Source organism: Tyto alba, unplaced genomic scaffold (assembly GCF_018691265.1).
Source record: "Tyto alba isolate M040663 unplaced genomic scaffold, T.alba_DEE_v4.0 Super-Scaffold_3, whole genome shotgun sequence".
Classification (NCBI taxonomy): domain Eukaryota; kingdom Metazoa; phylum Chordata; class Aves; order Strigiformes; family Tytonidae; genus Tyto; species Tyto alba.
This window is the reverse complement of record NW_024881304.1, coordinates 8,256,418-8,327,905: the sequence shown is the minus strand read 5'-3', so window position 1 is coordinate 8,327,905 and position 71,488 is coordinate 8,256,418. Positions and strand designations below refer to the sequence as shown.

Here is a 71,488-nt window from a genome sequence, read left to right as displayed (position 1 = left end):
AGAACAATGTTCTTTAATGCAATAGTAATTCTTGGTCTTGGCGCTTTATAATCTTGATTTGATTTATTTAAACCACCGTGGAAAATATGGAAGGCTAGTAAAGTGTATTTCTTAATTTCATGATTAATTTTCTTTAATTTTTAATAGACAAAATAAAAAGAGCACAAGCCTGAGAATTGATATATAGTGTATTCCACAGCCTCTTTGGACATGTAACATGAATCTGTCACACACGCCTCAGACATAAATCATTCTGCACCATAGGGACATTAAGACTCTTAGTAGAAAAGTACGTGTTGGGAAATTGTTCTGCAAATCTTACATGTACGTGTGCAGTAGCTAATTTGCAAATCTGAAAAACTTGGCTTGTTTACATCATCTCTGAAGTAAGCCAGGGCACCTGGACCATGTCGAGATATGGGTTGCTTTGCCAAATGAAGCTTTAAGACCAAAAAAAAAAAAAAAAAAATAGTAGTTGGGTGGCATTGTAGCAAAAAATGTCACAAACCTGGTCAACTTTTTATTTAATTTTGAGTTTATTTTTAGCACTCATCAATTAATGAGACATCTTTTTCTCTCTGAGAGTGGAGCAGAGGATTCTCTGTGTGGGCATAGGGGGAAAGCCCTGGCACTTCTTCAGTCCACAGTACAGGGCATGGGGGAGCCTGCGTCGTCTGCTGAGCATGTGGCAGAGACATCTCTGTTCCGTCTCTAGACACTGACTGTTACAGGCCGAGCTCAGAGGAACTGGGTTTCCAACTTGAGTTACAGTGATGAATGACTTAAGCTCTAGAGATCTTGCCTTGATGCCTGATATGTTGGTCAAACTGAATGTTTTACCAGTCTTTTCACCTAAGATGTATGTAGAAATGACTGCTTCTGTGCAGTTTAAATCTGCCTCCAGTCTGAAGCACTGAATGCTAAGCTTCATTTTGGTGTGATTATTTTTTTTTTTTTCCCCCCCCACAAAACTAGGATTAAATCATATAGTTTCATTTGAGAAAAAATAGGAGGAGAATAATTTTGCAAGGGCTTCCTTGCCCTGAGGTGCCAGTAACTAGTAGTCTGTAAATTATGGTGCCTGTGGACCAACCAAAAGCCTGGTTTCTTATTTCTGCTAGAGCCAAAAGCCATCTGAGTAGACTTTCTGGGATATGAATTTATCCTTATTTGATACATACATAGTTGAACAAGCTATCTGCAAAGAAGAACAGCATACTTAATAATTATAAAGGGACATATCTAGAAAAGGAGTCCGAATTCAAGGATGTAGTGAATGAATCAGTGGTTAATTAAAGTGCTTCTGAAGTTTTTGGATAATATAACAGGAGAGTGCTTTAAAAATGCTTTTGTGTAGTCATTGCTATCTTCTTATTTGCCTGGAAAACAAATATGTACCAACCAGTAGTAACAATTACAGTACCTTCATGCTCAGTTAATACGTCTATAAGTTCAACTGTCCAGTGCACCCCAAAACATAGGAAACTCAGAGGGTTTAAATGAATGGCTTGAGTTTAACCTCTTGTGTGATTGCAGGCAAGGGCAAGGAAGCCAAATTGCAATGTGAGTACCAAAGGTGTTATGTGTTTTTTAAATGCAGTCCAAAGACATACTTTCTGTTTTATGGCTGAGGACTAAACTGGTGGCCCAGAGGTTTTAGATGGTGATAAGTTCAGCCAGCAAACAAGGGTTTACATATGAAAAACCCTCTTGTGTGGTCATAGATGTTCAGAAGTAGATCAGAATTTTACTTGACATGACTTACAGTTCAGGCCTAACGTGTCCATAGGCTAGAACAGTGTGTAATGTGATATTGGGAGAGAAAAAAGGGTGGGTTGAGAGAGATTAGACTTCAGTGAGATTTACAATACTTTATCCGGTGATTTAAAGTGATTTAGGCACCAAAGACTTCCAGATATTCTTCGTCATGCTTTAACTTTGAGTGATGTATGCAGACTGTAGTGTTTGCATAAGAAAATATTGTGTGGGGTTGAAATAGTTCCTCTTTTAGATGTGTATTCATAAAGACTTACTCTGATAATGGGAGTTTAATAATATCCAAGTATGAATAGCATGCAATTATGCTTCTGCTGGATTATTTGCATCAAGGGACTATCATAAAATTACAAGTCAGTACCTGTCATTACAAAGAGTGCGCATGAACTGATGTTGTAATAATAAAAAGACAATAAAGATTTTGGTTTCAGCAGAAATGTAGCAAATTCTGGCAGGCAGTATGGTTTCTAAAAGATGGACATATCGTAAGAGGCTTGTGTCCTTTGTCTGAGAAAGTGCTGCCTATCTCTATCAATCTATTCAAATGCCTATGTGCTAAAAAAATAAAAGCAACTTGATTCCTGCCTGTGTTTATAAGGAAATCACATCCAGATGGCATTGAAATGATGATTATTCAAAATACCACTAATGGCCCAGTGGGGGTTTGTGCAAGGAGTTGGACTTTAAACCGACAAAAAATACTGAAGATGAGGGAGAACTGTGCTGCTTTTGAGTGAAGTAGGAAGAGGAAGGGAACCTGCACAAGGGCTGTTGGTTCAAGGTTTCCTTATGTCCTTGCCCACAGAGGCGATCCCCGGCTCTCTCAGTGTAGTCACTGTTTTTGCATAACCCAGCCCTTGTCCATGCACAGCCATAGTGACTCCAAACTGTTAATTATGTTTTTCACACCCAGTAAAATGCAGCTAAGCTCCCCTCCATTCCCCCTAGCACTGCAGATCCAGTCTCTCATCCTTCGTGCTCCCCACACCACCTCACCCTGGTTACACAAGTCAGCCAGTGAGCCAAGAGAAACCTCTGAGCTCTCTGGCTGTAACAACAGTTGGTGGGAGCCAGGTTTTTGCTATATCATTTCTCTGAGGGACTGGGCAGGCAGGAGAAAGGGCCAGGGTTGGGGCTTACAGGGGCTACTCAGTTCCTGGAGCTGAGAGGGACGCCCTCTCCCCAAACCCTCCTGTTGGGGAAGGCTGCATTGGCAGCCCTTTTAGCACAAGGACATGGGAACGTGCTCCGAGTAGGATCTGTCATTTGAGACCTCGGTGGTGGGTATCATGGCATGTGAAAGGCGAGTACTGAGGTTTTTGAATGTGTGTGTAATACCCGTTCACCACCTTGGGACTGGCTTGTCTCTCTTTTTAGCTGGTTTGTATCCCCAGTTTTTCCGTCATGCTCCAAGTCTCCGTTAACAAGTGTTTGTTTATGTAGTACTTGCTCTAGGCCACTATCTGCCTATCAAAGCATAATACACAACATCTAAACAAAGAGAGTAATGTGGATTAATTAATTCCTGATTCAGGGAAACAAAAGATAAATTCCTAAGTAAACTAAGTTTTCCTAAAGCTAAATAACTCTTCCAACCTACTTTCTCTTCTCTTGCGCTCCTCTCTGTGTACAATAAAATGCCCACCCATGGAACACGCAGCTCAATTGAAAACATAATGGGTTCAGTCGAGGTTTGGAGGAGCACCAAGAGAGGATCTTCAGGCTGTGCTGAGGAGAATTTTGCTGGACACTACGGTAACACCATCTCTAAAGGAAAACCCCATAGTAACACAGGCCAACTTGGCCACTGTCCACTGGGAGATTGTGCTTTCCTTGTACTGTTTGCTGAGCTGGGGCATTCAGGCTGGTATGTTCTCAGGGGTAATCTTGAGCCTTAGGACTCAGGTCTCCCTCATCTCTCTAGCCTTCTGCTCTTTGTGGATGGAGAGGCTCCTTCAGTGGATAATTCAGACTATATAAGTCACTGTCCCCTACTGACTTTCCTATCAGAGAGGCATATGGAAAGCTGTTTCCTTAGCTGCCTCAGTGAATATCTTCCCTCCCTCAGGATTAATCTTTGCTATTGTAGGAGCCCAGGACAGGGGATGCAGTCAATTCTAGTGTGTGCTGTGTTGGATGTCTGTGGCTACTTGTGTCCATGCTGCATAAAGAAATACCTATAACTCTAACCTATTCTTTCAACAGCAGCTGACAGCAGGGCTTTTTGGAGAAGGATTTTGTCTGCCTGACACTAGCTAGAGAGTAGAGAGATGGCGGGTCACACCACACTCAATGTCTTCAGTGTGGGGGCAAGTGCACATCCCTTCCCTCTGCCCTACCTCACAGTTGCCCTTAACTTTATGCTTGAGTATGGATTAATATCCCCAAAGCATTTCTCCAGCTGAGAGGAGCATTGGGTCATCTCTATTGGTGACTGTAAACTGACTGGGTAGAGCTAGGCCTCCTGGGATCTTTCTATTTGATTCTCTATGGGGTAAATCCTGAAGGTCTGTCTTCCAGTTTCAATCAGTCCCACAACTGGGATTTCTCTTTCCCAGATTTGCTAATATCAATGTTGCTGGAGGGTATTCATTAGATGAACACAAGATATTGGGGATGGTCCAGAGATGGCTGGGTGAAATTATATGGGTTGTTTTATACCAGGGCTCAGAGAAGATAATTTGTTTTTTAAAACTTGGGTTCAGTGGGAATATCACCTGTCAACATCTGGCACTGTAAATTGCCTTGTCAGTTTGTTGGCAGAAACTACGAATGGGACTAAGAGTGCCCCTGATTTACACCACTCAAAGCTGATACTGTTTTTTTAGCATCACAGGATACTCAGACACATCTAAAAAGCCATTCTGGAAAAAAAAAGTTTAAGTTAGACATTTTCTTCCTACTCATGGGAGCTGAAAACTCAAGCTTACTGTAAACAGCCCTGGAAAACATTTTTTATTTCCAGAGTTCTGAATCCAAACTTTTCTATGAAGCAGTAACACAGTTAGAGAGTAGCACACTTCTTTTCATTAGTATATTTTTTGTAATAGATGTACAATTTTTAAAAAATATTCCTCTTGCTTCTAGGGACAAACATCTCCCTTCTTAGAGCAGATTTCGGACAGAGGTGGGGAAAGGGAAATGTGTACTTCCTTAAACAAATACCTATATGTGTTTTTATTATTTCTGGGTATTTTATTTTTCAAACAGAAGTTTGACTTTTTTTAATAACCATCGTTTAGTACTATGGAAAATGTACAGAGTTGTTTTGGCTGGATGGAGCAGAGCAGCGGGTTAAATTTTAGCACATTTAGTAGCACAGAGATCTCTCTTCTGTGAAAGACAGGATTGTATTATGTAACAGTCCGGCTGCCAAATACTTCTACTGGCAGCGGTCAGCCTTCTATGCACCATTGACATCAAAACCTAATGAGGTTTGATCCAGAGCAGGGATTTGAAAGGACGTCTTGTTTTTCTTCAATCTTCACAAGCTGAACTTGTTTAAAAAGGGGGAGGGAAAAAAAAAAAAAGATACAGAGTCTTGTTTGATAAATTAGGAAAAATAGTGTTTTTTCTCCAAAGTTTTGGGTGTTTATTGGTTTAACAGCTATTGCTCAGAACAAGTCATTTCTATTTACGGTGTTTATCATATCAGCTAACCTTGTGTGATGGATCGAGGGGGCTGGAGGTCAGGCCCACATGCGTTCAATCTGCAGGGGCTTTCTGACAGCTTACCCTAGTATCTCTTGTGCCTAGTTTATACATAGTCATATCGACCATTCAATCAACATAGGACCAAACAAGTGTCCCACTCCCTATAATGTGCATGCTAAATAAAGTGTATCAGTGGGTACAAGAACGCACGAATATAACAAGACAGCATGCAGGGGTACCAAGTTCCATGAAGGCTGTCACACTGCTAAAAGCCATATAGCGTGATGTTGTGCCAGAGATAATAAGCTCTTGGTGAAAAGCAGGTCTTACTAGTTTACCTGAAAGCATAAGCTACTGGGTGAGAGCAAAGGTTTATCTAGACTGACATCCTCTCTGACAATGACTGGTAAAGGCGGCTGGAAGGAAGAGATCAGGGAGCAGGGCATGTGTTAAGTGGTCTGTTGCCTGATACAACACCTACTGGCAGGTTAGCCATATCCTGAGTTGGAGATTTACTAGACTGACTCTGAATATGTTTAATCCCATTTTGAACTCATATCAGGTGGTCACAAGCTCCACAGGTTGTTACATGGAAAACTTTTACCTCTGTTTTGCTTCCAACCTGCTCTCAGCTCAGTTGGACCCAGGCTACTTTCTCCAGATTGTCATGTACAGGAACATGGGAACACACTGACTCATGCAAATGTGGAGCAGCATTAGATCAGACCTCTCTCCCTTTCATGTTTCTATTGCAGTGCAGACATGGTCAGTTTTGACATGCTATAAGAAGGTCTCAGTTTATGAGCTTGCCTCATCATTATCATGTTTTAGGCTGATTTCATGGAAGAGTTGGTTTTAAGTAAGGATTTAGGTAAAAAATGAGGTAGATTTATAGATGTTTATTGGAAGCACCTTCCCATGAGGTATAATATAGTTTGTGCATCCGTGGAAAAAGGAATATGAAGATTCTCATTTGAAATAAAGAGCAGAGTTGCCAGCACTGGCAAAATGGAGGTAGAAGTGCACATATGGGTAGCATATTGAGTATTTTACACAAGTACAGTGCTTGCCTTGGAAATGTATGGCAGAATACATCCACTTACCTTAGCCTCACCCAGGAAGTTCAATATCCTTTTGTTCATTTGCCAGTGGGGAGGATGGTATAACTAGGGGTTAAATACCCCAGATGAAATGACTGAACATGTTAGTGGCAGACCTGGAATGGCAGTCCAAGAGCATGTCAATTATATATTTAGTCTCCTGCCTGCATTTCTCTGGAAAAGTATTTCTGGTCACAATATTAGAGCTGTTAACTCAAGTGAAGTTTGACAGTTATGCTTGTATTTCTGCTTTCCTCTTGAAAGTTTCAGGGCTCTCTTGCCTGTTCAACAAGTTCTGTCAAAGTTGTTTAAGAGAAAACTATGGAGCCCAGCATTATTACTTTTTTCTTGTTCAGTCCTTCAGCTGTTGCCAAAGCTCTCTGATGATGGTCGTATGTGTAGGAACAGAAACATGCTGATAAAGTCCAACTTTAGTGTCTGTGCCTGCTACCGATGGTACAGGAGTGGAATGTGAATGATAAACAGCACTGGCACGTGACGGACTGCATTTTGCATGCAGGTCTCATCATCCACTTCTTTTCCCTAGAATAGCTCCCAGTCTGCCAGGATCCTGGGCAGCTACAGAAAGCTGGTTGCTTATAAGGTAACCTGTTAGAGGAATTAGGTTGTTCTCCCTTCTCCTTTTCTTTCCCCCTAAATTTTCCCTCCAAAGGCCCAGCATGTTTCAGATCAGTGTTGTGCCAATGAAAACATATATACATTTAAAAGTGGCATATGATAAAAGTAGTCTGATATCACAATACTGAAGATTTCTCCTGTTAGGAAGGAGTAATTATGCGGAAAGTTTTCTGGTGTAATGCTGTAATGTACAGAGACGTTGGGACATACACTCAGAATGAACCAAATAAGATGCTCAAACCCTAACCTGAGTTGGATATTTTGAAGTGCACAAATTCATGTGGCTTTCAGGGAACTGTAAGTGTCGGCATCTGTGAAGACAATGTAAATTCATGAAACGATCTTCAGACAGCATCTCAGATGAGGCACTAATGAGAGGCCGTGGAGCAGTGACTGCTGGGGGCAAGAAACTGCCAAGTTCCTTGGAAAAGGCAGGATGCGCAATCACATCCATTTTACTATCATGTCCTTATCTACTTTGCTATCCTGATTATGATGGGGATAAACAGAAGGATTAGCAGGTTATGATTATATATCCTGAAAATTTGGGGCTTAGTGAGTGTGCCCTTATTTTAACAGCTCCTGCATTTGTAGGAATAGGTTGTTTTAACAACAGACGTGACTGAAAGCCGAGCCAAACTTAGTTATCTGAAGATCGGATCTCAAAAGTTTTCTTGTCCCTTGGGAAAGCTTGTTGGGGACACAGTTCTTAAGCTAATTTTCAGGTTGCATTCACAGCGGAAATCTTGGAGTATGGAGGCATGCTAACATTCACACCCTGTTTATGGTTTGCTTAGATTTGTATGAGTGGTTAGTACGATCTCAAGGAATACACACCAGGATTGTGAGAGTTTCACAAATAAATGTCACGGAATGGAACAATTTTGTAGTTCAGTCTTGTCTTAGTGAAAGTAGAAGTTGCTTAGAGGATGGACTTCTTGAAAACAGTATTGCCTAAAAGCCTGTTTTAGCAGTTTGGTATGACTCCATTGATTGTGGAGGAGTTGTATCCATGTGAAAATGTAGTGACAAGAGGATGAGTCATGTTCTGGAATTTTTAATGCAGAAAATAAAAACATACAACTTAAGTTGGAGTGATTTATATTATGAATCTATCCCATCAGGGGCACATTTGAAGAAATAAGGGTGTCCTTTTGTTTACAACACATGGGCCAAAACCAGAGAGCATGGTGTCCAAATTGTTTTTCACAAACCTGGCATGACATTCTATTTTTGATGCTGCTTGACAACTAGACACAGCTAATAGGTTATAATGATGTATAGTAAGGCAGGAAAATTGTTGGCTTTTGCTTGATAATTAATCAAAAATTGTTGATGTCTGTAAAGCCTTTACAAGAGTTTATTTCAATACATGTATTGTAGCAGAACATAAGAGAGGATATTTGCATAACACCTTGGATATGCTCAAACTTTTCTCAAATACGTATATTGATGTGGCTACCATGGGCTTGGGAAAGTGAAGGAAAAGCACTAGACTTGGCAAAGCCCAGAATACAGGTTTGGCTTCCAGTGTCTGCAAACTAGCTTTAGATGGTGCCCAATTTTCAACCCAGGCAGTGTGCCTAAGCCCCAGCAGTTTGTTCTGCCCTCATTCTGGGAACATGGCATGTCCCAGAAGCCAAGGCAAATATGGTGTTTGCTTTTGCTGGGTTATGTTTGGCTGACATTTCCTGAAGGAAAGAGATCAGGAAAATAAAAACTTAATTTTTACTGGGCATTACAATAAGAATAACAGCAACTCATTAAACAGAGCAGTTGCGTTTCACCCCTTTACTTCTGAGAGGCTAGTAGGAGAAACAGGCAATGTGCATTGTAATAGAGAGTGGAGAAGAGTGGAGATTACTTCTCATCTAGCAGAAAGCAACAGTTGACACAACGTTGCTTTGGGAACAAACTGCCTATTTACTTGTGTATCTAAAAGCCTGGCTAGGTAGCCCAGATTTGGTATAGCTTCTACAGGAAAAAGCAACTTTCCGTTACTTAGTTCTGTCCTTCAACCATTTAAAATGACCACTTTGTAGCATCTGGCTTCCACAAGGAGCCAAACGCAGGCAGCCTGGTTTCCAGTACCCAGGGAAGTCAATGGAAGGATGCCATTTGTTTTTTATTTGGGCCTCAGGCAAAGCAACTGAGAGGAGTATGTTATGTGGCAGTACGACACCTAGATTTCATGGTGATTTTTTTATTGTAAATACTGCAGAATGAAAAGAATATAACTGCAGGTGAATTCCATGGCATCTGTAAATTCATGCCTTTTCACAACACAGATACAGTAGAATATCTAGAGACAACTATGTGATCCACTAAAAAGCCCTGTCTACTGAAAGCTGGGGTGCAGTATATCAGTCAGCCTGTATCTCATCAGTTGAATTCTCAAGATCAGTTTAGCAGCTGGAATTATCTTTCTATTCTTCCAGATGTGCTCTGTGCTTGCTTTTTCAGTGCTATCTTTGTCATTTAGGTGCCACCAGTTTTTACACAAGACCAAGTTCTCTGCATTCTTTGTGTTTACTATGTGAGGAACACTGGATGCAAAACAAAACAAAACAAAAAAGTAACAAAAAATTGTATTTTGGATAATTGATAACTACTTCGTCATATTTATTGTCGTGTTGTCCCTAGAAGTGTTTACACAGAAAAAGGTTTGGGACCTAAATTCAGTAAAAGGTGCAAACACCTTTGAGTTTTGTAATTCTCCTTGTATCTACTTAAATCCAGTATTTACAGTTCCCTAAGGGGCAAAAATTAAGTAGTTATGATTTCCTATGAGCTAATGTAGTCAGTTCTGCACTGAGCATGGTGGCTTTCATGAATCTCACTCTTGTGCATGCACCCATCTAACATCTACCTATAAGGTCCTCAAAGGTTGGCACTACAGTGCTGGCCTTTGGTGTTCAGAAACAAAAGGTAAAATCTTCATATTTAGCAAATGTAAAAATAGGGAAGATAGTACCACTGCATTCTGGTACTGTGTATTCTGAAAGGAGTGACAAATTGATTTTATTATTCTAGGGATCTGCCTTTAGCAGTTACATGCACTTATTCTTGGAAAGGTTGCCCTGTTATGATGTTTCAGGTTAGATGCACCAAAATTGTCGCACTTTCTTCAGCTATATCTTCTGATTTTAAAATTCAGTCTTGATGTATTTATAGTTGGGGGGGAAAACCCCAAACCCAGCAGTGACAAAGTTTTCCCTTCATGATATAACGAAGGATAAACTTTTATTGGTTTATGGGTTTGCTTCCCCCTTGTTACTTGGCTGCATCTCAGAGTCATAATCAGTACCTTTTAACACCAGAATGAAGCAGATCTGCTCCATATGTTTCATACTGTATATTGCTACACTATTTGCTCTAGCTGTGCCCATAGCCCAGTGACTCCCATGTCAACGCTGCAAGAGCCAGTAAATTGCAAGCTCTTGGCAATAGCAGCAACTATTCCCCCTGAAAATATTGCATTATATTCCCTGGCAAAAGAGAACATCTAATGGAGTACAGATGATGTGAATTAATCTTTGAATAAGCATTTAATTTGTTGGCCAAGATCTGATTGCCTTTTTTTTTTTTTTTTTGCAATATTCTCATAATGAACATAAAAAGATTACAAGATTTGTGAATGTAGTCAGTCCTCTGGAAGCTCTGGCAGCTGGCTCAGCTTTGACTTCATTTTTTTTCCCTTAGTAATTAAAAACACTTCTACAAACTCAGAACTCAGCCATCATTAAGGGCACTTCCAGAGCAAGATGTAAGATTCAGAACTCCATCACCTCACTTAGCCTCTTCTAGCCAGAGATGCTGAAGAAAAGCATCTTGCTGAGAATTTGTTTGAAAAATGTATTTCTTGCACGGGTCGTTAGAACTGAACAGGTTGGCTGTTCTACAGGTCTACAAACATGGATTAAAAGTGTTGCTGTATCTGAGATACAGGACAATTAAATTAATCCCTATGCTTGGGTAAATCCTACTTTCATTAGGCTCAACAAAGAGCACATTGCAATGGCCTATCATAAATCTCACCCCCAAACCATTTCCAGAAAGATGTACAGGATGGCAGAAAATAGATGCTAGTAATAACATAAAGCTTTGGTTCAAAATATATGGAATATATTTGAATATTCACAAATTCATTAGAAGAAGATTAGAGGAAGACCCTGTGGCTTTCCAGAAAATGGAACGGTCTTGCACCAGCAGTGCATTTGCGTCATGACAGAGAGGAACTGGGAATAGAGGGGGTGATAAGATGTTGCAGACAAAGCTTGTCTTGGATCAAAGACTTACTGGTGAAACCAGGGGCCTGTGGGTCCTGGCCTGGACCCCGCTAGCACTGCATTAGACTCCATCCCACGAGAAGGTTCTGTGTCTGCTCTGATCAGGATGGGGCTAGCCCTTGTCTCACCCTTCTGCATGGGGCGAGAAGGTGGCAAATTGCATGCTGAACCTCGTAGGTTTGGTGTCACAGGTGACTGGGGGACGGTCCAGGAGAGAAGGGGAGTTTGATGTTCTCCGTGACCAGAAGTGATTGTGTCCTGAAGGAATGGGGATGCAGTCCGGGCCTTGGCATTTAAAAAAGGTGGTGGTGACAGGAAGATTTGCAGGCAACAGATGTGGAAGGAGAAGGGGAGTTCAGGGACAAGGAGAATGGTGCAGTTGGTGCAGGTGCAAAAAGAAGGTGGCTGGAGACAGGGTGGCAGGCTCTGGGCCACATTTGAAAGTGTGCTTCTCAGAAGGCTGTGGCTTTTTCTTTTTTCATTGTTAGCACATGTGACAGGTTGGCATGGTTCAGAGCTATGTTTCCGGCCAGGGGCTCTTGGTTGCAGGGGAAGATTCTCTTCTTAAGCACATTTCTTCAGGGCTTGTGTTAGGAGGTAGAAATATATGGTCTTGGGCTAAAGCCAAGGAATGGAACAAAGATAGCTGGGTTTTAGTTCTGATCCCAACACAGGTGTAAGGTTTGCAGGAGTGATTTAACCTTCTATTTCCCTTAATGTAAAACCAAATAGCCTCTTCTCATCTAAAAGGATATTTTAAGGCTTAATTCCTTAGTAAAGAACTTATGAGGTAAAAGCTGCTGGTGAGAGGTAGAAAACTTTGAAAGCAGTGTTCACACATTTGCGAGTTCTGCCTTTGACTTTTAACTCTACCCCAAAGGACATTCACATTTTGGCATCTGTACTCCTGTTTTACAGCATTTGTGCAAGTGTTGTGTTTGCTGTTTCCCTGGTCAAACTCACGTGACAAGGTCAGGCAGCTTCTTGTCTGATCTAGAAATGTCAGACTGACTTTGACAGCAAACTGCAGTGGGGCCCAACCATGGACATCATGTGCCTCCTTACAGTCCCCGCTTTGTAGCAGAGTGCTCACATATGACACGTCTAGGTTTGGATTCAGGGCAGTTCAGCTGGCAGGTAACTGAAAACACTGAGGAAAAGGAAAACAGAGCAAGTCCTTTACAGCAGTTAGGGTAACAATTTACCCATTACCCCCAGAGCATATGCTGCATGATTTTCAAGCATGGTGAACACTCATGTTTCCTTTTGTTTCCAATGGAAAATCAAGCCATTAATTTGTTTACTGATAGGCTGTCTTCTATTGAGAAAATACAAGGAGGGCAAATGCAATGGGACCATGACTTTCAGAGGTTGACATAATGCAGGAAAAGCTCAAATCTTTTGAAGACCTCTTTTTCTGTTAAAATTAGCATTTTTCATGTTCATCAGGGTCCTCTTCATTCTGCAGCACTGGGAGAAGAAAAAGTAAGGTCAGTCCAGTTTACAGTATGCACTTTGCTTTGTGTACCTTGCAATGCTTTGTTCACCATGTACAGGACTCTCACAGATGGATACCCTCTCCCAAATGTGAAAATGGCTTCGGGTACCAACACAGTACTGTTGTGTGTTCAGGAGTGGTCAGTGTCCTCCTGGGCTGATAACCTTAATAGATAAGAAAAGCAAACTGAGCCAGAAGGAAACACTTTTGTTCCTGTTATATAAATGGAAGAGGACCCTGAACGACGTGACTCTTGGGATTGTGCTGGATGTATGTGTCAGAACTGCACTATAACCTAGACCACTGGGACCTGGCATTTTAACTCAGCCACTGAATGAATGTTAATTGTTCTCCCCTGAGGTCTCAGCAGTGGCTGATAGTTTTAAATCATTACTCAAACAGGTTGATTAAATTACAACTATCAGGATCTATTTTGCTATTGGTAGAGCTGCTGAGCATTTCTCTGGGATTCCTCTCCTCTCCCCACTCCCTGGGTTTGCTCTGTGAAGTTATGTATCCTTTAAGTCTTCCTTGAAAACTCAGATTCATTCAGTTCCATGAATGCACGATTCACAGTGGAGCTGACACATTTCATTAAGCTCAGCACATTGCATAGAGGCTTGGCAAAGGGTCCCTGAGCTTTATTCAACCCAGACACACTGTGTGACCAGCTGTCACAGATTGTGTTGTAAAATTAGAATAAAACCATAAAACACAGTTGAGGGAAGGGGAAAAAAATGTCCCTCTCTGGGGACAACACTTTGAGCTGTGACAAAAGATTCACAGAGCACATCAGACAGACACACATAAAAGCTTTGTGCAAAACTCAGCTGGTTTCATTTTTCATGCTTGAACATTATACCATGGGTAGGTGCCACTGTATACAGGATTCACCTTGTTCTAGCTTCAGCACAAAGTTCTGCTTTTAACTTTGCTGTCCAGAGCACATACAGTTTTTGGTGGAACCGTGTATCCTTTTAACCAGGATTAAACACGACGTGAAAACATTGCATTTTGTTCTGCTACATTAGGGAGCAGAGTAAGAGTAGAGGGTTGTGCAGCCCTTTTCCATAAAGGAACTAAAATCTGCTTGTATTCATTAGATCTGCCAGAGACTGTGTGAGGTAGACATACGTACTGTTCATCCCTGTTTTTCAGAGCTCTTCCCCTCACCGTCTTCCATTGCATGAGATGGCATGTTGTGGGATTCTTCACCAAACAGATGCTTCTGGGTACGGTTTTATGGGGCGACTTTGGCCTCAGGGCTGTTAAGTGGCTCAGCCCCCAGCAGTGCAAAGTCATGAACTCTCCTAACGACTCTGCATAAGAAAGATAGCTGCGTGGCTATCACAGTGCATTTAGTGCATGGGATGCTGGGTCATGAGAGAGGGATCTGCGCTGCAAGTGTTTCAGGCACCTTTTTGGGGTGAACATCAGGTAGAAATCAGCTGGTACATGAAGCTTGTTATATCTGATTAAACAGGTGAGGAATCCTCACAGATTGAATTCTAGAACTGTCTCCTTCATTGCAGCTGCTGGGGGACTGCTTTGTTGAATATATGCGTTTTCTCTTGATGTCAGATGGAAATCTTATCTGTCTGAAACAGGACTCCCCAAATTAGGTATATGAGGAAACTGTGGCTTAAGTAAATTAGCCACAAACAGCAAGTGAGTAACAGAGCTGGGACAAAACTCTTATTTCCTTACTCTCACCATTGTAGTTTAACTATCAGGTGTCATTTTTATTGTCACTGTTAGGTAATTGAATGATGTATAAGTAGGTCATAACTTTGGTAGAGAAATAATTGGAGACCTTGAGGCACTGATAGATGACTACTGTAGATGCTAACAAAATTTAGTTAATCAACAGTGATGAAATTATATCATCATCTAGTAAGTGAAGCATGCAACACCGCGACTGGAATCCGTTCAACGCCTGCTGTTTACCTTGATTCATGCCAACTTATAAAATGGGTTAAGCTATTTCCATTCCAGCATCAAGTTCTCCACATGGGAGAAAGCTTGCCTAATGAAATGCTTCCAAGTGAAAAATTCTGTTCTGAGGTTCTCTGATCACTTTTCTCTGTGTTAAGGAGCTGAGGTGCGGTTCAATGTCTGTTCTGAATCCTGATCCCGCTGGAGCAGAGATGGTAGCAAAAATGTATACCTTGTGGAAAATAAATATATGTTAAGTTCTTGTTTCTTTATGTTTAAGAGCCACACATATGATCATGGATAGAAGAAGAAGCTCCTTGAGGGTGTTAACAGGCATCTGCAATGACTTTTCCACGCTGCACTATCAGTTATATTAATCTCTTAAAATCAGGTCAGTATATTGAAAAGGCAGAAAGATGAGGCTGCTGGAGTGTATTAGCACAGTAAATGAAAGTTTGGGTTCAGGTCTGTTCTCTGTTGGACTCAAGTCACATCAGGTGCCTGTTATGGACACTGACGCAGTCCTAGTATTGAAGATGGAAAGCCCCCACATGCTTCATGATAGCACTGGCTGTGCTCTGGGATGGATGAATGGATGAATTTGGGCCTGGAAAAGGCCAGGAAGCTCAGTTTCTGTAAGCATCCAGCATTTTGCTCTCCCTAAGCATAGTACAGATGCTTTGAGTCTGATTGACAGCAGAACTTATCAGGCTAATCCTGTATAATTCACTGCGGGGGGAACAGACGTGGCTTTTTGTAATATATAGACAGAGATCCCACTTGCCGCATTATTTTGTTCATAAATGCATTGAAAAAAAACAACATCTCTGATATTAGGAAGCAGTAGGCTGGTACCTGGATCTAAAGAGAACATCTTGAATGCAAGTGTGGGGCTGATAATATGAGGAAGACTAAATTATGATCTTGGGGTTTTAACTGCTTTATTGATAAGGAGGTGGCAATGTTCAGCATCTTACAGGATTTAACCCAGGAAGGGATATCTGGCATTTTTCCTTATTTCTGCTGCTTCTATAAATCTTCAACATAAGATTTTTTTTTTTTTTTTTTTTAAATAAAGGCATTTTTTTATGGCTTTGAGAAGAATAAATGTCAGGTACAGCCCTTCTGCAAGTTATGAGGCACATTGACACATACAGAGACACATTTCCCTGAGGAGCTATGGAATTTCACAGCCTTTTTTTTTTTTTTTTTTTTTTTTCCTCCTTATTCCAGCCAAGGATCTGAGGAACAAGGTTGTTTGTCAGGCAACGTTTTTGTCTAAAGTGGAATGTGACTGGCCTTCCCAATGAAAGGCTTTCAAACGGGCTGCCTGGGGGATCTTATAGCAAACTCTCACTGCAATAGTAAAAGAGTGGCTCTGATATAGCTGGCCTGGCAAGGCAGATACAGAGGAGTGAAGGCCTCTCAAGGGACCGAAGCCAGCTGGAGTGTCCTCTTGACTGAGCAAATCGTAAAGGGACTCCTTATTCTGCTGGGAAGAAGTTGTGGGATTGGCTTTACTCCCAGCCTCTGGCAAGAAGGACGTGTCTGTGGCAGGGAGAGGGTTTTGTCCCTAAACACTGTGAGATACGGCTACGTTCTATCCTCAGGATAGGGCTTTCTTGCCCTGTAAGGGGACTAGAGGAGACAGATTTGAAGTGAGAGCAATACTAAAATTGCTTCAGTAGCAACATGAACTCAACCAGGCCCCAAATCTGGGGAGGATGGATGTACCTTTATGCTACTTTTCCACCTCTCCTTTGCTTGTTCTTTGCTCTCCCAGAATTTGCCAAAAAGCCCTCAGGCTTTGCATCTTACTGTCCATTTGCTGATCTTTGTTTTTCCAGGCAAGTATTTGTATTGATTCTGATACAGTCAAGTGGTTACTGTCATCCTTAGACCTACTACTAGGCATTTTTAAGTGCATAGAACTGCCTGTCTAATGCGTGCAGTATTGCATTGCATGTAGATTCAGGCATTTTGTCTGCAGCTTTTGAAGAATCTTCTGCAAATAGGTAATAAATGCATTTTTCCTTTTAAATAAATAATATCTTCAAGAAAAAAGATAAATTCTAGTGTTGCTGTTCCCTTGGCTTTTTATATTCTGAAGGGCCTCTCATCAAATAAACTACTAGCAGGCTGGGCAGGAGGGTTGCATCTTCAGAAATGTGGTAGTTTAGGCCTTTTTAATACAAATCCATGTTTATGGGAGCTCATTTAATAGAAGGAGCTTGTATGAAAGCAACATCTTTGCGTGCACGCAGTTTTTAAAATCTGTTAACCTGAAGGGTAGTTTAGCTTTGGCGATTGGCTATTGATATGACAATTATCACACTTATGTGATGTGACGTGGATATTTTCTTTAGACTGAAAACCCCCCATACTTCTATTGAGCAGGGATACCGCAGACTCGGGCTACTATATATGAACTTACTGATTTCTAATGGGTTTTAGAAATGGACTGCTTTATGAAGTGACAATATTCACTAGCATTAAAAAAATACTTACGATCCAATTCTGTTCTCAGTAAACTCAAGGTTTGAATATAGAGAATGACAGATAGCCTTTGCCTATTACTTAGACAATTACTGTCTAGGTAATAATTTTCCTGGGCAAAAATCATAGGCACCAAAGCATTTGCCGAGGCCTACTGTGGGAGTAAGATATCCCTAGATGTTCAAATATGTAACCCCCTAGATATCAGTAGATATGCAAAGATGTAGCCCCCTAAGGCAAGAGCACAAATCAAGGTAGGGCAAATGCATAGGAAGCCATGAACTACGTCTGTCATTTAGCTTACTGTTTCTGTACCTCAGTTTTTCCATCTGCAGTCTGGGAACAAGTAGCTCTGTACATCTCAAAAATGTTGTGAAACTTCACAGATGATAATTTATAGAATGAGTTGAGGTCCTCTGGCAGTGAGATAGCATATTATTAGAGTCAGAACTGGGCCAGATATTGAGTTCATGCATGGACCCTGGGGACCATAGATTGACTCAGATGCTGTAGGTAAATTTAAATCCATGCCACAGTCGCTACGTCTGCAGAGAATGGCTGTTTTCCTTTTAATCTGCTGTTCTTCAATGGGTTTCCAGCCTTTGCTAGCCTGTCTTTGTGAAATGAATTTTCCTCATTCAAAAGCAGCAGTGTTTTATTTTTGTTTTAGCTGTGCTTGGGAATGCAGAGCAATTCAATCAAGAGGAAAATACACCATGAAAAGCTCTGAAAGCCCTGAGGTCAAGGATCTGAAGTTACCCACAATATTAATGACGAACCAGTGGCTGCACCATGGCAACGGACAGAAGAATATGTGGCGTGGAAACCATAAGTAGTGTGGGGCTTTGAAAGAACACAACCGGGAGAAAAATGGAAATTACATGATGTTCTCTCTGTTCTGTGCTAGGACAGCCATGTACAGTCTAATCCCTAATGCTGGCAAGTACAAGGCTCTGTAAGAGATGGAGAAAGGAGTTAGAGCTGGAATTAAACTGCTGAAAAGTTTTATTTAAAGGGGGAAAGATTTGGTGGGAGCAAGTTAAATGAAGTTCCTCTGAAAAAAAAGAATGCTGATGCTATGGGATCTCCATGCCTGCATTCTCCTCTGGGGTTCCCTGCTGGGTCCAAGCAAGTCACTTAAAAAACAAATGGTGGTGGTGGACTTGATTAGAAATATGAACCTCAGCAACTTTGCCAGAGCTGGGAATTAGTGACAATAGGCTGTGCTGTTGACTTCAGAGGGTGTTGAGTTTCATAATTAAGAAGTGAAAGGTTTGTTTCCAAAAATGCCTCTAGATAGAATAGCTTGTTATTATTTACTTTTAGTAATAGGTTATGTTTCTGTGATCATCTCTGCTGGCTTGTGATATGTGAGACAGTGAACAGCTGAAGATACAGAGGGCTGAACTGTCCAGCTCTTGCATCATATAGCAGTGCTAGGGAGCACAGAATGAGACAGGGAGAGAGATGCAGCTTTCTTCTCCTATGGGGCCTGGTGAAAACTACAGTTCCTGTGCTTGTGAGTGTGAGAATTATATCAGAAAAAAATCCAAATTATCTCTCTAATAGTGGTCCTGCAGTAGTCCTGGTCCTACTGCCACCTTCATTCTTACTAGCAGATGAGGCACTGATAGGAGAACTCTCTCTGAAACATGGGATGCTGTTTTACCTTGGAGAACCCACTTCTGCTGACTGAACAGTGTGGCACCCATGGTTAGTTCACACCAATTTGTACTGCTCTAGTTCAGGCTTTGACAAACATTTTTCATTTGGCAGCAATGACTGCAGCAAGTAGTTGGCAGTGGTGAAACCAAGTTCTACAAACCATCACGTTACCATGGCTTGGCTACCCCATCCTGGAGGAAGTGTGTTCTTGTCATCATATTGCAATGCATGCTGAACCCTCCTTCTAATTCTCAGGTGGCATATGTTAGCATTATGGCTTGAAATCAATGCTGGAAGTTGCAACTGTGTATTATTTTGCACAAATGCATTTCTTTTCTCTTTTCTTTGGCTGTATGAGCACTTCAGCCATATAACTATTCATGGAGCTTTGCATACATGTGGGTTTTTTCTTTTTATAAACCAAGCCCGTAATTTTCAGAATTAGGGGTAGAATTCCAGTGATATAGATAGTGACTCAAAACCTGGTCATGGTAAACTGGATCACTGAACAGCCTGCAATTCTGTGTTGCTGTAACATCTGTTGCTGTAGCATTTGTTGTGTACACTTTCAATCAGATGACCTAATTCTTTTTTGTGTGAACAGGGAACACACTTGGGCAGGGAGAGGGCTGAGATTTGAGGACACCCCTGTGCAGGAATCTGTCCACTGAATCCCGTTGGCTAGAGGAACTTGCTTGTAACAACAAAATGAGAAGAGAGAGAAGAAGCATAGAAGGCTTGGAGGAAAAAAGGAGGGTAACATGGCTTGCAAAAGGAAATGAGCAGCAGAGGAGGGCAGCATGACTTTGTGGAAGGATATTGAACATCAGTGAGGGAGTGGGCAAGGGAAGGAAAACCATATGAAGTCAGAGAAGATGATTTTTAAAGTAAAAAATGAAGTCCCTTGGATAAACGCAAGAACTGGAGAAGCAGTTAACTTGTTTCTGTGAATGCTGCAAAGGAATGATTAGTGTCTAAAATATGCCCATGAAACCCTTTTGATGGTATGAAAGGCAGTAGCTCAGGAGGTGCTGAGTTTGGAACAGGAGGGCTGTGCAGCTTCTGGGCACTCTGGTGAGCAGTCTCCTCTGAAGCACTCTTTGATCACTTGGGAAAAGCTGGGATTAAATGACAGAAGGGAACAGAAAGTTCAGCTGGGACACGTGGCTGAGAAATGTGACCATGTTTTCCTCAGCTGGTTGGCATTTCTTGGGTACACTTTTAATTTCTTATTCAGTGTATTGTTCAGTGGCTACTCAGCTGACCTTGAGTATTTTACCTCTGAACACGTGAGAGTTGCATCTTTCCACACCCTCTAATGCTTGTGGCACTGTAGCTCTCTAACCACATGGCAAACAGAAGTGAGATGAAACTGGCTGGTTGTTAATACTATTATTTCCTGAGGGCATTCTGCTTTCCAAAATGATCTTAACTCTACCAATTAGTTAATTTTTAACTGCCTCCTTTGCATGGATCCTTTTCTCCTCATTTAAATGTCTGACATAGATGTCAATAGATAGAAATGGTGATAAAGAGTGAGTGGGAGAGCGAACGTGAAATGTGTGCAGGCACTGAGGGTGAACCAGACTTATGTTTCTGTGGAATTGATTTGTTGACTAATGTCTCCAGATCAGGGCCATGCTCTGGGTACCTTCTCCCTTCCTATGTCTGGCCAGGACTGCCTGGCATCAGAGTGTAGTGCCATGAAAGGTAGTGCCATGTAGTGCAGGAATTTGGCATCTGCCTTAGAGCAAATGAGCAGGACAAGACTGATGATCAGGCTTGGGGCAGAAAGGAAGTGTTGTCTCTACTTTTTACTGGTGGAGGAACTTCTGTGGGTGTGGGGATTTTGTTGCTTCCAAAAACTTTTAACAAAGGGATCTTCTAGGAGAATTTGCTCCCATGCAGGTGAGCCGGTGACAGATGTAGGTGGAGAGGAGGAGTTGGGTCCATCCATGCAAGACTGGTCTCTGTGCCATTGAAGATGATTAGTCTGATGGATGTCCTTATCCTTTGGACACCCTTAAGGTAGTCTTAAACAACTCTTTGAGAGATATTTGGACATTGCTGCAAAGCTGGGAGTGGTACAAGTAGCTGGCTACATTGAGGGCTAAATGCACTGCTGATAAGATGGAGGGATGAAAGTAGCAATAGTGGGCGCCCCATCTTGTGTGACTCTCTAGACAGTGTAGCAGGCAAAGTGGGGAGGAGGTTTATATAGTATCCTTGTCTTCTTGTGCTAGTGCTTTCTTTGAGGACTATTTTGCTGGTCAAACCAGATACTGAAAACTGTGAACTACTCTTCTGTCAAAAATGACTCAGACGTTGCTCTTGGACTAAGGAACTACAAGTCTGCCTCTCTCTGGCTGATTTCTTGACTCCCTTTGTTAATGTCATGATATTTCTCAAGGTGGCTGTGTGGCTCTGGAGCCACAGCTGCCTTGTAAGTACAACTCCTCACGCACTGACTATATCACATAACCAGCAGTGGGGGCCTGTGGGGCTCTGGAGGCTTCTCAGTGACTTCAGATCTATCTGGAAGTAAACCAGGAGGGGGCTAAGCCTGCTTTCACTGCTTGCACAGCCTGGTGCCAACACAGACTAGAGCAATGAGACCCCAGTGGAACTGCTATCCTTGTCTCTGTGACACATTCCCAGGCTTGCAGAATGATACGGTGTGTCTTGTGGGTTTTGGCTGTGCAAAACTTTCAGTATGTAAAGGAGGATTGGCCACTGCTCCTCCAGCTGTTTCTACTGATACGTGTTAGTAGTAACCCTGCGTGTAATATCAGAAACAGCAGCTACACATGGAAAATCACCAAAGTGCAAGTCGTACTGACATGTTCAATGCCTGACATCAGATTCCTCAGAAAAGATCCTGAGGAATCTGGGAACTGTGGCACATGATGGATTATTTCTGGTTTAGCCTGTCTCCTCCATACAGCTTATTTCTGTCAGTCTCTGCTCCTCCTGACAGCTGGAGGGTTGTGGACATGGAGCTTCTCTCTTGCTGCCTTTACTATTCCTGCTCTGATAACAGGTTGGCGTAAATCTGAGTGTGACACATGTGAATGTTGATCATATGGCCTAAGGTGACAAAGTCCTGCAGTACAGTCTGCTCTGTTCTTTCCAGCAAGGATACAAAAAATAATTGTGTATGTTTGCTGGAAGACAGGCTAAAACTCCAGCCTTTATGTTCCTTCAGAGTTTGTAAGCAGTTATGCACCAAGAAAAACAGCTTACCATGGGTTATAGAGAAGAGGCAGACTTAAATCCCATTGCTATCTTCTGATCCCTGCAAATAAAACCTGTAAAGACTGCTTCCAGCTCTTGCTTAGCTCACTGAGGGGCATATTCCAAGTTCTTCCATCACAGTTTTTCCACTGAGTCTGTTGCTGCAGAATCAGATGCTAACAGTCTGCCCAGAAGTGCTGGGCAGCACTTACAAATTGTGGAGTACAGTGTCCCCTGGATGCCAAGCCCTCTGCAAGTCTCTCAGCACTGTGCAAGTATGGGGTGAGACACAGGGAGACATGTTGTTCTGTATAATCACAAGCTCAGGGCCCAGCCTGTCAAACGCTAAGTGCTCCTGGCTCCACAGTGCTGCCAGTGGGATTCAGGATATTCAGTCCCCAGCCCACAGAATGGCTTGCTCAGATCTGACAAGACAGGTTTTTACTCCAGGCTTGGGTGATCATACTTCAGTGTGGGAGAGATGGCTTAAGCAGCTTCTTTACTTTCAGCCTTTTTCAAAAAGCTCAAAGAACGATACTAACAACTCCATGAAATTCTTGATATTTCAGCTTTTTCTTTCTAAGGATGTCTAACATTGGGAAGTAACCTGTCCAAACCTCAACCTGAATCACAGTTTCAAGAACAGAGCCCAAGTAAAGCTGTTGGGTGATTCCACATATGTAATGGGTCAAAATAACAAGGTTGTGGCCAAGTTCGTAGTGGCATTTCCACTCCGGACCCAAGTTTTCTGTTAGTCTTATGTTTATATAACCCTAGTACACTGGTAGATAGTCACACAAGCTGTGCAGCAATATGTTACTGAGTAGCTATTTTGTGTAGTAAATGCTGGTGTCAATATTAACTAGTCAGACCTCTTAATAACATTGAACTCCCATTTTACTCTGCACAGTAATTTATTTCAGGGTCTAGGGCTCAATGAAGGAGTCAACCCAACTTTGGACTTATTCTTTACAGATGGTGCTTTTCTAGTAGAGATCCCAGGGAAATAATGGCACTTGTGAGAAGGATGATTTCATCCTGAGGATTGTTTGAATCTCACTCATGAAGGTAGAAGGAGAGGAGCAAAAGCTGTGGTGGCCTCCTGCTTTGGAAAAGGAGGAGAGCTCACTGCAGAGACTGCTATTTTCTGGGCACTGGGGCCAAATTTGTTCTCTTAGTGAATCTGCTCTCATAATGCGTGAGACCTATCTATGCGAAGGGGGCAACATGAGCCATTAGCTCTTGCAGCAGTTCCAAAAAAAGAGTGAAAGTCCTGTGCTGATTGCTCACTGCCTTCCTGGTGTTCGCACAGGGGAAGTCTAATGCCATTCCCCTGCCATATTGTTTCCCATGAGTATCTGCCAAAGAATGCCTGATGCAAAAAATAAACCATGGCAAATGCCATCTGTTTCCATTACTGTATGGGGAATGACTGGTTTATGTAATGTGCAGCGTGAAACCACTGCAGAGATCAAATATAAATATTGCTCTATTGTGGAATGTACTGGGAGCATAGTTGACATTTTTGTGGCTGATGAAAAATCAAAGCTCATTATCGCTCCTGAGGTTTACCCTCTCTGTGCATGTTTGTGTGTGGATCTGTCTATTTCTGTATATTAAAGGCTCTGGTTCGAATCCTGATATTCTGAGTCTATTTTTACTTGGTTGCTACTCAGGCAAAACTTTCATTGACACTAATTGGAAAGCTGCCTAAGTAAAGGGCGCTGAGGGAATTGAGAAGCTGGTTATAACTCAGCTTGATTTTTATTTCTAAAATTCCCTTTCTTGAGATTTTTCTTTATATTATATATACTTACTAACATAAGTTTACTAGCCAGTGCAAATTTACACTACACCGCTGGAGCTGAACATTGATTTTATGCAGCTGGGATCTTTTTTGATCTGCATTTGGGATATGTCGTGTGTCTGGGGGTTTGTACTTTGTAGGACTTTCCCTATGGAAGGGGCTGGGGTCTGTGGGTGAGGCCGGCCAGATGGCAGCAGAGCTGTGCTGGCTTGCACTGGCTGTAGATCTGGCATGCACAGTATTTATCTTTTTACTTTTTTTTTTCTTCTTCCACCTCATCACTAGAAGCATTTGGAGTTTGATGGCAGGGATTCAAACGAGTCCTCTCCAATCTCGAAGCTCTTTTTTTCCTTCTAACCTGCTGCTTCCAAGTTTGTTGTCTCTGAACCACTGCCACTATCTCACACAAAGGTGGCAGGTTGTCATTTGGCATGGATGGCCTCATGTGAAAGACACCTGGGGAAAAACTGGCTTGTGGAGTGAAATGCATAGCCAGCAGATGAAACAATCCTCTGGCAGTGCATTGAAAATGTCTGCCAGGGGGGAACTCTGAACCGGGGGCAGTCAGAACAGAAGATGTATTTCCTTTTATCATTAGCTTGGTTCTTGATTTTAGACTTGTTAAAATAGTGCACTTGCTTCTCAAGAAGAATTAGGTTTGAAGAAAAACAGATAAGTCCATCCTGGACAGATGGTACTGCAAAAAAAGGGTGGCAGGGAGGTGTCGTGAAAGGAAATGGAAGAGTGGGTGTGAAACAAGGATGGAGAGAGGGAGCATGTCTGATACAGGCACAAGCAAGTCTGAGAGGAATGATGTAAACCAGCCCCTGAAGTGATGAGGGGAGCTTGCGGTACGTGAAAATCGTGTCAAGAAGAAGAAACTTGTGTGAGTGCACAGGGGCTTTCTGTTTCCTTCAGTGGCACTAATGAGAGTTGTCAAGTTGCAGCTATTTACTGGACACAGTCAAAGGCTTTGTTCTTGTCTTTCTCTCAGCATTCTGAGCTCCAGTTTCCTGGTGTTACCACCCAAGATAGTTTGGAGTGTGGGAACTTGAGACTAACCCACCCAATTCCTTTCTTACCACCCTATGATGCAGCCCATGTTTTAACTACTTGGGTCATTTTCTAGCTATTCCTGGAGAGTGTGGGTGAGACCATGCTTTGGGCTACAATGCTGGTCATGAGAAATAAGCTATGTTCTGATAAATGCTATGTTTTGCTATTAGGAGAGCAATGGTGGGAGAGTTGCCAAGGGCTTATTGCTGTCTCTGCAGGGAAGAGATTCCCAATTTGCACTGTGACACTTAGAACCCACAGTCCTATTTGCTGATGTCAGGCCTCTAAATCTCTCCATAAAAGGGGGTATAACCACATTATGCTCCCACATCCATTAATCATGGGTACAGAGAGGTGATATCCTGCCATTACAAACTTCAAGAGGAGGTGGTGAATAGATTAGGAAGTAAACAGGTTGGTTGTTCTCAGTGGTATATGAAGCTTTCTGGGGATAGCAGGAGGACTGCTATACTGAGGGATGCTCCTGATGAACATTAATCATCACTAACTTAATGTTCTGCAAACTTAATACGCTTTCAATGAGTTGTATGTAGTGTTCATTATCTGGCCAGACAGTTTACCCCAAGAAATATGTTGAGTTGACTGCTGTTCATTTCAATGCTAATCAAGTTTAATATAAGCTTAAAATGCACACCCTATTTAAACCTCATCTTACATTGGTGATGTGAGTAGAACAAGAAATTCCCTTTTTGTCAGTCAGCTTTAAGGTAAGACTTTAGGTTTCTTACCCTCTGATACGATAGGTTATCCCAACTATTGGCCTAGACAGCAGATTCAACTGCAAAAAGATAAATTTGGCTTCAAATGCACCCCTGAACTTCTGGGGAAAGCATGCTGCCTTTCTTGGGATATCTGTAGAAGCGCAGTAAAATGCAGAAATCCCTTGTATTACAAGCCTTTTTCGTGAGGCTGCTGACTGACTCTTTAGGAAACTAAAAGGGCTAAGTAATTTGGATAATTTTGCATAAGAAGCCTCTCATGTTTTTCAGCTTCATTCATTGCTATATTTAATATGTAATTACAGCTCAGTAAAATACCATTAGCCATTAATTCCCTGTTACTGATGAAGATGGAATTGAGTTACCACTTGTAAGTGTCTTATTTCATGCTTCTTAGTGCCTGAGCCTCCAGAGGAGCATCTCTGAAATATGTCTGTGGAGCAGTCAAAGCATGACTTTCCTAGAGCTGGGCTGGAGTTATAACGCAACCTGAACAATCAGTATTTAGGATTTTGGTTCAGTTTCTTATGTTTTGCAGCATTTGAAAATGTTTACAAGATCTCCAGAAGACTCTCAGGATTTAATGAACTCTCCAGCCAGGTGGTTTTCCTGCTGCGGGGATGGTCAGCATGATTTTATATGTAGCTGAGAAGCATTATGGGCTTTCTCTGGTACATGTGTCTGGTCCCTAGTTCAGGGAGGGAAAGATGGGCACTCTGTGCAGCAGAGAGCTAGAGTTTCACATGGGATGATGTGCACATCACAAGGTCTCTGTTGTAATCTTTGGCTTCCTCCCTTATCTTTCCAGGGCGTATCTGTGCATATGGGAACAGGCAGAGCTACGCTCTGCTTCCCAACCTTCAAGCTGGCCAGACACAAGCTGATCATGGTCCCAGTGCCTTGTAGACACATTAGCAGAGTGTGGTGCCAGAGCTAATACTCCCTGCCCTGTGGCACAAGGATGGGCAGAGAGAGTGTGCGCTTATCTCTGTCCATAGACACTAGCACACCTAACCCCTTTGTAAGGTACAGAGCCACTGGAGGAGAAGGGATGTCCAGGAGTGTGAGCAGCCTAGGAACCTGCCCAGAACTACCTCTGCTCTGTATTTTTACTGCAGGGTCCTGGATCATTTGATGTGTGAAAGCACCAGCAAATAAGAAGGCATCCAGAGTGAGTTTCTCTCCTTCCCTTTAAGTTTTGGATCATTATGACTTACCTTACAGTAGTATTGTGAAGCTTTGTTTCTTAATATTTGCTGTTTGGGACAAGATCCCAGAAGGAAGGTGTTAGGAACATTTGTGTGTGACTGCAGATCCAGATTTTCATGTCCCTGAGGAAATGTAAGGGAGGACATGTTTTGCATTGTGAAACAATGACAGGATTAATCACCCCGAAGGAATGACTTTGCCTTCTTAAATTGCCTTGTTAAAAGGACTTCTTGATAGAATGCCAGGGAGACTCTTACTGGTGCTAGAGTGAGAGACTCAATATATATGCATACATCTGTGACATACCTTACACACTCAGGTGTAAGTTGCTTCATAGGGCTTCAGTACCCAACAAGTCTGAGTGTCTGTGAGCTCCAGTTCCTTGTGATTTGTCAACAGAACTCATGACTGTGTGCACAGAGAGTTAATTATGATATATTTGACATGCCATATTATAAACCACAGCTGCAGGCCTCAATGCATACAGCAGGCTTCCTTCAAGTCTATCATTTAGACAGATCAATCCAACATTGCTACAAGGTCACAGCTATTCAGGAAGCTATATTAACTACAAACTGATACTTGAGCTGAATAAATTCACTTCATCCAGTACTGGAAAAAAATCACCAGTTGTCTTTGGATAATGAGATGTACTTGATAACAGGCTTGTGACTGCATCTCCACTATTTCATGGTCATCTTGCCTTGATTCTCTGTTCCTTCCATTCTGTGAGAAAAGATGCACCCCTTTTTTTGTTTTGAAAAGAGTTAGTGACGTAATGGAGATGAGATCACAGGACTAAATGAAATGATTCATAGATTATTAGAAATTAAGTTGAGACCAAATCCTCTGACCTGCATAACATAGACCAGAGAATCACATAAAAAAATTCCTGGAACACGTCCTCGATTTGTATTGGCGCTGTGAGGGTATCTTTTAGAAGAAGGGTCTTAATTTAAATTACCACAAGTGATGGGAAGTCTCTCTGATTTTAGTAATTGCCATGAAGCCATAATATCCCCCCCTGCCCCCAGCCAAAGTGCTCAGGGCTCAACTATAACATGATTGTTTTAAGGTGCACACCCTTTCAGGAGGAGAAGTTCAAAACAGAAAGCAACAGCAGAGTTTCAGGGAGGAGATGGCTATGAATTGACCATACCTCAAGAAAGCAATGCCAACTGCCCATTGAAAGGAAAGAAAGTAGATGGATTGAGTTAGATTTTACTGAGATTCAGGAGGCTATTTCAAGTCATCTAAACCAGACTGATATGAGTAGAATAGCTTCCTGTTGGTCTTGAGCTGAAGACAATGCAAAGGGTGCTTTGAGATTGCTCGAGTCCAGCCCACAGTCTAGTGGGTGATCCACAGGGGTACACTGAAGAGTAAATGCAAAGCATAGCTCCCTGCACTGAGTAGAAAAAGGACTGAGGCTGTTTTAACCTGGAGTGAGTTTGATCCTTTTTCAAACAGATGTGTGCCACGTTTAAAAGCAAAGGGAGGACTGGACATCAAATGCTTCAGAGCCTGACCTTGCATGAGGATCTGTTCTTGCAAAATACTGCATGTCCTCAAGTCACTGATGAGTGTAAAAGCCAAAGCTCTCCAGCACATAGCAAGATCAGCTCCTTAATAAGAATAGTAGTGTGTGTTGGGCAAATGTCCCTTGCCTGAGCCAAGAAGGAATGCAAGCATCTTCTCTAGGTGTCTCTTGTACTTTGGGACACTCATTCTTTATTTCTCTATGCACCTAGTTTGATCCTCTGGAAAAGAAGCTTCAGACTTAAGAGAACAAGAGCATAAGCTTCCACAGTGCCTCTGTTCACAGCCTGGTTGCTTTGCAAAGCACTCATTTTTCTCACAGGCTGCTCAGAAGCATGGATGTTGCTGATACCTCATTTACTGGCAGTGTGCCTGACCTTTAAAGGGTTCATGTTTGATTACTCCTCTGTGCCACTTATTGTTCACCAAGAAAATATCTCAAACAGCCAAGAAGGTAGTTCAGCTGATGAGGATGTTTCCAGCCAAATCACTTATCATGAAGGAAAAAAGAGATGTGGGAGTTGCTCAGAAAGCCACATGCAAAGTAAGAAGTGGTCTCACCTCTGTGTCTGGCAAGATCATGGAACAGATCCTCCTGGAAACTGTGCTAAGGCACATGGCAAATAAGGAGGTGACTAGAGACAGCCAATGTGGCTTCACTAAAGGCAAATTGTGCCTGACAAATTTGGTGGCCTTCTGCGATGGGGTTACAGTGTTGGTGTTTAAGGGAAGAGCAACTGTCATCATCTACCTGGACTTGTACAAAGCATGTGACGCTGTCTTACATGACATTCTTGTCTCTAAATTGGTGAGACATGGATCTGACAGATGGACTACTTGGATGATAAGGAATTGGCTGGATAGTCGCACCCAAAGAGTTGTGATCAAGGGCTCGATGTCCAAGTGGAGAGCAGCGACGAGTGGCATTCCTCAGGGGTCAGTATTGGGACTGATGCTGTTTAAAATCTTTGTTGGCAACATGGACAGTGGGATCGATGCATCCTCAGCAAGTTTGCCAACAACACCAAGCTGTGTGGTGCAGTGACATGATGGAGGGAAGGGATGCCATCCAGAGGGACCTGGACAGGTAGGCCCTTGCAAAGTTCATAAAGTTCAACAGGGCCAAGTGCAAGGTCCTGCACATGGGTTGGGACAATTCAAAGCACAAATACAAGATGGGCAATGGGTGAATTGAGAGCAGCCTTTTGGAGAAGGATTTGGAAGTGTTCATTAATGAGAAGCTCAGCATGACCTGACGATGTGCACTTGCATCCCAGAAAGCTAACCATATCCTGGGCTGCATCAAAAGGAGTGTGGCCATCAGGTTGAGAGAGGTGATTCTCCACATTTACTCCACTCCTGTGAGACTCCACCTGTAGTACTGTATTCAGCTCTGGGGTTCCCAACATAAGAAGGACATGGACCTGCCTAAATGGGTCCAGAGGAGGCCACAAGGATGATCAGGGCAGTGGAGCACCTCTCCGATGAAGACAGGCTGAGAGTTGGTGTTGCTCAGCCTGAGAAGAGAAGGCTCCAGGAAGACCTTCTAGCTGCCTTCCAGTACCTAAAGGAGGCTACAGGAAAGCTGGAGAGGGGCTTTTTACAAGAGCATGTAGTGATAGGACAAGGGGTAATGGCTTTAAACTGAGAGAGGGTAGATTTAAATTAGATGTAAGGAAAAAATTTTTGACTGTGATGGTGGTGAGGCACTGGCACAGGGTGCCCAGAGCAGCTGTGGCTGCCCCCTCCCTGGAAGTGTTCAAGGCCAGGTTGGACGGGGCTTTGAGCAACCTGGTCTAGTGGAAAGTGTCCCTGCCCGTGGTAGGGTGGCTGGGACTAGATGATCTTTAAGGTCCTTTCCAACCCAAACCATTTTGTGATTCTTTAGGAGTATCCATTCACTCCTACTCTCCAGCTTGCCTCTAGGTCATAACACCACCACTTTTAAAAAAAGCTTTTATTACTACTATTGTGGTTTGGGGGTCTAGCAAAAATGGAGTCTTTAGGGCAAAATAAATGTAAATGTAAATATACCTATCAACCTCATTGACTGTCTTCATATGTAGCTTGTAAAGATACTGCATGAATAATTGATGGCATGGTTCATATTGTGCCATTCATTAACTAGCCGCTGACTGAACAATCCACCCAACCCTTTGAAGATGAAGTTCTGAATATTTATTGTCATCATCATAATTCTGGCTTTCAGTTCCATGGAGAAGGGCCAGCACTGAAACTCCAGCTCCAGCCACCCCAAACATGGGTGTTGTTTGGAAGCTGATCCACAGTCGGGTTCCAAGTTTGGCAAATCTTTATCGTGGAATGAACAAAACCCCAGGTGTGACCATCTTGGGGTCAATCTCTGGCCTCACTGGAATTAGCAGGACTTTTGCCAGTGGCTACAGTTGGAGCCACAAGTGCAGACTTGTGAGGTTCAAGATAGAATTGTATTTACAACTTGATCTTACTTCCTTACTTAAGCTTGGGCAGGAGGAGAAGATATTCCTCCATTTGCACCCTTTCCTAAGGATCTAAGTAGAGTCAGCTAATTAAAAATGTTGTCTTCAGTGTCTTGTTCTCAGGCAATGGGTAAAACTTTCCAATCACCTGCCCCATCTTCTACCCCTGTGGTGTACACATCCCCTCTATTGGATGTTCTCACTACAAGTGGTTTAGCATGTTAACCCATCATTCCCAAAATTTTATTAGTGAATTTTATTCTCTGAAGGACATTTATCCTTGTAGCCAGAAATGTCCCTCAGCAGACTTTCACTCTTTCAGAATATGAATGAGATCAGATGAGGGTGGAAGTCCTTTATGGGGCTGTGTTACTCTGAGGACCTCAGCCAGAACCAGTCTCTTCTCTTGCTGGCTGTAGCCAACCTTATCTGACAGCATTGTCCTGTGTGGGGACAAGTCAGGTTTCTCTGTCTGAAGAAGAGTCTTGTACTCAGGTGATACTTTTCTTCTTCATGTTGATATATACAGGTTGGAGGTGGAAAGAAAACAAAGGCTGCTTCTTGCAATCACCCCTGTTCCTTTTGCACCTGCACTGTGGCCAAACTTAATTTGTCTGTCAGTCACACATGCTGCCAAAACACACTCTGAGCGGCTGCGTGCTTGGGAACGTGGGGAGCTGAGAGCCAGCCCTCGCCAGCTGCAGAGCAGCTGCTGCCTGGAGGCACTTTGTTCGCTGGCTGCCGAGGACCGCATCCCATGGCAGTGTGGCGATGCTTGCTGTGACCACAGCTCTGCGTACTGACATCCAGCTTGCTCTCTGCAGCACTGAATCACATTCATCTGCCCCCTTCCAACTTTATATACCAGCTCCAGTGGTTTTAACTTCTGATGAATTTTGAGCTTGAGAATTAGCTTCTGTGGGTGTAGGTAAAGGAGAAATAATACACTGAAAAAATTAGTGTGTTAAAAAAATGTCTGTACTACTTCTGGAGAGGATGCACTGCCAGTAGGCAGAAGTAGACAAAGAACTTTCTCCTGCCTGGGACAGGTAGATATTGGGCAGATACTGTCAAGCAAAACAGCTAGGGGACAAGGAAGAGTAAGTGATCTATATGTTACTCTGGCAAACTCTACCAACCTGTATCAGTGTATCTTATTGTGTGCTTTAGTTTTTCCTTGCTCCAAAAGGAATTTTGGATTTAACATTGTGCACATGGGGAAATTTGTGCATATGGGGAAATGAATGCTTAACACATATTTCAGTGTCTCACAGAATCCACTGGCATGTGCAATAGGCACAGGGAACAGAGGCACTTACCGTGTGAACTTTCAGGATTAAAGTCTTTAATGTGGGCAAATGCTGAACAGATTTCCCTTGAGCAGCTCTCCCAGTGTTCCCATGAAATGCAAACCTCCCTGCATAGCTGCAGTCCTGAGATAAGTAGTTATGCCAAAGTAGTTTTTAACCAGAAGAGAGGAAACCCAAATCTGCGCACAGGCATGAGCTCGGCCGGACCCAGAAGCCACTTGGCTGTTGTGGTCACTGTAGTCTGTGGTAAAAACCTTCCTCATGTACGAGCAGAGAGGTGGACAGTGATGCTAGGCTTTGTTTAGAGCTGAAGATTTTTTCTAAAATTCATATTGTGTGATTATTGCCCTTTAAAATTCAGTGTTTAAGGCAAATTCCTTCTCTAGTCAGCAGAGAAAGATAAGCACTTTAACTGGCTCCCATTTGAAGAAAAGTGTTTAAGATGGATTGGATGAGTTGTCCCCTGGCTCTCTTACCTTTCTGATGTTTAATGGGTTTGATCCAGCCTGTTTCAATTTTGACATATGCAGTCAGAGGCTTTAGACATTAGTCAAGTTACACTGGGTTAACAGTGCTCACAGCTCACATTTTCCCTCTTATCTGTGAAAGGCAAAGAGTTATGTAGCTCAGCTGATGCTCAGTAGCTCAGTAAACCAGAGCAACTCAGCTGAGTGTCTGAGAATGAGAAATGCACTTAACTGCAGTTTATAAAATTCTCAAGAATTTATCTCCAAGTGTTGATAGTTTGTTACTTTCAGGAAGTAATTAGTCAATATTTATCATAGTTAGTTAGCAAACTGTGGACTGGGACTGAAACTCTGAAAGCTGTCTCATCCGTCTTCTGCTGTACCTACCTGCGTGTAGATGTTTATGCCTTTAAAGATCTCCTTTACTGGAGGGATGCTGGCCTAATGCTTCATTACCTCTGTAGTTTGAAAGCTCTTCCTAAGGTGAAGTCCAATTTCCCGTGTCTTTCTGGATGCTTGCTAACATTTCAACATAGATAACTAAAATAGTGCATTAATGGACAACAAAATAAACCCCAAATTCCCAAAGATTGTTTAAGTGGGCAAGAGAGGAGAAGGGAGGCTTATGGTACATCTGCAGACATAGCTAGATTTTGGCACTGACAAGATAGTGACTGTCTGCACTATTAAAGAGATGATTTAGGAGGTGCTCTGTTTGTGGAATAAGGTTGAAATATTTCCCTTCTTTTTTTAAGGTAAAGGTGGTTTTCTTGAAAAAATTGCAAAGTGCTTTCGAAGAGCTCTCCTAGCTCAAGTTAATTAAATATATTTGATTATGTAGTGATTTGAAAAGTAACTAGAACTTCAAGATCTTTTTTGTGCCTGTACAAGACTCTCTCTGGTACTTTTTTTAGCCTTGTGACCTGGTATTTGTTCAGTTAGAGTGATAGTTCCCTGGTGTTACAGATGGGAAGGAAGTTGTTTTAATACTTATTCACAGCCAGAGTCTTCTGGGAGGGTGCAAATTCTTCAAAAGCTCATTAACTTATTACGTTCATCCCCAAATGCATGCTGCAAAATGTTTCCTCCTAGTCTTAATGTCACCATCCGTTCAAGCTTATTATTACAGAACAGATGACAAAATGTAATGAACTACTAACATTGCTGCCACAGGCTCCAAACAGACTGTTGCAAATATGGAAAGCTCAGGGCCCACATACCTATTATGGTTCTCCTTATTCGGAACCACTTTGCTGCCAGCTCAGAGTTTCCAGGCAGTTCAGGGCAGGGTCCATTCACCAGAGTGTCTCTTTCTTGTGGCACAGGGCAGTATTAAATACACCGCGCTCAGCAGATTTCTTCTCGTTATTAGCTAGGATTCCCAAACAGGGAAAACTGTTTGTCTGTCATTTCAAGGACTCTGTTTTTCTGCTTAGCGCACAGATACATAAATAGATCTTGCCTTAAGATATCAAAGCTGTTTTGGGTCCTATTTGTGGCAGACACTAGCTACTAATGGAATAAAAATCCATAAATGCAATCTCTAATGTGTCTGCAGCTTTTTTCACTCATGTGTTCAAGAAAATTTTACCACAGACCATGCTCAGTTGTTAACTGTAGTTATCCTGGTAGCATAAATGGGAAGACTGAGACACAGGAGATTAAAATGCTGCTCAAATTAGCAGCACATGTAAATGTAAGCTTTGCCTTGCCACCTCCAAGTTTTCTTTTTCAACAGCTGGACCATGCTGCCTCTGAAGCGCACAATAGTGCCAGTACCCTTCAAGGTCATATCAAAGCTTCTGGTAATCAGTTTAAATAGCTATTTAGCATATATCATGTGCTATGACTTCTCATTGTTTCTGAATCAGAAGGACTTTGAATCTAATAGAAACCACTCACTGCTGATAGAGGGAAGCTATAGTTCTGCTTAAGGCCAGAGGCACAGTGAGGTTTGGGTAATATTGAAGGTACAGATTCCTGAAAAGGCAAGGCATGTGATGGCTACTCTCAGCACGTTGGTATGAGACTTAGAGGCAGCACATGGGCTGTATACCCAAGGGCAGGCTCTTGACCCACACCTGCAAAACTGACACAGGCACTTGCATTTAGAACCCAAGCATAAAATGAGTTGTGGCATGCAAGCAAGTACATAGTGTCTTTTTCCCTTGTTCAGGCTGCAAATGAAAAAACAAGATTTCCTAGAATGGTATCTTTCTCTGGTGTTGTAATGTTACACATATATACTTGGATGTAATCGGATTTCTAAGCTAGTTTGGTGGGAGTATCTCAGCTCGCCATATCAGGAGGAGATGTCCTTGCATGGCTGCATATATGAACACCCCAAGTTAGAGTCGGAGCCTGGAAAGATGTTCCTCATTATTAGGGAGAAGGTACTGGACAAGAAGTGTTCAGGGAATAACTGAAGGTGATACAATCTAGGGCTTACAGAGTTTAAACAAAGAAAATAGTTTTCCTACTTGGAGTCTGGAGCTTTGCATAAATTAGAACTCCCTGTGTCTCAATTTCCTTAAATGTCCCACATGGGGAATGCAACCCAAGTTGTAAAGGGAGATGTGTGTATATTTTTTAGCCAAGTATCCCCAAAGTCTTTCACAAATAGAAAGTCGGGTTCAAAACAAGCTCAGCTGGTCTGGGTAGAAGGAAATACACAGAAATAGTGTCCCCTGCTCCTGGAATGTACCCATGTCTGGGACTGAATGTTACAGCAGTGCTTTTTCACAACCTGGCACAGCAGTTCTCAACAGGCCAGAGATACCAGGCACTGCATATCTTTGACGAAGCAATGGAAATGTAAATTTGGAGAATGTAATTTACCCAGGCTGGACCTGGGACATAGTCTGCATGACGAGCTTTATTCATTCAATCTGTACCCATGTGTGACAGCCCTCCTCTCACAGTGCTTTGTGCCTTTGTGCTATGGTGGCAGAAGACTGATTCCAGAGACCCTGCATTGCATTGGCGGGGCACCTCCAGGAGCAGCTGTGAGCAGTGTCTGCCTGCATCCAGCTGTTGTCCACTCATGGGCATTGCAGCTACTGCATCGCCTGGCTGGATGCATCTAGCGATTTTCCAGCCATGGGAAATACTTAGACAAACCTACTTTGAAGTGTGCATCCCCAAAAAGATTGGATGCAATGTTTCTAACCTTGCTGTTTAGATGGGAACACACCCTTAAATTTGGCATCAAAAGGCAGAAGTGGTCTTGGTATAGTATCATAGGACAGAGATCTTGTGGTACATATGGCTGCAGCACATAGCATCAAGAGTGTATTCAAACACTAATTTTCTTTTTCAAAATTAAAGTAAGACTCAGTAAAACCTTGGATGTTCTTATCTTCCTTTTCTCCAGACTGTACAATTCTAAGTCTGGATCTTCTGAGGGGTTGAGAATAAATTAACTCCTCTATAAACATTAAATAATGGTGCTATTGGACCCTAGATCTGTGGAGGATTAGATCTGGAAATATGGTAAGTATAGTAGCTCAAGTCCCCAAGCCCGATACTGTCAGGGTTAATCTGCTGGGAGCACTTTCTATTAAATATAGAAACCAGTTTTCCATCTCACAAGCCAGTTATAAATAAATACCTTTTTTTTTTTTTTTTTTTTTTTTTTTTTCTCTCCTCAGGAGAGCCTGGCATGGCCCCAAATGAACCTGATCAGCCTCTGTTGCAGAGCTGTAACAGGCAGCTGCAAACCTACTTAACACGTGAAAAGGCTGACAAGCTGCAGCTCAGCTGCAGAGCAGGGACACAAGTTTCTCCCATCATTTCTCCCTTCCTGTAAGTGAGATGCTCTGAGCAGGGCTGCAGAGGCTGAGTGAGCACTGCCCAGGACTCTAGTCCCCTCCTTCTGCCTGTGGAGGAAAATATACTGACGGGGAAAAGAAACTAGAGGAACTTGGTGGTTTGCTTGGCATGTGGGAGAAAAAGAGAAAAGTCATGACTGAAACAGAACTGAAAATGCTAAAAAAGTTGTTGCTTGTGGTTTTCAATAAGGAGATTTTGTCAGATTTGTGCTTGTGCAAATAAATTATACTGTGAGCAAGAGTTTCCAGGTGTCCAGGCCTGCAGCTGTCTGCGCAAGCCAGGGAAGGAGCATGTGAGTGCATGGTAATTGACAGAGAGAAATAAAAACTCAGTATTTGCACTGTCCTGTAGTTTGGGCCTAACAACAGCAGAATCAGGATGCTTATGTAACATTTATCTTCTTTTCAGAATACTACTTAATAAATAATCTGCTTGAGGAAGCCCATAAATTGCTTGAGGATCCTTGGATAGAAGGTATTACTGAGGGAGAAAATATGTCCCTATTATTCTCATGCTACTAATACATCTTCCCTGCTGCACAACCCATAAACAGATTCTGCTCTTAAAAGGTAATCTATAACAATTCTGTATGTCTGCTCTACAGCAATGTTGCTTTTCCAGGTGACCAAGGGTTGGCTAAGTAAAGAGCATAATATTTAGGGTGTTGTCAGAGATGTACTGCTGTGTGCCCTGATCCTGTTCAGACATGGAGTGGAGAGGAGAAAGACCACGTGCGTAAGGGTGGAAACTGGACAGTGGCTTGTGGCACCAGTAATACAGGCATAGGCAAAAGACAAAATCTTCCTTGGTCCATTTCCATCATTGCAGCATTCTTGTAGGACACTAGCAAGGAGAGCATGACTCCTTGAACAGCACAGGGTTGTACTGGGGACAAGTGACCCTCACACTAGCCACAGCAGGAGACCTCCTCTGGTTAGGGAGGCTACAGATACACTGCTCTCTGAGAAGACTTCTGCTTGATTTTTTTTTTTTTTTCTGATCATCTCTGCCTCAGCAGTACAAAGCATGCTATTAAGTCAATCTCAAAATCCATGGAGTTGGGTTGAGCTTGGTGTGCCTCCCATGGTTTCCAAAAAGTCTAAATGCTGTCTTATGGAAGTTTTGCATTGGGATGTTCAGGAATTAAAATGCATTTGCATAATAAGTATGTGCAGTTTGCATATGCATTTGGCAAGTCTTGAGACAGGGTACACAAACTGAACCTGCCTTGTTAGACAATGACTTTGAAAAGGTGCCTATGAAAGTCCATGGCTATAACTATCCAAAAAGTCTCTTTTTGATAATGAATGTGTCTGTGGTCAGTCTTCATAGTCCTCTTTAAGCCCTGTGTTTTCTGCTAAGACTTGTAGGCTTGGGCCAAGCTTGAGGCCATTTCTCATGGTGATCTCTGGGACACCTGTCAAGCATAAGTTGGACTGAGACCAACAACTCATTCCAGATGCCACCAAGCAATGCTTAGCTTTTAATGACTCCTAGCCATTACTGCTCTGGCTACAACTATAATTGGTAGCTTGGGAATGAAGGGGTTTCTTTTTTCCTTGACTAATTTCCTCTGCTATTTAGATGTGCCCAAATAATTTTGACTGCATACCTTGCTTTGCTAAACGATATTCCTTGGACTTTCCAGATCCTTTCTCCATAAAGATTCATCTTTCCTGCAAAGATTTCAGACAGGAATGTTTACTGGTGTTTGCAGCAGCAAACATCTAAGAAATCAAATGCAAAGATTCGTAATACAGATCAGCAAAAGGCAGGAATTAAACAGTTGCCTGAGGAAATACCCTAGCAAACCAGAAAGACATTTCAAAATTATCATTTGTAAGTCACTTAATAAAATCACTTTAGCACAGCTGTGCCCTAAGGACTAACTGTAACTATCTAGATTTAATTCCTTGTAAGAGGCATTTATCTGTGGGGAAAGAATGCTGGATGAGAGCTTTGTTCCCCATCCTTGGGGGCTATGATACAGCTCCAGATGTATTCAGTGGTGCCCAACATTCTGCAAATTTGAATTTTTTTGAAAGATGGTTTATTTTAACAAGTACAAAAAGCATGCAGTAAAAGGATCACTGCCTTTCTTTAAGATATCATTCCCAGGCTGAATTGAATTGCAGAAATGATGCTCCTGTTACCTACTTTTAGAGCTGCTCCATCCCAGCAGAAAGATTTCCTACTGCAATCTCCATCATACTCAAAGCACCTAAAAAAACAGGTGAGAGTTATCAGTCATAAGGCTGTGTCCTGTATCAAGATACTTCAGGTATTCTTGAATGGTTCTGCAAGTTATCTTGAAGTGATCACCACAAACTGGGAACCAAAGACCGAGTACTGCCAGCTTTTACCTCGTGTTCTGATGTGCACGACAGCGAACTAATTTCACTGGTTAGCATAAATACAGCCATTTTGTTTCTTAGCAAAGGTGCAGTTATGCTAAATTAAGCATGTTGAGATGACTAAGAATAGTCATTCATCATGCTATCTTATTGAATTTTCAGGGATCGGGAAGATGACCCCCTTTTTAATATTAAAAATTACATTAGCTGAAGAGTGCATTTGGTGTTGTCATTAGGAAATTTGGGAGATGAAGCAGACTGAGCATCTACTTCTTGGTAGCTAGGAAAACTGATTTATTTTCTTTCTCTCTTCCTCTTACTCAGTAGCCTTAGCTGTCGGAGATGGTGGGAAACGGACCCTGCAGGGGCAGCAAAGAACAGGGAATTTCCAGGAGAATGGGAAAAAGGCTGTGCTGTGTGTCACCGTTGAAGAGAGCTGATAGTGTTATTAGTCAAAATAATGGAAGAGCTTAGAGGTGACTCATGAATGAAAATAACTGGGTAATTAGCAGCAGTGAACATTTATTTAAGAAAAACAGATCTCTTCAAATTAACCTAGTATCTAGTTGGGTTGACAGGTTAGGGGCAGTAATCTATTGATTGGCTAACAGTGACACAGTAATACATTGATGGTCTCCTGTTGTACATGCAACCACCCAGCATTTTAGTTATGAAAACACACGGGCCAATGTGTCAGTCTTTAGAGGTCTAGAAGAGCTAAAATTGTCACTGGATTGACAAACAAAATCTTCTGCTGGTGCAGATAGGTTTGCTTCTCTCTGGATTCAGCACTACTGCCCACTATTGGGCCCCATTCAGTAGCACGCTATTTGGAAAGAGGTTAGTTAATTGGGGTGAGTTTTGAGGAGAGCCACATGAGTGAGTGGAAGCTGATCTGCTTGCCTGTAGGTGTGGGGCTTGAGGACAACCACAAGAAGGGAAAGGGCAGATTGGAAATGAGTTTATGTGGTCATAAAGAATTAACTGGATTCGGGGGCTGGAAGCTGAAACCGGTCAAATTCAACCTCATAAAGAAGCACACACTGGCTGAGTTCTTAACCCGACTGGTTGATTCTCTTCCACCACTGCCGTTTTTTTTATAGGTCGGGTACTTTTCTAACAGAAATGCTGCAGTTCAACAATCTAAAGATGTACTATGTCCTCTGAGTGACACAAGACAATGGTCCTTTCTGGCCTCATAAGGTATCAACAACAGATGGGCTGAAACCACAGGGTCTCAGTCTGGGACCTGAGCCTTGTATTGAGGCTGGTGAAGTTTGGGGTTTGGGTTGAATATAATACAAAATTAATGTGTTGTAATGTGTTTGTTCCTCTCATTTTGACCCAGGACACTAACTGTGGAAAAAAACACAAAGTGTCTTCTTCCTGGGCTCAGGCAGTAGCTCACATCTCGGAGACAAGTGGCACATGAAACATTTCCTGTTTTCAAGCATTCCCTGCTGGAATACCAGGTATGTCTTTCCTGCAGTCCTATAGAGCTACACTGCTAAGCAACATGGGTAGGAGTCTAGCAGTGCAGGACTTGGTGAGGATAGGACAGATTGCCTAATGCATGCCTGTGTTTCCTTTACTATATTGCTCATGATACCTGAGAAAGGCCAGCAATGTAAACATGCCCAGAGGTGCAAAACACGCCCTTGATCTCATTTGCCACTCTGCTCTGGCTGTGCTGTGAGGTGTTCCCATTCTGTGTTATCAGTTTCTGTGGGAAGGGGCTGCTTGTGAGAATAAAAACCACGTATGCAGAGGGCCTGAGTGCATGTCCTTGGAATGAGGCAGCTGGATCCCATCCCTGGCTCACACTGGCATTTTCTGTTGTGTGGAGGCATTGGTACCATGAAATGTCAGGTCTCAAAATGGAAATGGCCCAGCATTGTTTAGGACTGATTCCAGGAAATGCCTCTTGGATAGAGCACTCTCTCTTGCTGCCCCTTCTCCATGACCTCGTGAGGAGAAGTGTCTAAAATAGGTCATTGTTATGCATGGAGAGAACCCTGTTCCCTAAGCTCCCTTGGTTTCCAAGTAAACGAGCTTTGGAGGTAAGTTAGCAAAAGAGGCTGATTCATTAGCAACAAGGGAAATCTGTGAGTTGGAGGGGTGCCCAGCTGCCCAAAGGGATTTACGTAGTGACACGCTCCTCAAATCTTAATGGAACAAGCTGAGTGATACACACACAGACTTGAACTATATCACAATCACATGCTTGCTAGGCTTATTTCTTATCTCACGGGTTTCTCTGGAGAGTATCAGTTGCTCCAGTCCCTCAGAGTTTTAAATTTGTAAGGGAAGGAGTCACAGTGAGGTATCTTCTAATGTGAGAAAATTCTGTATCTGTTTTCTTTTCCAAATTAGGTCACCTTGTAAGGCAATTCTGGATGGAGTTTGTCCCTGAAGTTATAGAAGCTGTAAATAACATAGGTGTTACAACATGTTTGACGGGATTTCATTGCGCCATCACTAGACTAACTGAATATCATACCCCAAATTAATAACGAATTAATTTTATCTGCTGAAAGACCCCAACTGTCACCCTCCTGTCCGGAATGAGATCATTTTGGGCAGTTATTCTCTTACAGGAGGAACGGGGCCAACACGTTCATCTGGCTTCATTACCGAGGGCAGGCTTGTGCTCAGAGATGAGTGGTCCCCTTTGTCGAATCATCTGGAGTGCAGGGAGGAGAATTCAGTCTTTTTGGAGCATCTTCCGGCTCTTTGTTGATGTGTCGAGCGGGGGTGCCAATTAGTGCCAGTGATGAGATGGGCACTCGCCCACAAGATCAGAAACGGAAACCCGCAAACTGCTCTTGCACAGGACGCTGAGCAGCTGTAGGATTATAAAGATCTCTGATCCCTCCTGACATGGGCCAGATTTGAACCATTGACCTAGAAGTGAAAAGCTTGAAATCCCTGCACAAGCCATGGGATAAACAGGACTTGCAGAGCTGCGTGCCCTTGTTCTGCATTCAGTTGCTGCCATCTAATGGCAGATGGGAAGCGGAAAGGTCCCATGAAATATAAATATCTTGTCCTTGGGACTCTAGTAGGTGGGAGAACATGTACAAATAGTTCTCATCAGCCCCTAAGAGTGCTGGAGAAGAGTGGTGATTTAGGCTGGCTTTATTCCTCTGTAAAGTAATATGACAAAGGTATGTTGTGCTGCAGGTCAAGTAAGAGTTATCCCACTAAAAAAAACCTGATTTCATGCTGGTTTTGTTCTCCTGTGCTGGATTATTTCCATACATGAACCCTGAGGGAAAGTTTGTGATTGTAACCTGGCTTAACAGCTGTCCCAAGGGCAACAGTAACTGCGTGGTGGGTGCCTGTAGCAAAGGGAGGTGACAAGAAAAAGTAGGTAGGAGATGACACTTTGAGTACTACTGGTGCACATGAAACATCTGCACTTTCAAGAACTTTGTTACAGTAAGAGGAGGAGGTGGAAACTAGAACAAAATTAACTCGGCTATCTGGAAATTACTGGGTCTGAAGTCTAACAGACAATAAAAATAATTTTCCTTCAAATAATACATAAAGGAAAAGGCAAAGGAAAAGGAGACATGTCTCCTTCTCCCCCTTACCCAGCTCCAGCAAGTTCCTGATGTGTTTTCTGTCTCTAAACCCCCAGATTTATAAAGCCATAAGTATACATCGTATATCAGCTTTGCATGTTTCTGTCTACACACAAATCTCTAAATAATTCTGTTAAGCCGCACTAGCTAACCCTGTCTCATGGAGAAAGGTTAGAGACTGCATGTTTCTTTACACATCCCTGCACTGCAGCCATTGGGTGTCCAGAGACATATGTCCCGTGATGGGGCTGCAGCCCAGTGAGCCATGGGATGAGACAGTCCCCAGCAGCCTTAATACAGCTCCAGGGGTGAGATGGGAGCTTGCATGGCCCAGCAGTCAAACTAAGTCTGTAACTAAAGTCACAAATCAAGCTTCATATTTGAGAAATATCTCCAGTAGTCCCTAGTCACTAAAAAAAAGTCCTATCTCTGGACAGTACACTGGAAAAAGCTGTAAAATTCCCCTCTGCTTGGCTGAAGGAATAGTTGCTGGAAAGAAAGTCCAGGAGTGAAGCAACATGGAGAAGAGGAAGGGAATACCAAACTTACTCTTGTTTTCCTACTGCAGTAAACAGTCTTTAAAAGCTCTGTGGAGAGAAACAGAAGCGAGTGAAACAAGTCCTCAAATGCCCTTCTAACTGCTGGTACTACCTGCACATCCGTGAGAGAGCAGGGAAAAGCAGTACACACGAATTGTGGGGAATAGCTCAGTGGGGAGATAAAACATTTTAGCATGGAATTGCTCAGCTTCGTGCCAACAAGCACTTCCCAGACTGCAGTGAGCAGCTGAGCGAGCCTATCTAAAGAGTCACAGGAGCTCTGTTTGCAATCAAGGTCCAGCCACCGTTCCCTTACGTCAAAGTCAGGATCTATCTAAACACTGCTGCTGCACTTCCGAGAAAGTGCAGCTTTGTGCCGCTGCTGAAAGGCAACCTTCTCAAATACATACCCACTGGTGATACACCAGGGGTTTCAGACTGGTACATGAGGTCATGGTACATGAGCCAAACGGTCATATGTCCTCTTCTGCACACAGAATGAGGTCTGGCAGGGTGCTGGGAGATCTTGTAGCTACTGGTTAGACCCAGGTGGGAGAGCCCCTGTAGAACGGTGACATTTCTGAGCTGGAACGATTACCAAAATGCCCTTGTCAATCAGGTTTCCCAGGAGACTTTCTGCTTGCTCTGTAGATATTTTTCTTTGAAGCGCAGTGGTAAAATGATAGCAGAATACATGTAACAGGTCTAAAACTGTCTTGGCAAGGTTGCTATTTTTTTAATTTGTGTCCCTTTCCCTCTTACTTCTCACAGGAAAACACAGTCTTCTGACCACTGTCAGGAAAGCATCAGTTGCAAACTGAAGACATAAAACGACACCAAGCGAGCTGAAATTTAAGCCTCGCCATTACAGCCGTGACATTCAACAGCTACTGCGCACCCTCAACACGCAGCAGCTGCAGGGTTTTGTTACTGTCACCTACAAAAACCTTCAGCTCCTTTTGGTGTGCCCTGTTTTAAGCCAGAGCTTGCAGGCCCAGAGACATCATTTTATCAGTAAGAGCCCTTTAGTATAGCATGACATCTGAGAGACTTCAGCAGGATATAAGATTGCTCTGGCACTGAGGTACGCCTTGATATCCTCAATTGTTCTGGTAATTTCAGCTGCATGATTCAGGAGACTTGCATGAGTATAGTTACTTCAGTGCTTAATGAAATTTATGTGCTTAAACGTGATGGATGCTGTAATCACATTTCTAACATGCTGATTCAGGGAGGAGAGAGGGGAATCAAATCAACAGCAGTTTTGCTGTGGTTGGGGTGGAGGCAGGCTTTTGCACAGGAAGCTTGCAGCAAGACCTCTTGCAGATGCCAAAATCAGAAGAAAACAAAACAAAACACCACCACGGAGGAAACGTCTTTCCTCAGCAATTCAGGGCAGCCTCCGGGTCGCTCTGCCTGCGCTGCAAGTTGTCACCCTTTCCCGAGGCCGTCAGCCACGGGCTCTGGGGGCAGCCGGAGGTTCCCGGGGGGGGGGGCGGCAGGGGGGACTCCGGGTACCCCGAGCGCTTCCTTCCGGGGGGGGATTACCCACGCGGGATCCCGACAGCCCCCCCCAGCCCCGCTGCCCCCTCTGGCAGCTGGGGGGGTGCAGGAAGGCGTCCAACCGCAATGACGGCGCAGCGGGGCTTGGCGGCAGCTGCAACCGGCGTTGGCGCCGGGGCCGGCCCGGCGGCTGCCACTCACGGCGCCGCGCCGCCTCCGCGGCCGGGGGCCGGGCTCGAACCCGCGGCCGCCGCGCAGGGCGGGCTCCGGGCCGCGCCCCAGATGTGGCGGGCGCCTCCCGCGGCTGCACCGGCCCCGCCGCGGCCCGGCGGTCCGAGCCCCGGGCAGGGCAGAGCCCCGGGCAGGGCGAGGAGCCGGTAAGCGCCGGGGCGGAACGGGGGCCGGGTTTCCTTCTCCCGCAGCCGGGGGGGGGACTTTGTTTCGTCCCTTCCTACCCCCTCCAGCTGTGACTGGGGCCTCCTAGCAGTTTCCTCTGCTCCCCAGATGTTGGGTGAGGAGGGGATCGATCGTACCTGGGGTTGCGCAGGGGCTTAGGGCGTTAGGGGCCCATCCTGAAAATGAGAGCATCAGAAAACATCTGCCCCTGGTTAACCCAGATGAGTGCTGGCAGGAGGTGGTGGGGAAAGCTCTGGGATGCTGCCTGGGCCAGCAGTGGAGCAGGCAGGATAAAATGACTGTCGTATCAAGAAATGAGACATGATGCCAGGGAAAGAGCGACTGGTAACAATTTTGCATGTTTATTTTTTCTTATAAGATGCTGTGGGGTCATGGCAGCTTCTCGGTAGACAGATGAGTCACATAGTGCATGCGTGTCAGCTAAGGCAGAAAGGAAGAAAAAGTGTCCAGATTAGAAAAGAAGATAAAAGAGTTATCTTGTTATTAAGGGGTGGTGGACAGCTAGCTGTACTATGCTAGGTGCTGGGTACTATGTATAGTTACATACCTGTACTATGCTAGGTATGCTAGTCCTTTGCTGGACTGCAGGATGCTAGGATGTGAACTGCTCCTGTTTCATGGCTAGGGGTCAGATCCTAAAAAAGGGTTGGATTCTGCTGGACTCCTTAGTTCTCATGACTCCCACTGTGTGAGTTACTGGGTCCAGAATTCAGGCTGTGTGCAGCACCTTCTGCATCCTTCTGGGTGTTCTCAGGGTGAGAGCCAAGATGCACAGCAAGCAATCCAGCATGAACACAGGCCCAGAGAGAGATGCACTTATGGAAAGAGATTGGTTTGACCGCTATACAAAGTTTGAAGGTAAACTAAGTACTAGTATTTGGGTCAGCAGAGCATCTAGGGTTTTGTAAGTAGGTGGTAGCTTGCCTTCAGGTTAGTGGAATGGACAAAATACCAAAGGGCTTCCTGTCTTTGACCCATCTGATGCCTCTTTTTGTTACCTCATTGTTTCTGACTTTGTTTTTCAGAAAAACTCTGTGATTCAAGAAAGCCACCATGAAAGGTGAGGAAGTTCGGCAGAGGAGAAAAGAGGGCAGGACTAGGAATGGAGAGCGATCCAGGCACAAAGCAAAGAGCAAGGGTAAACACAGAGAGAGCCGACTTGGCATCCAGGAGGCAGAGGATGTCTCTCTGCATGCACAGCAGAAGCTGTTGGCTGAGGAGAAAGCAGCCATGGCAAAGTCTCGGGAAGAATCAGCCGTTGCAATTTGCCTGCAAGTGCTCCTGCCATACCTCCTAGCTGGGCTTGGCATGGTCTTGGCAGGCATGGTTTTGGATTATGTTCAGGTAAGGGAAAGAAACCAATCTGATGTACCCAGCATGGCATAAGTGAGGGACTTTTCTTCAGAGGCAGGGGATTTGGTCTGGGGATGGCAAAGTAGGAAAGGATTTGCAGCAGTTTCACATGCCAAGATGTCCTTCAGAGTCAGCTATTACGTACTTTTGTGCATATCTCAGGACACAGCTTGTGGTGTTTTTCTGGCCCTTTTTCTCCTCTGGAGATAAAATACAATATGAAACTAAGGAGCATGTGAAGAATCTGAGGCATCTATGTAGGAAGCTAGAGTCCTGTGCAAAAATCTCACCTTGATTTTAGGAAGAGAGTGGCTGAGCTCCAGCCCCAAGGGCTGTGGTGCCATAGAAATTTCCTGCAGTAGATACAGCTGCATCACTCCTGGATGTAGCTCTGGATAGTCCTGCATCCCCTGCTTCACTGTACAAGGAGACAGCCAGCCCAGCCTGTGTACCACATCCTTTTTTAAGGCCTTGTAGCAGATGACTCAAATCTTTGAGTCTTCTTCCAGTCTGACTTCTGATTCTATGACAGTGATGACCAGACCTTTCCTCCTATGGTGTAGCAATACAGAGCTTTAAGGTAGTAGTGAGCACCTCATTTTAGACAATTTAAAGCTGCAGTTAATTTCCAGATTATAAATTTCTATGCCTTTGCAACTCTAGATGACTCTCACTGCTGAATGCCTTTTTGTTAACCCTTGTTATTTGACTAGCTAGCTGTTGGGTTAGACTGCCTTGACCTATCTGATACAGTGACGCTGAAACTACTGTGCTTGCATTGACAACTTTCACAAATCTGAAGCTGTGTTCTTTTGCTATTAGCCTTGGGCTGATCTCCCTAAGCTAGAAGAGCTATAAAGGCTTAAGAGTGACACAGTATCCTTAATTGACCTTAGCATGTGCTTGATACCCACCAGAATGTGTAGTCAGATGAGAAAACACCAAGGCAAATCCAGAATCCAGTGTCAAACTACTTTTTGTCTCCTTAGGCGTCATTCTGAGAATCTTGAGCCTTGAAGCAGCCACTTCCATCCTTGTTTTTCAGTCTGTTCAGACCTGCCCACTCCTATGGATCTCTGACATTAAACGCATGTTACCAGCTATTGTGAGATATTAAAGTGTGAAATAGTTTGTGGATGGGTTTATGATGTTGGAGGAGTGTTTTTCTTTCAATGTTCTTCCCTTTTTTTTTTTTTTAAGGAAGGACTGTGCCACTAATATAAACAGAATGTGAAGCAAACCTCATACTCCTCTGAAACAACAAAAGTCTTGTTTCTATGTTATGAAAATAAAAAGCTCGCAAAGAGCTTTCATGTTACTGCTTAGAACCTGGGAAATCAACCCATCCAACATCTCATAGGAAAAGCAGGCCTTTGTCAATTAGTACAGTGACTTTTCATGCATGATCATGGGCTACTTGAGCACGTCTCATCATGGACTCGCTGCTGCTAGGAACTGCCCTTCCTTTCTAAGCCAGTTCTGGCCACTGCCCCTGCTGCTGCTGTGCCTGCAGGACAACAGGAGATGCTGCGAGGCTTTGGGCCTCGGGCACTCTCCATCTGCTTGCTCTCAGTCTCTTCTACATATACTCATTTCTTTGCCCTTTCCTAAAGTGGGAAAGAGAGGAGCAAGGTAAGAAACAAAAACGCACAGCCTGATTTGACAGAGGGCCAGCAGAGCCGGGAGTGGTAGTACTTCAGTGTCTGGGGCGTATGGTCCCTGAAAAGCATCATCTGCTCATGAGTCTAAGGTGTCAGAGTAGCGCTGCCTGTTGCTTACACTGCCATGTTGTAAGAGTAGTCACTGGTATCTCTGTTCCTTCTCTGCAGGACTGATAAGGTATGTCTGAAGCTGTGCTCTTTGGCACTTGTCATCTTTCTGTTCTTTTCTTGTAGTGTATCAGTGGATGGAGGCCCTAGAATCAGGGTCAGGGCCCACCAAAGAGGTTGTTTCTGCTTTGGCTCCTCCATGGCAATGCTACCTGTTGTCTAGTTTGCAAGCACAGGGATACAGTGTATTTGTGTGCAGAGAAGGGCAGCGTGTGCCTCCCTAGGTTTTGCCATGATGAGTGGTGCAGCCATGAGGTGTTTTGTGTTTTTTTTTCCCAACTGGTTATAATATTTTTCCTGCTGTTCAGTAACACACTCTTCTCAAACCTGATCTATCTCTTAGCGGACAAATATGGTATATCTCTGCCAGGAAAATATGATGCATCTCTCTGCTGACAAGTATGGTATGGATCTTTATCAGAGGCTCCTTAAATGCATAATAAAATGACCCAGTGTACATATGCAGGTCACCTGAACCAATTACCTTCTCTGCATTCTGATTCATTGGTTGAAAGCTTTTTATGGGGCTTGCTTAGTAACAGAGAGAGCTGAAGCATGATAAACTCATAAACCCTGCCAGGCTGACGCTTTAGTACAGGATGTGTCGTTGCTGTGTTTTTTAATGGCATGTGAGTCATTCAGGCTTATTAAGATTTCCTTTACATTAATGCTTATGCCTGTCAGCAATGCACTTGTCAGATACAGTGGCATATGGAACTGGGTATGCACATTATCAGACCTTTGAAAACCTGTGGTAGTTGTCCAGAAATTGTCCCTTATTTCCTTAAAGTCTCTGTGAGTTTCTAACCAGAACTGGGCCTTCATGCTGTCACTTCTTAGTTCCTGGCTGGTATAAAGAGGTTGGATCGTGTGTAGTTATTACAGGATTTTTATTAACCTCCCTCTTCCAGCTATTGTGGGCTTTTTTTCCAGTTACATTAGATGAAATGTACTCCCTTGTTAGCTTTCAGCTAACCAGACCATTGTTAGGTGGAAGAGACACACGTACACACCAAGCCAACTGGGAGTGGAGAAGGCTTTGGGGACTGTACCAAAATATCAACCTAGAAAGCAGCAAAGGACAGAGTCTCCCATCTGTAGCTAGGGCTTGTTTCCTACCCTGCCAAGCTTGCAGAGAGCTGCTGTGCCATCTCAGCCCATTAAGCTTCGTGCTTTGATTTTTGTGAATTCAGACCAAAAGAAACACACTGTCCAAATGGCTGAGAGCTTCCTCAGTTCCCTATTTATCTGCAAGGCAAAAGCATGCCTTGTTCTGTCCAACCCTGCTAATGCATTTAGCTCTAAGCTGAGGGCTCTGTCACAAGGACAGAGTCCACAAGCCATTAATCTTTATGTCCCTCTGCAGAGAGTGTTGGGGAAGGGGTGTATTAGTACAAAAAGTGTAAGGCAATGCAATTTAAAAACGCTGAATTTGAACTGAACTGAAAAACCTGTATCTTTCATGCCTACCACTGAATACTTGCTTTCACTTGTTTGCCTTTGCTGCGACAAGGCTTGATTTGAGGCTGTGATTGAATGCTGAAAAAGCTCAGTTGCTAATGTACTAAACCAATCCTATATCCTTCCATCCTAAATTATGCTTTTAAGGCTTTTTGACCGTCTGATCCATTTAGCTGGCCCAAATTAATTATTAGAAAGGATCCCCAGCAGAATATGCCAACTCCCTTCCCTGCATGCATGACTTTGAGCTGAAGTTCTTACTGAGCAGGATAAAAATTATGTGGCCCTATGTGGCCATGGTGCAGCTCTGGTTCTTGACCTTGTGTCAGCTATTTGACTGTGGAGACTCTAGGGTGAGACCCCCTGTCTTAATGACCGTATCACCTGGGAGTATGCAGAAGCAGTGTGCTTCACTTCAGGACAGGGACACCAGCTCACAGCATGTCGTGGAAACGTTCACCCTTTCTCTCCCTTCCCTGCGGAGTAGTGAGATTATGGAGCTACCTTAAATAAGCTCTGACTATGACTCTTATCTTGGCCTTTGCAAACTAGCAGAAAGTTGAAGTGATGACAGCAGATAAGGGTGTTCGCTTTTGAAGCTTATTGGCTGGTTCTCTGCTTTTTTTTTTTTTTTTTTTTCCCCTGAAAGCCAGTCATTCAGAGGTATAGCTGGCATAGACCGATCGTTACATCCCATGGAAACCATGGAGGGGACAAAAGGGACCAGGGTCTAGAAAGACAGATCTTCTCTCACCAGCCAGCTTAGCTGTGTCACTTGCCTGGGGATGAGACCTGCGTAATACCATCAGCCGTGAGAAATGTGGACTCATGTTTTCCTTGACCTTTCTTCACCTTGAAGGAGAGCAAAACGGATCCTGGTTGTTAACTCCCCACCTCCTCAGCCTTGGGACAGTGAGAAGAGTTCAGCGTTGCTTATGGTGGGAGTGAGGGAGCTGGGGCCGGTTCACAGCAGGCTTACATATTAAACTGTCGTATCAAAGGCGAGCCGCAGTCTGACAAGAAATGTAACCTGAGGAGAAAGGACACTAGTGCGTTTGAGCACGCTGGGGGATTCTTGCATGACCTGTCACTCTTTCAGCGCTGTAGCCTGAGCAGGTCTTACTGGTTTTTACCGAAGTGGTGGGAGCTGGATGGGGTGTGGGCTTGTTTCTGTTCGTCCACAGACATCTCCACAATCTCCTTTTCTCTTTTTTAATTCCCCCCTGGATATAAATTGGAGAAGTTTTGTCTGTCAAGTTTGCTGCCACGTGGGCTCAACCCAGCTGAATCAATTTTGGAGGATACCCTTGCTGCGACCCTCTGGACGTGCTCCTGGGAGGAGAAGAAGCTAAAGCAATTTGGCATCATTGCTGTAGTTTGAGGAAAAACATTTTTTTTGACTTTGAATTTGAAGAGAACTACCAGGAGGATCTGTGTGATGTCCTGATCTCCCCCCATTTGCCCTGCTGAGCATGGGGTAACAGTGTTTGACCATGGTGGTCACCCAGTTACAATTGGAACTGTGCTTCCATGGCAAGAAGCTGAGAGGTTTCACCTGCAAGTTGACCAGGTCAGCCAGTGGATTTCTCCCAGAGACTTCATTCTCCATTGCCTCCCAGATTTTCGTGCCGTTCATTCTGGCTGGCTTGGGCATGGTAGCTGCTGGCCTCTTGATGGATGTTGTTCAAGTAGGTACATGTGGTTAGGCAACTTTGTAGTGAGAGGGTGGGCTAATTCACTGAACTTGAGGATCTGTGTGTTTTTATTTTTAATGTGTGTGGTACTAACAGCCAGTCAGCAGGATGGCTGTAGGCTCTTCCTGTGCTAGAGAGACACTATCTATTGTCTTTAGATCAGTACATGGGGTCCTTGTAAAGTGGGATAGTGGCTTTCAGACAGGCTGCCTGACACTGCCCTCCGTGTGTGAGACTGGGTGCTCCCTTTACTGTATCTAGTTAAACACTTTGATGATGACTGCTATAAAGCAACTGGGATCAGACTGTGGCATATTCCCTTATTGCATGATATTATTTCTTTCCTTCAAAAGTCGCTGATAACGAGATCTAGGTCAGGCTTGTTATTAACTACCTGTCTCACTTACAGGCAAGTTTATGCTTTCTGTTTTTCACAAACAACCTAATGTAATCTTTAGTCTAGAAGGCATTTAGATACTGTGATGAGAGGCATGCCAGCATAAAAAGATTAGCATTGCCTACAAACTGAGTGCTTCTTGGCCAGATTCTGAGGTGGATGTAAATATGGAATAACTTCCATTGACTTCCAAGGAGTGCTGCTGGATTTACACCAGTGTGTCCACAACCAGAATCTATCCCATCTGTCTTTCCTTTGTACAGTGGCACAAATAGAAGGGCAAAATTTGATCTAGTTTGGGTATCTCATGCCAGTGGATTTACAAATCAAAAGGCTGGCAAAGTTTCCCAAGGATATATCCTGCACTCGGAGCTCACTGGAGTACATTGGATTCTCTGGCATTAATACCACAGCAGGATCTAAATATGGATACTTGAGTGTTTGGAAAGACAATGCCTTGCTGTTTTTTCTTGCTTTGGAAGAAACAAAGAAGACGGAGAAGTTGAATTAAAGGGAATATGAGGAATATCAAAGAAGGGTTAACTGGAGTGGCACATGCTGTTGCTATGCTGTGCTTGTCGTCTCCACCTTGTACTGTGCTTAGGCACAGACCTGTCTTGCAACATTACAGAAGTTCTTAAACTACCCAAGATGTTATGTTAATAGTTAGCAATTATCTCAGAGAAGGGTAAAGACATAGTACATACCCACTCCGTGCCGTTGGCAGGTGAATAGGTCTTTGTCTAAAAGGAATCGAATGTATTTGCTAAGAATTGGGCTCTGTTCAAAAATGTAGCTATCCAAACTGATGGACAACACAAGCCATGTACACAACACACGTTGCATGTGTCCTTTAAATACCAGAGTGCAGTCTACTTTCTGTATTTGTTCATTAAACTCTTAGAATCAGGGTCATGCATGAAGCACAATAATAGGAAGTGTATTTTTTGGTGAAGGTGTTTCCAGCTATGTTGAAATAGAAGCCATCAGTCAGTGGGTTCAACTCCCAGAGGAGGGAGCTAGTGCATTGAGAATCACAACTGGCATAGGAGAGATGTTAGTGAGGTAAGCTGACATGGTATCAACAACCCCATGCTTACAAACAAAACGAGTAGCTGGGAAAATCCAGAGATCTTTAAAGGTTTGGGCTATTCTTCTGTGCCATTTTGTCTTTGAACTGCTTATTTTCAGCTTTTCCTCCTTCAAGAAACTCACTGTCCTGTCCAACTAGAATCTGAGTTTGCTTGCTTGAGGCCAGGCACCATGAGACTCATATTGGTAATCATGAGGGCTCATGCTACTGAAACTACAGGTTTTTCTAGTCCAGGAGTCTGTGATTTGCCCGTTTTTCAGGGGATGGTCTGGCTGAGGAATGCTTTGCCATATTTGCAGTCACTGCAAAACATTCTTAGGAAACTCCGTGCCTGCCTTTGACAGGGAGATACATGGGCAAGCTCAAGGATGGTATCTAGAACATACATGTGAGTTTAGTGGCACTGCCCTTGTTATGTTACATACAAAGTATCTTGAAATAACGTGGTCCTATACTGGAAGTCCAGCTGGCTCTCTTGTTTGCGAGTCTGATATTGTTCTAAAGAGAACAAAGTGGAAATGGCTTGTTGGTGTCCTATCAAACTTTCCAGGATTTTTGCAGTTTTTGATCTGTCCTGGGATGAAACCAACAACTGTTCCTGTTACTGTTTTAAAAAAAAAAAAAAAAAATCAACAAGAGAGATTTGTGTAGTCCAGTTGACTCCAAGGCTCAAACTTGGGTCTCTCATACTATATAATAAAAGGATGCCCAAGGAACTAGTGAATTGCCATTTTCTCTTTTTGGTTGTGCAGGTGATGTAGTCTCTCTGCAGGGCCAGTAGCATGACACAGGTCTTTTCTTGCTGGATGTTTCCGCCTCTGCTCCAGTGATCCTTGGCCAGCTGGTCAATCTGGATTCCGGGCTGGCTGGCATTGCTGGAGGCCTTGCAGGGCCCTGCCAGTGTTTGGCCCACTCTTTTACAGTAAGGTGAAGAATCAGATCAAAGCTGGACAATTAGATTTCAAACCAGAGAATTCAGGTGCAAAGCTTCCTTTTCATTCTCCCCTTCCACACCACGGCAGTGGGACATAACCCAAATAAGTCACAGACAAGATATTCTTGCCCTTTGTTGATAAAAGCCCATGAGATGAATAGCACTGAAAAGGATTTTGAATTAGCTTGCATTTTATAGTCCAGGATCTTTTGATCTTTCTGTTGCCTTGTTCAGGACAATGGAAAACTTCTGAGGTTTCTTAGCTGCTGCTGTGGGAAGATGGATGCCCTGGAGAGGTAACAGGACGTGGTTGGGACTGTGAAGACAGTGTAAAGAGGGATGGCGGGGCTAGATTACAGCGGGGGAGACTGTCTCAGTGCACCATGGCCTCTCTTCCCCTATGGGACCCCATAAGCAGATGCAGCTGGCATGGGGATCAGCTGCAGTGGATCATGGGGTAATCAGCTTTCTTCAGAGCTGAGTTTTAGGACTGTAACTCCATTATGGGGATGTGAAGTGGGAAAAAGTCTCTTTCTGGCTCAGTGTCCTTCTGTGGGTTTGCAATGACGCAGGGAATGTTGCTGTTCCTTCCAGGCCAGTTTTCATCTCAAAGGACAGAGAGACTTCCAAGACTTAATCCAGCTGTCTTCATTCAGGCAGCTCCTTGCCTGCACAGCTTTAGCCTGCCACATTCACCTGCTCCTTCAGCTGACAGTCCTGCAAGGCGATGGTACAGGGATCATCTGTTTATTCTGTAATTCTGCAGTCTCTAACACAATGGAGTCCTGGCTACTGTGGTATAAATCATTATGAATCTATCCTTAGGCTCTTGGTGAGTCACTAATGAGACTCAAGTGGAGGCAATTAAGTCAGCTTTTTTTATTAGTACAGTTGTGTGATTATTAATTGTTCAAAGCCTTTCAGTGTAATTATATGTAGGGCAGAGTCCCAAAAAAATCACACCTCATATGCTGAAACTTCTGTTATGATGGCTTGGGACCTGCAAAATTAATCATGAACACAATGATTTGAGTTTATATTGATACATCAAAGTCATATTTCCCAGAGGTGACATGCACAGAAGATACATACAGTTGAGTTTTTCCTGTTGCTTTTTATTTATGTGTCTTTTTATGTGCAAAATATGCAAGGTCTTAAATATGAATGTCTGCACATCTGTGTATTTTAAATGATTGGGTTTTTTACATTATGACTATGAAGTCTGTTTTTTTCTCCTCTTTCTTTTGAAGGTGTCAGAGATGAGTTTGGATCTTTATTCTTAATTAAAGAGAGATGAGAGAGGGGGATTTGAATCTTTAAAAGAGATGTCCACCCCTAGCTTTTCTCAGGTATTTAAGTTCCATGTTAACAAATTCAAACAAAATTGTAGTGTGTCAAATAAGGTGACTATTCTTGTGTTGTCTGCTATTTACTCAACAGTAAACGTACCTTTAACATTTTGAAACATGCCTGCTTACAGGTCAGCACTGCCAGGAAATGTGCCTTTTTATATTGATAATAATGTTTTGCCTGAGATCTGCACCTCTGAGGGGTGCTTTGCATCATGTACTCCAGACGGGCTCAGCCCCACTTTCATTCATCCTGACTCAGAAGGAAGCTGTGCGGTCTTCCCAGCAGACAGCCACACCACCAGCTTCCCACAGCTTCCCACGGCACAGCCGGAGCAAAACACCGAGCTGTTACGCCCTGTATGTATTTCCCAACAGGCTGTGTTGACTTTTACTGAGTCTGTCCAACCTCCTGGATTTTCAGGTTTGTAGAATCACACTGGATGTGGAGAAGGTGGGCAGGGGTCTGTTCCTCATTTTGTCTGCTAGCTCCAGAATTCATGACCATCATAAGATATTAGCCAGTGACAAGTTAGAATTAATGAGCAAGGTGATCCTTCACATGACGTGTAGTTAAACCATAGAAATTTATGCCACGGGATGGCACATGGGTTGGAGGGGGGGAGATTGGATGCGTACCTGAAAGAGAAATCCTTTCAACACTGGTAAGCGTGCAGAAAAACCCCACTAGCTCAGTACACCTGTGGCAGGTAATCATAGGCTGGAAAACACACAGGAGAATTATCCTGTCTACTTGTCATACTGGTACATTCTTGTTTTCTACACCTGAATTTGACTACTAGTGGAGATAAGGGTAGGTTAGATGGACCTTTGGTCTGACTCATTGCAGCTACTCTTTTTTTCTTGTATTCTGTTCTTAGATGTTGGGCTAGTTGGTTTTACTTCATGGTGAGCTGCTCCGTTCTGTGATTTCATCCTCATGTGAACATCTCTGGCTACAGTGGGACTTTGCCAACATCCTTGAATACACAAGGGGTGAATGAATTATGTTCCAAGGCACTGTATGGTAGAGAAATTAGAGAAGATGTATTAATCAATAAAGTTTCGTAAGGTTTCAGATTGTTTCTAGTAGTGTTGCAGCTGATTCAACAGCTTAGTACAGTTCAGCTTCAGAGGAGCAATGATAATCAAGATACTGGCCCAGCAGTTCAGGCTTATGGGATATCTTAATTCACAATCCTTTTTCCAGCTGTGCTGGGAGCATGCTCGGTAACAGGAAGATTTAAGAACTGCCTGTGGAGAAGAGATAGAAAAATGTCCTTCCCTCCCACCACCAGTCTTAGATACTTACTTAGAGGTTTGGTAAAAAAAGGCAGACACAGCTTTTTATTGTTAGATCATTTCCAGATCTTTGTGTTTATTCTTATGAGTCTGGATAGCAATAGGCGTTCCTGTATCTAGTGTCAGTACAAAGGATGAAGAGCATGCTGTATTTCATTTGGCTTGTGAACCCTAATTATTTTTCATGTTATTCTTGGCTAATGCTAAAGTCATATTTTAATTTGTGGCTTTCCAAAATCTTCTGCTGCCTATAGGAAGAAGGTTTTTTCCCTGTTATGATAGTGCTTTGCTGTGCATGAGATCAAAAAGAATATTGCAAGCTAAAAGTTGCTTCCTTCACTCGCAAAATGTGACCAGTCCAGGGCAGCATCTGCCCCCATGGGCATAGCAGACACCTGTAGGGTGGCGAGGTGGGAACCCACTTTGAAGCAACAGCATTGGACTGGTCAGCATCACAAACATAGGTCATTGCCTTTGTTTTCTTCCAGCACTGGGATGTGTTTCGGACAATAACAGAAGTTTTTATCCTGGTTCCTGCCTTGGTTGGCCTGAAGGGTAATCTTGAGATGACGCTGGCATCCAGGCTCTCTACTGCTGTGAGTGTTAACAAGGTGGTGGTGGTGTGTGTGTGGGGAGGGGGGGGTTAGCAGGAGACATTAGGAGATTTTGCTTTTATATAACCACACTGTATATGAGACATGCCCTTTTCTGCTAAGTAGAAACTAGTGGTGTGTGAGTATTAAAATAATGTGTTTGCCCTCATTTTGTAACTGGAACAGAGAATTTCTATCTGCACTTTGAAGGTGAATTAATCCCTGGGTGGCCAGTTGCTGATATCTGGGGCCCTGTGACACATGAAGGAGACAAAGCCAGGGCTCCACAACTGTCAGATTCAGTACTGAATTGCTTATCTGTGGTTATTGATCCTTGAGAGACCCGGGGCTTCCCAACAATCCTACCTCTGGGGAGCAGGCTGAGGCTTCTTGGGACCTGCAGTATCTTTTGCTACTCAGGATTTGAGTTCTCCTATGTCCCTAAGCAGTTTTGTTTGCTTTGGGCTGTTTTTATTACATGTCTTGGGAGAAATTGGAGCTTAACAGGTCAATTTAGGGGGGATGAAAGAGGAGAAATGGTTTAATTTGTTCAGCTTTTGGTCTATGCAGGATGTGGTGGAAGTGCCCACTCCACCTTTAGCTGGGTGCTCTGCAGTGCCTCTGCACCTCCCTGTGAGCCTCTCATACCCCTGGGACACTGGGCTGGAGCATGATGGAGTTGTGTCAAGAGGGAAAGGCAGGAAAGACAGAGATGGTGACGTGCGCTCATGCCTCTCTGGCTTTAGCAACCGCATTCCCACAGGGCAGCTGAAATTGCCTTCAGCAGCCACCTGTGCCACAGGAACAAGTTTTCAGGGTGTCTCTCTTGGCTCCTAGGCTAACACTGGACAGATGGATGATGCCCAGAAGCAATGGAAAATGGCCACCTGCAATTTAGCCCTCATCCAGGTGAGTCACTTCAGCTGGGAGAGGAAAAAGATCTTTTCTCTTTCTATGCTGCAGCCCAGCAGCATCTGTTCCCAGCAGTGCTTAATCCCGAGCTGCTGATTTTGGGCAGGTATTCTCAACAAAGCCAAGCAGAGCCCTGGACTTGACTTTGAATAAAGCTTTGTGTGGCCCCAGAGCTTGTAACTTAGCTGCAAAACACATCTAGACATTCATTGCCTTTCTGGACAAACTGAAATAATGAAGAAACCTTTTGCAGAAGGAGCAGCGGCACAGTCACTGTTTCACAACATCCGCTAGATAAAGCCTGTCACTTACTGGCAATGTTTGGGAGCCTTGGGCAGGAGGGGAGAGATGGGAGAAATGTGCCTCTTGTATCTCTTTCCGCTTGTTAAAATCCAGCAATCAGCCTAGGGGTTGCACATGGCAAGGCCACAGGGGTTGCAACATGTGTCTCTGTGCTTTCCCTTATCTCCTTCCACAGCTTTCAGCTCGCAAGGAGTGCTGTGTTGATGTGGAGCCCGTTTTTCTGTTGACCAGGGCTATTCCTTTGCTGATGGACTTGGTGTCCTCTGCTGAAATGTTATCTGCCCTTTGCAGGCCTCCAGAGTTTTTCTCCAAACTTTGTCAGGATTTTCTCTGAATGTAGTGGAGCCTTACAAGGATGCTGCTTCCAATACATAAACAGTCAGCATCTCTGCAAGGCTTAGCTGTGTGGAAATGCCGCAGTCACATGGAGCTGTGACTGCCGGGGAGCAGACGTGGATGATTGCTCACCAGCTGTCTTTTGGCCCCCAGGTCCAGGCCACTGTGGTTGGACTTCTGGCAGCTGTTGCTGCTGTGATCCTGGGAGCCATCTCCAAGGGCTCTGTGGAGCTGAGCCAGGCTGCCGTGCTGTGTGCCAGCAGCGTGACCACGGCCTTCATAGCTGCACTTTCTCTCGGTGAGTTGTTTTGGTTTCTCAGATCAAACACACAGCACTCAGGTGTGGAAAAAACTGTCTTTTCTGCCAGGGAGGCCCAGCTTACATCCCTTAAGTCTGGCACAGGGAGGAAGGTTGAAGGGAGCATTAGTTCTATGTCTGTGGTTTTCAACCCCTCTGCATCCTGCCTTTGCTTCTTCTCTCCCTGGATCTGTTGTTCGCTGGACTCTTGGCATCCACAGCAGCAACTAAACTGTCCCACTTCACCTGATGTGTGAAAAATGCCACATGCTATGCATGGGTCTACATGTACCCCTCCACACTTTCTCCATGTGCCTTGGGTGACATGTTAGCCATCTACACTGGCCCTTTTCTAGGGGAGAATGGACTAATAATGCCATGCATGCAGTAGGGTATTGAGAGTGTTAGCAGACAACTCCAGACCATGCTCAAGATGGACTTAGGTCACCCAATACCCTGCAGAGGATTATGGCCAGCCCTGTGGCTTGTCTGCTGTGAGCTCTGAGCCAGGCAGTCCACTCCTGGCTATTCCCCTTACAAGGGAAACGTGGTGGGGTTGGATGATAGGAGCTGCCCAGAGCTGCTCTGTGTTGCCTGAGGATGATCAGTTTGTAGGACTGCCATATGAGGGCAGCACGACATCCTGAATAGAGGGAGCTGGCAGAGTTGGATACAGCAAGTTTTCTAAATGAAAGGGACAAGTTACAGCAAGTGCATATCCTGAAGCTGGAGTCAAAGGGTGACTGTAGATGCCTTTGATGAAAAACACGGGATGAGGCAGTTGTTAAAAGAGAACAGCAGTCCAGCTTTCATTAAACTCTTCCCTTCAATCTCCCTTCTTGGTGTGATACAGAGAGGCTTTGCTGCTGTACCATCACAGGCTTTCAGCTAGCATTAGTTCCTTCCCTGGACGTGGTTACAGGCAGCCTGTGTGTGGGTGTGCATGGTAGGAAGCTGCTATTTTTATGACCAGGGACGGAAGCAGCATGAACTGTGCTGTGAGGAAGGGAGCATTGGTGTCTGGGAGGGCTGTTGTGGAGAATGCCATACTGTGTGAGGATGTGTTCCTGTATACGGGATGTTGTATTGGGAAAGTGCACATGTGGCATTTCTTAGGGAAGAGCCGATGCTCCTGTGCACGCTCAGCTTTGGTGGGGCTGTCCAAACAGGCACAGAGAGGTGGTGAGCTGGCGGGAACCACCATTTCTCAGGCTTCCTTTGGGGCATCCTGTCAGCCACAGAAGGACTTTGAGGAGATGTCATGTGTCTTGTCTCAAGGCTATTCTTGCTAGTCACACGGCAGTGGAAGCTGGCCAGGCAGGGTTTATTCCATGTGGCTCTTCCACAGGCCTGTAGGAGATATGATGGCTCAGGGATTCCCACATGTTCGTAAGGGTTTGTCCTCATTAACTTACCAGGGCAAGCAAAATTTCCCTCCTCTCCAACAATGCTGAAAGCAGCTGAATTTTCCAGGTGCAGCTCAGATGACAGGAGAAAAGAGGTCATGTGGGCCACCTCCAAAACCCCTTGACTCTGGAGCTTCTCACGGCATCAACATTCACCCAGTGCAAATTAAAGCAGCCCCAGAGACACTGGGGCATGAGGGGTCAGTCTGATGGCCATGCTGAAAGGCTAATTCAGGCTACTCTAAGGATGCTCATTGCTTCTTGGTGGTGCAAACTCACAGAAATTTTGGTCTAATATGGAAAATATCTTTGTGCTGCAGGATCCAGAGCAGGGGATGGCACCAGGAGGCTGCTGTGTGCCTGCTGTGTGCTTATCTATGACTCTGCTTCATGCCTGGTCCTGCTTCAAGGCAGCAAAGATTAGGCTGCTCAGGAGGGGAGCTTCTATGTTTGGACTGCCTGCTGGTATCTCCTTTAATCCCTGGAATTTGCTTGTGGGCCTGTGGGCCTTTGGTGCAGTTCATAAGGGCAGAGGCATGCTCTTCAGGTTGGTGAAAGCAATAGAACAAATTCCTGGGAATGTCCAGTCTCCAGCTGTGTGGCACCACTATGGGCAATCTGCTTCTTACTTTTCCCAGACCCTGTGTCCCTCTGGGAACCAGAACAGCAGCTCTGGGGTGAAATGCAGCAGGATGAATTCTCTGATGCCTGCTCTGTGTCTTCTCTAGGTCTGGTGATGATTGGCGTGATTATCGGAGCAAGGAAAGTTGGGATCAATCCAGACAATGTCGCCACACCCATAGCAGCAAGCCTTGGAGACTTGATAACCCTTTCCCTGCTGGCAGGAATCAGCAGTACACTCTTCAAATACATAGGTACAGTGTTTGGCAGGGTTTTGCAGCTTAACAAGAGAGGGATAAATCCTTATGAAATTATTGTAGCATGCTTACCCATTTCTGGGATGTTTCAGAATGGAGGCTGTCATGGCACTGGGGTAGAAAAATGACCAAAGAGGCTTTTTCCAGGCTCTCTTTTAGTAGCAAACTGGAAGGCAGAGCCTAAGAAACACAACTGGGATTTGTCAAATAAATGACCAATGTGTATTGCACAGCTTTGGAACAGAAGGTTGACATATGTGACACTGACTCTGTTCCTGCATCTGTTGCTAGCCAAGCATAACTACTTTCTGTGCATGGGTAATAGCAAGTCCTTCCTCACAAAGCAATTCCAGGCTTTTGGCATTTGTAAAATATTCTTGTATCTTCTTATGTGGAGAGTTGTAGGTGAACAAGATATTATCAAACTGGAGAGACGGAGGCAGTGCTGCATTGTTTTATGCTCACAGGACTCTGAGTAGGAGCTATGGCTATGGAGTTAGCTGTGCTGCTGGTTGTCAAAGACTTGGGCACCTGTTGACACTGAAAAGCTCAAAACATGTTGCAACTTGGTGATATATACCTGACTGTTGCTTGTAAAGTGGTAGGGTGTTTACCGTGAGCCTAACCTAGAACAGAAAGAGGAAAATAAAAAGATTCAGCAAACTCAATACCATTTGAAACCCAAACTGTTGCTTCAGACTGTGAGCAGAAGCAGTGAGGCAGCTGTTCTCAGTTTGCATAACTCGTTCCATATGCCAGCAAGTGAGGGAGAGAAGGAGCTACATTGCAGGGAGAGGCCCACAAATTGCTTCTGTCCAGTCTTCCTTGAGCTTCAGGGGTGCATTCTTTTAAATAGGCTTTTTCCATGACTCCATCACACCTGCGTCTGTAAAGCTAGTTTGTCTTTCAGTTGCTATGCCCCTGATAATATCTCCCAGGGAGTACATGGCAGAACAACATGATAACCTCTGTGGTTGTGACCAGAGAGCATTTGTGACGTGTTCAGAGTACTTTAAATAGCTTCTTGAGATGGAAAATACGCAACACACAGACACCTAGTCATTGGGAGCATGAAGTGAAGCAGGTAGGAGGAAGGCAGTGTTGGTGGTGGTTGAATAAATCCATTTCCCTCTCCGGTGTGTAGTAAGGGACAGGTCATGCTGTGACAACTTCTGGGTCCTACCGAAATGTATCCTTCAAAAATACCAGTGAGTCTGTAAAGTTTGGAGTACTGTTATGTGTCATCTGTTGCAGCACCATATCCTTCTGCAGAATACCCTTTTGCCAATGAAGATTTTCAATTTTTAAAAAATTAACCCTGGTCTTTCCCAGGCCTGCATACAAACTTTGCCAAAGTGTTTCAGCTTGCTTATGGGCTGTATGTGAGAGAATGTGGCAGAACTGGTATGTGGAGACTGAAGTCGATTCATCCCACCAGGAGTCATTCTGTGGGCTTTGATAAGGTTTGATAGACTCCAGTGCTCTGTGTCTGCATTATTTAAGAAAGAATTAATTGCCCAAAACAACAAGGGGTGGGTGTAGGAGATCCAGTACAGCAGCTAAGTCTGTCATACAACCCATCTGTACTAAATGACTCCAGATGGTAAAGTTCACTGACAAAACAGCAGCTATTTACACCCTAAAGTGGTTACATTTCAGTGCTGACTAAAGCCACGTTTGGACCTCTTTGTGTAAGAGCCCTTGATTCATGGAAGATACCGTCACATCAGTGCTATCTCACCCAGGTAGCTGGAGGCCCTGGCAATGTCTTGAAAAATGCACACTTTGAGCCTGCTTCATCTCCCGGATTACCTGCAAAGTCTGCCTTACAACCCATTGGATTTGGCCTCAACACAGAGACCAGATGGAGAGCTTTGTTGAAGAAGCATTTTTATATCAAAAGGGTTGGCATCGTCCCCATTGCTTGAAGGTGTTTCTCATGCTTCTGAGTCATGTTTATTTTCTTTTAGTGCTGCACATCTTATTTTTTAATTCCTTTGCTTCTAAAGGTCACTTCAAGGTTATGTCCCTACCAAATGGAAAAAGCACCTAATGGAAACACATGTAAGCTAGCATGAAAGAAACCCTGGATCTTAACTGGCTTAACCGTGCAAGAGAGTATTTGTTCCTACAGAGCAGGCCAGCTGCTCAGCAATTCTGCTAGCTTGCCAACAAAAGTACCTATTACTTCTTGTTTTAGGTGAAGGCGTGAGGTGTCTGTTGTAAGTGTGATACAGCTTTCACACAGGAGTTTCCCCCTTGACCTGCTGTTTGATTTGTACCCTGAAGCCAGAAATTTTGCAACTTGTTTGTCTTGCTTAGTTGGAGGTGGAATTGGACGCTTGCTCATCTTCAGCTATAACTTGCTTCGAATCCTGCTGATTTTCAAACAACATCCTCTAGCAGTGAGTTTCAGGGATTAATTACGGATTTCTGTGGTGGAGTGAGGTGGTTGTGTGGGGAATATCTTGGTTCATGTGATTTTTTTCTGCTAATGTAACTCAGTCAGAGTGAGAGCCCTGCTGCCTTTCTTCCTGACTTTGTGCGATATGGTTTTGGCAACCTGTGAAGCCATGGGCATTTAATTCAAGTTTTCTTTTCCTTGCCAGATATGAAATACCTTTCTCCTCTGATCTGTGCTGTCTTCATTGTCATGATCCCTCTCTGGGTTGCTATTGCCAAGCAAAGTCCTTCCCTTGCTGAAGTCCTGAAATCTGGATGGCAGCCGGTCATTGTTGCAATGAGCATCAGCAGGTAACTGAGGAACTGCTCCTGAGCCCACACACGTATGCACACTGCAGAGAGACCCTGTGCTCATTTAGAAAGCCATCAAAAATAAGACTGGATGGGACAGCAAAAGGGTATTTGTCCAGTGCTTCTCAGCCATCAGTGGCCCTCCAACAGGCTGTGAGATAGCAGATTAGGAGCCCCCAAATGACTATAAAAAGCAACTCATAATTTTAAGTCTTGCTTGCACATCTATGCACCATGTGGGTGCAAGCCAGGAAACCGAAAAGGGGGATAATGACCATCACAAACAGTCAGACTTCAACCTCATTTTTATCCAGCTGTAAAGACAGAAGACTGGTGAATGTAGAGCCAGGTAGTTCAATCCCCCTGTGCTACATCTTTCAGACCCAGCTGAGATCTGGGAGAGAATTTAAAAAAAAAAAAAAAAAAAAACAAAACAAACTGCTAGGGCCAGTATAGAAGTGTAGCAAAACTTTTGGGGAGGATGATGAAGCTTCCCTGGCTACTATCAGTTTTGCTCAAGGGTGGGCAAGGAGGTCTTCCTGATCTTATTATGCCTTAAGAAAATCTGTAAGGCTATCTGTTGGTGAAAACTGACCTGTAAAAGGAGTAAATGGTGAATAGTCCAGCCCTGGCGATGGGGAAGAAGCAGTAATTCATCTCAGTGTGCTATTTTCATAGTATAAGAATTACCCTGGGAAGAGGGATTGATCCAACCTCATTGCCTGTCATTTTTTAACAGCATTGGTGGGCTCATCTTGGACAAAACTGTAACTGACCCAAACTTTGAAGGCATGGCAGTTTTCACACCTGTGATTAATGGTAGGTTGGGCAGGGGGCTTATATGCATGCTTTTATTTATAGCTCCCCTTCCTCCCCAAGGATTATGGTATCCACTGTTGCCCCTACACAGAGGTTTGTGTTCAAGTCCCTGCTCCCATCACAAGTGGAAGTAAAGCTACTGGTCCCTATTACATCCATAATTACTCATATCTTGAAGTGTTTCTGGAGCAAAATAGCAGGCAGGGCTGAAAAATACTTGAAGAGCTGTGGGAAAAGTTAACAGCATCTGATAGTTGTCTCCAAGAGCTACGTTGACACCTTTACTTTCGTAACATCAAACCTACAAAGGATGTCACAATAAATCCATTTTCTCTGTCTCTCTCCACTCAGTAATTTGAGCTGTGCAATCATCCCCTATACCGATGGTTGACAAAGATTAATATATTAAGATTATGTATGTGTGTATATATATAAAAGATTACATATATGGATTTTTAATATATATCTCAACATCTTTTGTGTGTATATTTATATTTGTTTGAAGCCTCACAGTACTTTTATACACACACATGCCAGCACAAATTGCTGGGGATCCTGGCATCGATGAGGATCCACTGGATTATTTTGCTGCTATTATAATGTTCTTGCAGGCCAGGCCCATTCCAGGGGAAACCAACGTTCCTAGGGCAGGCTTGGCCTCATGCCACCCTCAAAGTGTGATGTCCTCTTGCAGTGTCAGAGGGTGTCACCTAGCTGTAACCTTACTGGATCTGCATAAAGGCAGCCACCTTGCTGACAAACTCTTTCCAGCATGGTTAGCCAAAGAGCCTGATTAGGAAAGCACAGTCAACATCAGTTTAGTTGAACAATGATTGACCCAGACGTCACTCAGTGGGTGTGGGTGACCTGTTTGGCAGAGCTGGTGGCTCTGAGAGAGTTACACAGTGCTCCGTGTCTTTGCACAGGTAGCTCTCTTCGCTTTGCATGTGCAGGGGAGTCAGACAAAGTGTGAGAGTGCACGATTCAGAAAGCTCCCATCTTGAACTATGTTGAGCTAGTCTTAGTATTTTCACTTTGATTCTGCTCTGGCAAATCTCACATTTAATGATGGAGCATTTCCTACTTCAAGGAAGGGAAAACATGTAGGATCTGGCTCACCGTTATCTTTCATGTGGCATTTCTACCCTGCAAATACTCAGGGTGGTGGAGGTTTGCTCCATAGATCATCATCCCTCTATTTTCTGCTGGTAAATGTAGCTGCCTTTTCATGTTTGCTAGAATTAATCAGTCTGGAAGGAATTAATTTCCTTTTAATTACCTAACATAGCTGGACTCTGATTCATTCTCATATGATTCCTTCTCATTTAACAAGTGTGTTAGATGCCTTTAGACAGACATATAATCACTCTCTGTGATGTTTGTTGCCTTTTAAACAATAATGGCTCTCTAGGTGAGTAAATCCAAGAAGTGGCCGTGAGCAGCAGCTGCCATTGCCCGTGCTGCTTTCCCCAGGTGTTGCTCACAGACTGCGTCAAACCAGGTGCAATTACATTATCTTCACAGGCCACGTAGCATTTACAGCTGGTTCTGGGAAGCAAGGGAAAATGTTTCTAATAAAGCAGTCATAAGGAGATGATCACTGGAGCCTTCCTGATTTTTAAGAGCTGTTCCTGCCAAGTGAATAACGCAGCATCACCATGATATGTGGGATCAGGTTTTCTTTTTCTCTCACTGCTGCTCTCAGTGAGTTTGTAAGTGACTGCAGATTGCCTCACCTTGGGCTACGTTTTAGACTGATGTTTCCTGCTGCAGTGAAGCTGGTTTACAGTTTTACTATGTTTTATCCTCATAGGCGTTGGAGGGAATCTGGTCGCCATCCAGGCCAGCCGTATTTCCACATTCCTGCACTTCTGGAGCATGCCTGGAGTTTTGCCATACAAGATGAGGCAGAATTGGCCCAACCCATGCACCACATTCTTCTCATCAGGTAGACCTTGAACTCTAGGTGTCCATCTCTCAAGGCTTGTCATCACAGATAGCTCCTTTATTGAGCCTGGTTGGAAAAGGACTAGGTGGGTTTCAAAAGCAGAACTCCATTTCCTCCTTACAGGGAAGATGCTTAGACTGGAGAGGAAGCGTCTTTGCAGTGGACAGCTTGAAAAAAAAGCTTGTGGTATATTTTCTCCCTGTCATGCAAAAAAACCCGGCCTTCAGGGAGCACTAAACAAAGTAATTGAAAAAGAATGTCAGATCTGATCTAATAGGAAGTAATTTTAACCATGGACAGCCTACAGACATCACCTGTGGACAAAGGGGTGAATAGAGCATAACCTTGCTGAAAATCAGCAATTCCTCCATCTTCAGCAGTAGATAAACCTAAGTATCAGCAAAACTGGATTGGGGTCAGTTGTCTTTTTAGATTGCAGGTTCCTCTTGATTGTCCCTGCTAGGTTGGGAGTTACTGCTAAAACAAACTAAAAACTGGAAAAGTGGGTTGCAGCAAGAAAGCAGGAGGCAGAGAGTAGCTGAGAGAGGAGTGTTTGGAAGAAGTGGAGTGGATCCGTGTGGAGCACGTCTTTGGCATGTAGTTTCAGTGCTAGACAAAGCTGCTGGGCTGACAGTACAGATGCTTCAGATTGCTGCGTGATCTAGGAAAGGCGTTAGCAATGTGGTTGGTGGGAGGGGACAGCCCCAAGTCTGTGCATTAAAATATGCAGCTGCGTCATGTCCTCCCCGCACCATGAGCTCCCCACACTGTTTGCAGCCCCTGTCATCACTGTTTCTGTCTCTGTCCTTTGCAGAGGTGAATTCCAAGTCAGCCCGAGTCCTGTTCCTCCTGGTTATCCCAGGGCACCTTGTGTTCCTCTACACCATCCATCTGCTACAGGGAGGCCACACATCTCTGTCCTTCACTTTTGTGATGTTCTACCTGACTGCTGCTTTGCTGCAGGTAAACCCCAAACTCTCATCTAAAAGGAACCTCTCAGATAGCGTGAAACAAAGTAGTCTTGAGGCTAAACAGGAGTCACGGTAAAACTTCCAACAACAGACTACATTTCCAATTATTTCAGGTGTGCTCCCTACCAAACATCAATATATCTTCTGTGGGTCCAGTAATACTTCACCCAAATTGCCAGGATTTGGTTTCCCACAAGTGTGACTGCCCTTAAGGGTGAGCAAGGGGTCAGACGTGAGATGAGGAACAAGTTCTCGTCATTTGCTGAGCTGCAGTAAGTGTGCAGAGATGCACTTAGTAAGGAGGTACCTCTTGCTGTAGGTGGTGCCTCATTTTGCCATGTTCACTCCTTGTTTCTGTAAGCCACAAGTATTTCTAGACTGCCACTGGTCATGCCATTAGGGGACAAGTAAGAGGCTGTGAACTCCAGCCAGCAGATTTCCCCACTCATTTTGGAAACTGTTTTCACATATCATGGTGAAGAGGTAGGGATCTCTCTGGGCAGGGCCTTATGGGTCAAAATCAAAGGGAAAACCCAGGCCTGACAAGTTCATCTTCAGACATAAAAGTTCTGGGTAGGCAATGGGCACTTCATCCAATTTGTTCTGCCTGTTCCCTTTCACTGTTTTGCTTGCCCTGCAAACTTTGTCATCTTATTCAGAAATGCATGTGGCTGTTCCTTGAACTCACAGAGGTTCTGGCTTCACTTGCCCTTTTAAATTCATGATTCATTAATTTGCAGGATGAGGTAGCTGACTTTTCGCTTTGCCTTACAAGCAGCCTCGTGTCTGTGGGTGAATTCCTTGCGTGTATAAACAATCAGTGTTTCTCGACCTTTGCACAACCCTAAGCCCAGCAGCACAGCCATTGTTGTAAAGGAAAATATTTATTCTTCTCTTTATGCATCGAGGTAACTCCTCAACCAGAGCCAAGCCTGAAAATATGCAGAATAAATGACAGCGTAAAGAGCAGAATCCCAGCAACACCACTGACACCTAAAGATTCCCGTGGAGGCCAGTGGAGGAAAATATGCTCGGAGTGGTTCTTTCGTCCCCTTCATTATACTTTATAAAGAATGACAGAAAGAAAGCAAGGGGGAAGTTTATGTCAGCTGGAGGAAGCCCAAAGAGGAAGATCAGAGGCCTAGAAAACATGACCTCAGAGGAATGATTGAATGGACTGGGGTTAGCTAGTCCAAAGAAGAGAGGCTTGAGAAAATTCTGGTTAACAGCCTTTAAACTACTAAGCTTCTGTAGGGACAGACAGAATAACATTTTCTCTGTGGTCACTAGGTTTGAAACATGAAATCATGGGTTTCAAATGGAAAAAGGCAGATGTATGTTAGACCTTGGGAAAAACAAGAACAGAAAAAAAAACAAAAAAAAACAGTCATGGGACTGATTGCTTAGAGTGTGGCATGTCCATCTTTGAGGGTTGTTTAGCATAGGTTAAACAAACGACTGTCAGGAAAGATGTAGGCATATTTGATCCTGTATTGAGACAGAGTAATGGTCTGTATAAAGCTCTCTCCCATCCAGCTTTAGTTTCTGTGATTCTGTTATTTAATTAGCTTTCCCCATCTCTCCTCCTCCCTCTCCCCCCCATCCAGCTTGCAGTTTTCACCTTTAGAAATGCTGCTTCTGGCTTTGGTTCCTGTTGTGCTGCAGTCTCCCATGGAGGGACCACAGACGTGGGGTGCAAACTCTCTCTCCCTTCTTAATTCAATTAACTAGACAGTCTTTAATCTTTAACCGAAGTATTTTTTTTCCTCCATCTGTTTATCAGAATCAGGAACGAAATGGGAATTAAAAGAAACCACAACAAAGATTTTAAAACTGTTGAGATGAAAAAAAAATTAAATTATTTTATTTTTTTAACATGTCAGTGCTGCTTGGGATAACTTTGATGTAGAAACTGCCTCAAACTCCAGTTGTCCACTGAGATTTTTGGGAAAAACAAAGTAGACATGATCAGAATTTCTAATGGAAAAAAGAAGGATGAAGAGAAGAAATCTGGCTACAAACTTGTCCTTTGGGGCTGCCAGCACATTCACAGCAGCCTTCTTTCTGCTGGAGTGTATGAGAGCACTCCCATTCATGGCATGAGAAGTGGGAACCATACCTTTGGGAGATGCTTTTGGTGTGGCCAGACTCCCATTTTGGGCCCTGTGATGCTGGTGAGCAGTTTAAGCATGGTCCCCCCCACTTGTGGCTGGCAGCAGGGGGCTGTGGCACCATGGGCCATGCTGGGCAACGCAGTTCCCAACGGTCTGAGCCAGCTACAGCCATCCCAGCACAGCTCCATCCCGCAGAGAAACAGTGGTTCTCCAGGGAAGGCATCACCTCTCGGTGATCCCTGTTAGTTTCTGGTACCTTGGCCGTGGCCCCGTCATTTTGGCTGTGAGCTGAGGGAGGCTGTGCATGACCACCTTGCTGCCTCACAGCAGGGCCTCTCTTGCCTCTCCTCAGGTGGGAATCCTGCTCTACGTGGCTGACCTAATTGTGCGCCTGATGTGGAGGAAGGCGCTGGATCCAGATAATTTCTCCATCCCCTACCTCACTGCCCTAGGGGATCTCCTGGGCACCGGATTCCTGGCCGTCTGTTTCCGCCTGGTTTGGCTTATTCACGGTGCAGACATGAACCTGGGGAACTGAGAGACCACGTGCTGCTCCACATCACTCATGCGACATGGTGCTTTCCTCTAGGACAACAGGGTACTTGGCAATGAGTGCTGAGTCACCCAGCTGGATTGGGCAACCCCTGCCACCCCCAGTGCCCCACCTCTCCTCCCCTCGTGCCTTACAGCTGGGCTCGCCCACCCCAAGGAATCAGCACCCACAGACTCGCGCCCCTGCAAGTAACCAAGCCGGTTTAATTTAAGCAGCACCTGCTGCCAATGCCTGCACCTGGCAAACAAGGCGTTAAGGAGCATTTGGGCCATTTGTAATGAACGAGCGTTTTGATGGTCCCTACCGCCACACAGCCCGCCAGGCCCCACCAACACCAGCCGAGGTCACTGCATCCAGTCCTGCAAGTGGTTGTCGCAACCTCTCCGTCGGACTCTGACTTTCTATCAAGGGAAATTCTTTATTCGTCCCCCTTTTCTCTCCCATCGCATCCCCGGAGGAGGAGAGCAACTGAGTCTTTAAACTTGTCTCCTCTCCATCGCTCAGGTGCTCAGGATCTGACGCAGTGAGTTCCTCGCTGGCTCGTGCCCGGCGGGAGGTTATTTAGGGACACCACCGACCTGCCCTGGCAGCGTCACTGTTGTCTGACTGACAAGCTGGATTGATTGCACTTTGGGGGTAGGAAGGTTTGTTTCTACGGTTTATGAAATGTCCAGTAGTTAAAATGTTTATAGAAATACACACACAAATAAAGTGGTTAAAAAAGGTAATGATGTGGGTTTGGGGCTTGTTTTTTCTTGCCATGACTCTGCCTGTGTCTAGTTCAAACTTGTCAGGTAGAATTTCTTGCTTGTTCCTTTCTCATCCATTCAGGGTTGGACAGTGCAATTTTAATAGGGCTTCAGGAAAATCAGTTTCCTAACCAAAAGTAGCCTTTTGCAGCCCACATGTCTCAGGTTACAGTTAAAGCCCATTCCCTCTCCCACAGTTGCCATCCACTCATTAACAATTGCTCTGTGACGAGTCTAGAATCTGTGTGTGTGCATAAGGACTGTGTTAGGCTGGGTGAGCATTTGGCAAATGACTCCTTAGGTCCTTGCTCCAGGGAGGCTATCTTGTGCTACCAAGA

The 71,488-nt window shown here is 44.0% G+C and overlaps 1 protein-coding gene across 13 annotated transcripts; it reads left to right on the top strand.

The window, feature by feature from the left end:
* Window positions 1-44,929: 44,929 nt before the first annotated feature.
* Window positions 44,930-71,129, top strand: SLC41A3 (solute carrier family 41 member 3). Of its 13 annotated transcripts, none has more exons than XM_042799411.1 (12): window positions 51,389-51,435; window positions 54,460-54,697; window positions 55,116-55,214; window positions 57,005-57,112; window positions 57,947-58,018; window positions 58,814-58,958; window positions 61,093-61,239; window positions 63,852-63,996; window positions 64,736-64,815; window positions 66,629-66,763; window positions 67,578-67,726; window positions 70,201-71,129. In XM_042799411.1, the coding sequence occupies exons 3-12, from the start codon at window positions 55,191-55,193 to the stop codon at window positions 70,384-70,386; spliced, it is 1,191 nt and encodes a 396-aa protein (XP_042655345.1). In that variant the 5' UTR covers window positions 51,389-51,435; window positions 54,460-54,697; window positions 55,116-55,190; the 3' UTR covers window positions 70,387-71,129. The 13 variants fall into 13 exon arrangements, with proteins under 13 accessions (XP_032850839.1, XP_032850831.1, XP_032850835.1 ...); XM_032994945.2 differs by lacking the exon at window positions 51,389-51,435 and adding an exon at window positions 53,835-54,161; XM_032994948.2 differs by lacking the exons at window positions 51,389-51,435; window positions 54,460-54,697; window positions 55,116-55,214 and adding exons at window positions 44,930-45,064; window positions 46,130-46,164.
* Window positions 71,130-71,488: the final 359 nt, after the last annotated feature.

Coding starts and splice junctions, on each gene's coding strand:
- SLC41A3 (XM_032994940.2), top strand. CDS start 46,158: ATGAAAGGTGAGGAAGTTCGGCAGAGGAGAAAAGAGGGCAGGACTAGG. Junction 58,019..58,813: donor GCAATTTAGCCCTCATCCAG/GTGAGTCACTTC, acceptor TTTGGCCCCCAG/GTCCAGGCCACTGTGGTTGG. Junction 58,959..61,092: donor CATAGCTGCACTTTCTCTCG/GTGAGTTGTTTT, acceptor TGTCTTCTCTAG/GTCTGGTGATGATTGGCGTG.